A 71,659-nucleotide genomic window follows, 5' to 3' on the forward strand; every position below is an offset into this window, starting at 1 on the left:
TACAAACAAACAAAGAATACCACAAACTTTCGGTTAACTGTGAATTCTCACCTCTCGTCAAACCCCTTTCTTGTTCTTTTGATCAGTCGGTGCTCCGGTGTCACCCGTCTAGCGTCGCTAATTGATGGATGGTCAAAAATTTGACTACTCGCCCGAGATCACCTCTGGGTGCTCCGGCGCCCTCCGAGCTGATCCTGCCGACTACGTCAATTTGTTAGGGTCTAATTGGAGCCTGAGCGGGCCAAGTGATATACCAGGTCGACGCGGTACCCAACTTAGACTTATGTGAATAAACTCACACAACCAAATAGTTTGAGAGAAGTAAAAATGCACAGTTTAATGTACAGAGCGCTCTAGGAGAAGAACAGTAGACCCCGCGGTCTCAGCTGCCAGCTTCTCGGTTTTACAATAGTAGCCGAGCTTCTTTTATACAGTTTAAAAACAGGAAAGGTACCATATCAGCAGTTATTACATTAATTCCTTGGCCAATCTGGTACTTTAGCATCCTTCAACTTTGGCCAATCCGATACCTTAGCAACCCTTAATCACATTCTGTCAAAAACAAGTTAATTATATTATTATACCGTTAGCTAGCTTCTTTCACAAACAACTTAATTATATTAATGTTAGCTAGCTTCTTTCATGTGACATGTTGGTATTTCGCAACCCTATTCTCACAGTGATACCTGTGTCCTGCCAGTTGCGTAACCCCGCCCTTAAACACCCTTTACCTCCCTTGTTCTTCCTAAACATAATTTTTCGCTCTTACACTTTTACCCCAACAGTTGACTAGCCGTTCCTGTCTTACATCTGTACAAGTGATATCACAAGTTGGTGCAAGCAGATCAAGTCAGCTGTCTGTTATGCCAGTCTCTGCAAAATGTCAATAAATGTCAAGTATTTCAGCAGGCACTACGGTGCCATTTTAAATTTTCCTCCAACAGACACGATGGGCCGAATCACCTCCTTCTGTGCTGTTAGATTCTATGATCAGTGTGAAGTCGCTGGTGTGTCAGCAGGTTGGATGACTGAGTGAATCCCTTCCCACACACGGAGCAGGTGAACGGCCTCTCCCCAGTGTGTAGGTGTTGGTGTCTCTTGAGCTCCCGGGAGCTTTTAAAACTATTCCCACACTCAGAACATTTAAAGGGTCTCTCGTTAGTGTGAACTCGCTGGTGCCCCTTCAGCTCCCCGGAGCTTTTAAAGCTCTTCCCACAGTCAGAACATTTAAAGGGCCTCTCGTCAGTGTGAACTCGCTGATGTGTCAGCAGGTTGGGTAACTGAGTGAATCCCTTCCCACACACAGAGCAGGTGAACTGTCTCTCCCCAGTGTGAACTCGCTGGTGTACCCTCAGGTCCCTGGAGCTTTTAAAGCTCTTCCCACAGTCAGAACATTTAAAGGGCCTCTCGTCAGTGTGGACTCGCTGATGTGTCAGCAGGTTGGATAAATGCGTGAATCTCTTCCCACACACAGAGCAGGTGAACGGCGTCTCCCCAGTGTGACCTCGCTGATGTACCAGCAGGTTGGATGAATCAGTGAATCCCTTCCCACACACAGAGCAGCTGAACGGCCTCTCCCCAGTGTGTAGGTGTTGGTGTTTCTTGAGCTCCCTGGAGCTTTTAAAACTCTTCCCACAGTCAGAACATTTAAAGGGCCTCTCGTCAGTGTGAACTCCCTGGTGTCCCTTCAGCTCCCCGGAGCTTTTAAAGCTCTTCCCACAGTCAGAACATTTAAAGGGCCTCTCGTCAGTGTGAACTCGCTGATGATTCAGCAGGTTGGATGACTGAGTGAATCCCTTCCCACACACAGAGCAGGTGAACGGCCTCTCCCCAGTGTGAACTCGCTGATGTTCCAGCAGGTTGGATGACCAAGCAAATCCCTTCCCACACACGGAGCAGGTGAACGGCCTCTCCCCAGTGTGTAGGAACCAGTGTTTCTTCAGCTCCCGGGGGCTTTTAAAGCTCTTCCCACAGTCAGAACATTGAAATGGTCTCTCATCAGTGTGAACAAGCTGGTGTCCCTTCAGATACTGAGTGCTTTTAAAGCTCTTCCCACAGTCAGGACACTGAAATGGTCTCTCCCCAGTGTGAACTCCCTGGTGTGTTTGCAGGTGGGATGAACAAACAAATCCCTTTCCACACACGGAGCAGGTGAACAGACTGTCCCTGGTGTGACTGCGCCATTGAACTTTCAATGCAGACGGGGAACTGAAGCCCTTCTCGCCGTCCCCACCTTTACCCGGTTTCTCCCCGGTGTGACGGTGCACGTGTCTCACCAGGTCAGGCGATCGGCTGAATCCGCGTCCACACACTGAACACGTGTGCGGTTTGTCTGCGTTGCGATCCCTGCTCTCTCCTTCCATGTGCAAAGGTCGATGATATTCAGGTCCTGATGAATCCAGCGACTCTGTCAGATCTTGACGTGATGTTTGGTCTGAGCTTCCCGCCTGTAACTGCTCCACTTCTATAACCCTGTAAATTGAGATCAGAAAAGGATCAGAGGCAAACTGTTGTTTAATTTTCCCCTTTCCGAACCTAGGGGCAGTGAAGCTGATTTTCAGGCCCCAGCTGCTGCACAGGTTGGTTGAAAGGATCAGCAGTAATGGCGGCTGTAATACCCACAAGCCCCCGCGCTCCAGAAAGCACTCTGTTGACTCTGAGTCCCGTGCATGTGCTCATGGCCCCCGCGCTCTCCCTCCTGCTCTACAATCGCCCGTCCCGATCGGTCCGCAACACGCATGCTCAGCACACAAAACCCCGCGGTTGGAACATCGGGCGTGCATGCGGAGCCACAACATCTGGTACGCGTGAGCGGCTCAGGTGGGGGCGATTCGGTGTTTCGCCTCAGCCGCCAGGGAGGTGCGCATGTGCAGGACGACCCAACATTCTTCCCGTCAGCAATCACTCCCTCGTTTCTTTAACAAAAACAGAAAATGCTGGAAATACTCAGCAGGTCAGGCAGCATCTGTGGCGAGAGAAACAGAGTTAACGTATCAGGTCGATGACCATTTGTCAGAGCTGCTTGCTCTTTAGTGTCAGCCAGTGGCTCAGTGGGCAGCACTCTCGCCTCGGAGTCAGAAAGTTGTGGGTTCATAGTCCCACTCCAGAGACTTGAGCACAAAAATCCAGGCTGACACTCCAGTGCAGTGCTGAGGGAGTGCGGCACTGTCGGAGGTGCCGTCTTTCAGATGAGATGTTAAATTGAGGCCCTGTTTGCTCTCTCAGGTGGATGTAAAAGATCCCATGGCATTATTTCAGGAAAGAAAGACTTGCATTTATATAGTGCCACCAGATATCCTAAAGTGCTTTACAGCCAATGAAGTACTACAATGAAGTAGTCACTGTTGCAATGTGGGAAAGAGCAGGGGAATTATCCCCAGTGTCCGGGCCAATGTTTATCCCTCAATCAACATAAAAAATGATAGATTATCTGGTCATTATCACAGTGCTGTTTGTGGGAGCTTGCTGTGCGCTAATTGACTGCCGCATTTCCTACATTGCAACAGTGACTACACTGCAAAAGTACTTCATTGGCTGTAAAGTACTTTGGGACGTCCGGTGGTGGTGAAAGGCGCTATATAAATGCAAGTCTTTCTTCCTTCACTGGTCTCAGCAGCGACCTCTTCTGGCGGTTGGTTGATTGACAGACGAGAGCCCGCGCATGCGCACAGGGAGCCGCGGTTTGGGCCGGGTCCGGCACAGCGACACCTCCCGGTCACCAAGGGTAATGACCGCGCATGCCCAGAGGAGACCAGCCCGCCTCCCCCCCACTCGGAGCTGCGCATGCGCACTCGGATCCTGCCGGACGGAGTCGGCGCGGGGCCATTCCAGGGAAAGGCCTTGGTGTCGGTTCCAGAGTCGCGATCGGTGACGCGAATTGAGTTTTCTCCGCTCCGATTGGGTGGAGAATGGCGCGGGGTGGATCGGGAGAGAATCGAGAGAAATAGAAAAACCTCAGAGTCCGCGAGGCCCCGGACCGAGCAGCGGCAGTTGGACGGTTACGTGATCTCTTCGGGGACACGTGACCCGGGCCCGCGGCCTGATTGACGGGAGCTTTCGACCAATAGGGTGCGAGCGGGGCGGGGCTGGAGGAGCGAGCCGGCGGCGGGTCCTCCAAGCAATCGAGGAGACTGAGGGGCGGGGCTGGAGGAGCGAGCCGGCGGCGGGTCCTCCAACCAATCGGGGAGCCCGAGGGGCGGGACTAGCGGCACCCAGTGGGCGGGGCTGGAGGTGCGAGCCGGCGGCGGGTCCTCCAACCAATCGGGGAGCCCGAGGGGCGGGACTAGCGCCGGCTGATTGTCTGATCCGCAGGGCAGCGAGTTTCTCCAGTCCCTTGTTCAGGGCCCGGGGAGGCTGTGGGCCTTTATTCCCCGCATTGGACACAAGGCTCTTTGTCTCAGGCATATGGTGACGTCGCACTGAAACTTTCCTTCCTCCTTTACAAAGATGGCTGCCGGTAACCTGGGCCTGTATATGTTCCGATGTAGTCCTCCCACCACTGGGAGCGACAGTGATCCGTTCGTGCGACATAGCTGTACCGCGCAGGCGTAGTACCGCTCCCTTTCCTCTCTCTTTCTCGCACTCTCTCTCTCTCCCGCGCAGGCGCAGTGCAGCTCCCCTGCCCTCCGGCGCAGGCGCAGTACCGCTCCCTTACCCCCCGCGCAGGCGCAGTGCCGCTCCCTTGCTCTCTCCCGCGCAGGTGCAGTGCCGCTCCCCTGCCCTCCGGCGCAGGCGCAGTGGCGCTCCCTTGCTTCCTCTCCCGCGCAGGCGCAGTGCCGCTCCCCTGCCTTCCGGCGCAGGCGCAGTGCCGCTCCCTTTCTTCCACTCCCGCGCAGGTGCAGTGCCGCTCCCCTGCCCTCCGGCGCAGGCGCAGTGCCGCTCCCTTGCTTCCTCTCCCGCGCAGGCGCAGTGCCGCTCCCCTGCCCTCCGGCGCAGGCGCAGTGCCGCTCCCCTGCCCTCCGGCGCAGGCGCAGTGCTGCTCCCCTGCACTCCGGCGCAGTGCCGCTCTCCTGCGCAGGCGCAGTGCCGCACTCCGGCGCAGGCGCAGTCCCGCTCCCCTGCCCTCCGGCGCAGGCGCAGTGCCGCTCCCCTGCTGTGTGCCGGGCCGGGCGGCGCGGGTTGATCGGTGCGTGAGGGTCAGACACAGGCTGGTTGCCCGGGTTACAGGGCCCGTTCTGTGACTGAGGGAACTCGGCCCGACAGCGGCTACTCAGCCCCGAGTTTAGATCACAGCGAGGGAGGGTCACCGCTCCGGGCAGTAACTCCGCACAGAAAATGGCGCATTTTCGCCTAGAGCTGTGAGAATGGGGGAGTCTCAGGAGGCCGGCAATTTACTGTGAGCAAAATCTCCAAACTAAACACACAGCCCCGCAACTGGGGATCTGAGCAAAGGCACAAATTCAAACAAATACTCCGCCTTCACTTTGGATTATTAGTAAGCAGATTAAAAGTCTACATTACATTATTTCACGCTTTCAATATTGTTCTTATTTTCTGCTTTGCCACAATTAGATCTCCCGGTGAATGATGGTGTGATTGACGAAGGTGCTCAGCTCGAAGTAAACAGGGATTGTCGACTGAGGAACAACAGCCGGTTAACCAGCACAGGATTGTGAGCACCAACCGGAGAGAACCCTTCCGATTCAAAGAGCTTTCAGAGATTGACTGTGGAACAAGGTAAGAGAGAGTCCCATTGACTCAGATACACACTGGTCCTGGAGATGGACCGGGGAGAAAGGTCAGAGAGAGTCCCATTGACTCAGATACACACTGGTCCTGGAGATAGACTGGGGAGAAATGTCAGAGAAAGTCCCATTGACTCAGATACACACTGGTCCTGGAGATGGAACGGGGACAAAGGTCAGAGAGAGACCCATTGACTCAGATACACACTGGTCCTGGAGATGGACTGGGGAGAAAGGTCAGAGAGAGTCCCATTGACTCAGATACACACTGGTCCTGGAGATGGACTGGGGAGAAAGGTCAGAGAGAGTCCCATTGACTCAGATACACACTGGTCCTGGAGATGGACTGGGAAGAAAGGTCAGAGAGAGTCCCATTGACTCAGATACACACTGGTCCTGGAGATGGACTGGGGAGAAAGATCAGAGAGAGTCCCATTGACTCAGATACACACTGGTCCTGGAGATGGACTGGGGAGAAAGGTCAGAGAGAGTCCCATTGACTCAGATACACACTGGTCCTGGAGATAGACTGGGGAGAAAGATCAGAGAGAGTCCCATTGACTCAGATACACACTGGTCCTGGAGATGGACTGGGGAGAAAGGCCAGAGAGAGTCCCATTGACTCAGATACACACTGGTCCTGGAGATGGACTGGGGAGAAAGGTCAGAGAGAGTCCTATTAAGAACATAAGAAGCAGGAGTAGGCCATGTGGCCCCTCGGGCCTGCTCCGCCATTCAATAGGATCATGGCTGATCCGAACCTAGACTCACGTCCACTTCCCTGCCCTCTCCCCGTAACCTCTAATTCCCTTATCTGCTAGGAAAATGTCTATCTCCGTTTTAAATTTATTTAATGTCGCAGCTTCCACAGCTCTCTGAGGTAGCAAATTCCATAGATTTACTACCCTCTCAGTGAAGGAGTTTCTCCTCATCTCAGTTTTGAAAGGGCAGCCCCTTATTCTAAGATTATGCCCCCTAGTTCTAGTCTCACCCATCAGTGGAAACATCCTCACTGCATCCACCCGATCAAGCCCCCTCACAATCTTATATGTTTCGATAAGTTCGCCTCTCATTCTTCTGAACTCCAATGAGTAGAGGCCCAACCTACTCAACCTTTCCTCATACGTCAACCCCCTCATCTCCGGAATCAACCGAGTGAACCTTCTCTGAACCGCCTCAAGGGCAAGTATATCTTTTCTTAAATATGGAAACCAAAACTGCACGCAGTATTCCAGGTGTGGCCTCACCAATACCCTGTATAACTGCAGCAAGACTTCCCTGTTTTTATACTCCATCCCCCTTGCAATAAAAGCCAAGATTCCATTGGCCTTCCTGATCACCTGCTGCACCTGCATACTAACTTTTTGTGTTTCATGCACCAGGACCCCCAGATCCCTTTGTACTGTAGTACTTTGCAGTTTCTCTCCATTTAGATAATAACTTGCTCTTTGATTTTTTCTGCCAAAGTGCATAACCTCACACTTTCCAACATTATATTGCATCTGCCAAATCTCTGCCCACTCACTTAGCCTGTCTATGTCCTTTTGCAGGTTTTTTATGTCCGCCTCACTCACTGCTTTCCCTCCCATCTTTGTATTGTCGGCAAACTTGGATATGTTGCACTCGGTCCCTTCCTCCAAATCGTTAATATAGATTGTAAAGAGTTGGGGTCCCAGCACTGACCCCTGCAGAACACCACTAGTTACTGATTGCCAGCCCGAGAACGAACCATTTATCCCAACTCTTTGTTTTCTGTTAGATAGCCAATCTTCCACCCATGCCAGTATATTACCCCCAATCCCGTGATTTTTTATCTTGATCAGTAATCTTTTGTGTGGAACCTTGTCAAATGCCTTTTGGAAGTCCAAATACACTACATCCGCTGGTTCCCCTTTATCCACCCTGTATGTTACATCCTCAAAGAATTCGAGCAAATTTGTCAAACATGACTTCCCCTTCGTAAAACCATGCTGACTCTGTCCTATTAAATTATGTTTATCCAAATGCTCTGTTACTGTTTCCTTAATAATGGACTCCAACATTTTGCCAACCACAGATGTTAGGCTAACTGGTCTATAGTTTCCAGCTTTTTGTCTACTTCCCTTCTTGAATAAGGGTGTTACATTAGAAGTTTTCCAATCTGCCGGGACCTTTCCTGAGTCCAGGGAGTTCTGGAAAATGATCACCAATGCATCCACAATCCCTACCGCCACTTCTCTCAAGACCCTAGGATGTAGGCCATCAGGTCCGGGGGATTTATCCGCCTTAAGTCCCATTATTTTACTGAGTACCATCTCCTTAGTGATTTTAATCGTGTTTAGTTCCTGCCCCCCCATTGCCCCCTGTTTGTCCAGTGTTGGGATATTTTTAGTGTCCTCTACTGTTAAGACTGATACAAAATATTTGTTTAGTGTCTTTGCCATCTCCATGTTCCCCATCACTAGTTTCCCGGTCCCATCCTCTAAGGGACCAACGTTCACTTTAGCCACCCTTTTTCTTTTTATATAGCTGTAGAAACTCTTGCTATCTGTTTTTATATTTTTTGCTAGTTTACTTTCATAATCTATCTTCCCTTTCTTAATTAATCTTCTAGTTATTGTTTGCTGGCTTTTAAATGCTTCCCAATCTTCTATCCTCCCACTAGATTTGGCTACTTTATATGCCCTTGTTTTCAGTCGGATACTATCCTTTATTACTTTACTAAGCCACGGATGGCTGTCTTTTCTTTTACTCCCCTTTTTCCTCAGTGGAATATATTTATCTTGAAAGATGTGAAATGTCTCCTTGAATGTAGACCACTGCTCTTGTGCCGTCTTACACTTTAATCTGTTTTCCCAGTCCACTTTAGTCAATTCTACTCTCATACCTTCATAGTCTCCTTTATTTAAGCTTAGCACGCTGGTTTGAGTTCCAACTCTCTCACCCTCAAACTGAATTTGGAATTCAACCATATTATGGTCACTCAGTCCAAGGGGATCCTTTACTAGGACATTTTTTATTAATCCTGTCTCATTACACAGGACCCGATCTAAGATTGCCTGCCCCCTGGTTGGTTCAGTTACATACTGCTCAAGGAACCCGTCCCTAATACACTCTAGGAACTCTTCCTCAATGCTGCCATGCCCAATTTGATTAGTCCAGTCAATATGAAAGTTAAAATCCCCCATGATTATAGCTGTTCCCTTATTACAAGCCCCAACTATTTCCTGATTTATACTCCGACCAGCAGAGTTGCAACTGTTAGGAGGCCTATAGACTACACCCACTAGTGACTTTTTCCTCTTATTATTCCTTATCTCCACCCAAACTGTTTCACTATCCTGATCCTTTGACCCAATATCATTTCTGACTATTGCAGTGATTCCATCCTTGATTAACATAGCAACCCCACCTCCCTTTCCTTCCTGTCTGTCCTTCCTAATTGTCAAATACCCTTGTATGTTTAGTTCCCAGTCATGATTATCTTGCAGCCATGTTTCCGTAATGGCCACCAGATCATACCCATGTGTAGTTATTTGCACCGTCAACTCATCAATTTTGTTACGAATGCTGCATGCATTCAGATAAAGAACTTTCAAATATGTTTTCTGACAATTTATTCCTGCTTTTACCCCTTTTACTACTTTACCTTTATCATTATTCATTCTGTCCCTTCCTGACATGCTCTGGTTTTTAATTCCCCCACTGCTACCTTGCTCTATTGCCTTCTCCGCTGTCATTTTTATTTTTCGCTCTCTTGAAACCTCCCCCCCACTAATTAGTTTAAAGCCCTCTCTACAGCCCTAGTTATTCGATTCGCCAGGATTCTAGTCCCAGCACTGGCCAAGTGAAGTCCATCCCAACGGAACAGCTGTCTCCTGTCCCAGTACTGATGCCAGTGTCCCAGGAAGCAAAACCCATTTCTCCCACATCAGTCTTTGAGCCACGCATTTAACTCTCTAATTTTATTTACCCTAGCCAAATTTGCACGTGGCTCAGGTAGTAATCCAGAGATTATTACCCTTGTGGTTCTGCTTTTTAATTTGGCCCCTAGCTGCTCAAACTCCCTCAGCAGAACCTCCTTCCTTGTCCTATCTATGTCGTTGGTACCAACATGGACCACGACAACTGGATCCTCCCCCCTCCCACTCCAAGTTTCTCTCTAGCCCAGAGGAGATGTCCTTAACCCTGGCACCGGGCAGGCAACACAGCCTTCAGGACTCTCGCTCTCGGCTGCAAAGAACTCTATCTATCCCCCTAACGATACTATCCCCTACCACTACAACATTTCTTTTAACTCCCCCCACTTGAATGGCCCCCGGCTCCACGGTGCTGTGGCCAAGTTGCTCATCCTCCCCGCAGTCCCTGTTCCCATCCTCACAGGGAGTAAGAGCCTCAAACCTGTTGGGCAAGAGCAAGGGCTGCGGCTCCTCCAACACTACCTCCTGGATCCCCGTACCTGCCTCACTTCTAGTCCCTGGCCACGGACTACATCTGAATTAATTAATCTAATTGGTGTGACTACCTCCTGATACACAGAGTCCAGGTAACTCTCCCCCTCCCTGATATGTCTCAGTGTTTGAAGCTCGGACTCCAGCTCTTCAACACGGAGCCAGAATTCCTCGAGCAGCCAACACTTACTGCAAATGTGATCACCGTGAGCATCAATGGCGTTCACCAGCTCCCACATATTGCAGCAGTAACACAACATCTGATCTCCCATTCTATGTAATTAATTACGTTTATTAATATTATTTTTAAATACCCTCTGCTCTGATTCTAGATGATGAATATCGCACCTTAGAAACTATAAATCAGAGTTTAAGCTTAAAAAAAAAGAGAAATACCTACCAACCAATCACTTACCAGCTTTCTGATGACGTCACACTTGGATTAATTTTTACCTCTCTCCTTCCCTCCGAGTTCGGAGACTGGTTGGCCTTACCTGGTCTCTGGGGCCTTTTATAGCCCCGCTCTGCCGCTCGAGATTCCCCCCGACACTGTGAGGCCTTACCTGGTCTCTGGGGCCTTTTATAGCCCCGCTCTGCCGCTCGAGATTCCCGCCGACACTGTGAGGCCTTACCTGGTCTCCGGGGCCTTTTATAGCCCCGCTCTACCGCTCGAGATTCCCGCCGACGCTGTGAGGCCTTACCTGGTCTCTGGGGCCTTTTATAGCCCCGCTCTGCCACTCGAGATTCCCGCCGACGCTGTGAGGCCTTACCTGGTCTCTGGGGCCTTTTATAGCCCCGCTCTGCCACTCGAGATTCCCGCCGACGCTGTGAGGCCTTACCTGGTCTCTGGGGCCTTTTATAGCCCCGCTCTGCCACTCGAGATTCCCGCCGACGCTGTGAGGCCTTACCTGGTCTCTGGGGCCTTTTATAGTCCCGCTCTGCCGCTCGAGATTCCCGCCGACACTGTGAGGCCTTACCTGGTCTCTGGGGACTTTTATAGCCCCGCTCTGCCGCTCGAGATTCCCGCCGACACTGTGAGGCCTTACCTGGTCTCTGGGGCCTTTTATAGCCCCGCTCTGCCACTCGAGATTCCCGCCGACACTGTGAGGCCTTACCTGGCCTCTGGGGCCTTTTATAGCCCCGCTGCCGCTCGAGATTCCCGCCGACACTGTGAGGCCTTACCTGGTCTCTGGGGCCTTTTATAGCCCCGCTCTGCCGCTCGAGTTTCCCGCCGATGCTGTGATATACACTGGTCCTGGAGATGGACTGGGGAGAAAGGTCAGAGAGAGTCCCATTGACTCAGATACACACTGGCCCTGGAGATGGACTGGGGAGAAAGGTCAGAGAGAGTCCCATTGACTCAGATACACACTGGTCCTGGAGATGGACTGGGGAGAAAGGTCAGAGAGAGTCTCATTGACTCAGATACACACTGGTCCTGGAGATGGACTGGGGAGAAGTTCAGAGAGGGTCCCATTGACTCAGATACACACTGGTCCTGGAGATGGACTGGGGAGAAAGGTCAGAGAGAGTCCCATTGACTCAGATACACACTGGTCCTGGAGATGGACTGGGGAGAAAGGTCAGAGAGAGTCTCATTGACTCAGATACACACTGGTCCTGGAGATGGACTGGGGAGAAGTTCAGAGAGAGTCCCATTGACTCAGATACACACTGGTCCTGGAGATGGACTGGGGAGAAAGGTCAGAGAGAGTCTCATTGACTCAGATACACACTGGTCCTGGAGATAGACTGGGGAGAAAGGTCAGAGAGAGTCCCATTGACTCAGATACACACTGGCCCTGGAGATGGACTGGGGAGAAAGGTCAGAGAGAGTCCCATTGACTCAGATACACACTGGTCCTGGAGATGGACTGGGGAGAAAGGTCAGAGAGAGTCTCATTGACTCAGATACACACTGGTCCTGGAGATGGACTGGGGAGAAGTTCAGAGAGGGTCCCATTGACTCAGATACACACTGGTCCTGGAGATAGACTGGGGAGAAAGGTCAGAGAGTCCCATTGACTCAGATACACACTGGTCCTGGAGATGGACTAGGGAGAAAGGTCAGAGAGAGACCCATTGACTCAGATACACACTGGTCCTGGAGATGGACTGGGGAGAAAGGTCAGAGAGAGACCCATTGACTCAGATACACACTGGCCCTGGAGATGGACTGGGGAGAAAGGTCAGAGAGAGTCCCATTGACCCAGATACACACTGGTCCTGGAGATGGACTGGGGAGAAGTTCAGAGGGTCCCATTGACTCAGATACACACTGGTCCTGGAGATGGACTAGGGAGAAAGGTCAGAGAGAGACCCATTGACTCAGATACACACTGGTCCTGGAGATGGACTGGGGAGAAAGGTCAGAGAGAGACCCATTGACTCAGATACACACTGGTCCTGGAGATGGACTGGGGAGAAAGGTCAGAGAGAGTCCCATTGACTCAGATACACACTGGTCCTGGAGATGGACTGGGGAGAAAGGTCAGAGAGTCCCATTGACTCAGATACACACTGGTCCTGGAGATGGACTGGGGAGAAAGGTCAGAGAGAGTCCCATTGACTCAGATACTGGGATAGTCAGAGTCTGAAAGGCTTAGAGGGTGCAGTATTCTTAAAGTGCATCCAGGAGAGCTTTTTGAGCCAGCATGTAGAAAGTCCTACAAGAGAGGGGGCGGTACTGGATCTAATTCTAGGGAATGTGGCCGGCCAAGTGGAAGAAGTGTTCGTAGGAGAGCACTTTGGTGACAGTGACCATAATTCAGTGAGATTTAAGGTAGCCATGGAAAAGGACAGAGATGGACTGGAAATAAAGGTTCTAAATTGGGGGAAGGCCGATTTTAATAGGATAAGGCAGGATCTGGCCAAAGTGGACTGGGATCAGCTACTTGTAGGAAAATCCGCATCGGAGCAATGGGAGTCTTTCAGAAGGGAAATTGAGATCGTACAGTGGCAACATGTTCCCGTAAAGGTCAAGGGTGGGCCCAAAAACCCCAGGGAACCTTGGATGACAAGGGATATACGAGAATGGATTAGGAAAAAAAGGAGGGCTTTTGGCAGATACAAAAGGCTAAAGACAGAGGAAGCCCTAGAGGAGTATAAAAAGTGCAGGGGGATACTTAAAAAAGAAATTAGGAGAGCGAGGAGGGGCCATGAAATAACACTGGCGAGCAAAATCAAGGAAAATCCTAAGATGTTTTATAAGTATATTAAGGGTAAGAGGATAACTAGGGAAAGAGTAGGGCCCATTAGGGACCAAAGTGGCAATCTGTGTGTGGAGCCGGAAGATGTAGGTGGGGTTCTAAATGAATTTTTTACATCTGTTTTCACTATGGAGAAGGACGATGTAAACATAGATATAGGGCAGGGGGACTGTGATATACTCGAACATATTAGCATCGAGAAGGAGGAGGTATTGGCGGTTTTAGCAGGCTTAAAAGTGGATAAATCCCCAGGCCCGGACGAGATGTATCTCAGGCTGCTGTGTGAGGCAAAAGAGGAGATTGCAGGGGCTCTAACACAAATTTTCAGAACCTCTCTGGCCACAGGGGATGTGCCGGAGGACTGGAGAACAGCTAATGTAGTACCATTATTCAAGAAGGGTAGTAGGAATAAACCAGGGAACTACAGGCCAGTGAGCCTAACATCAGTGGTAGGGAAATTATTGGAAAAAATTCTGAGGGACAAAACTAGTCTCCACTTGGAGAGGCAAGGATTAATCAGGGATAGTCAGCATGGCTTTGTCAAGGGAAGATCATGTCTGACTAATTTGATTGAATTTTTTGAAGGGGTGACTAGGTGTGTGGATGAGGGTAGTGCAGTGGATGTGGTATACATGGATTTCAGTAAGGCTTTCGATAAAGTCCCGCATAGGAGACTGGTCAAGAAGGTAAGAGCCCATGGAATCCAGGGTGCCTTGGCACATTGGATACAAAACTGGCTGAGTGGCAGAAGGCCGAGGGTGATGGTCGAAGGTTGTTTTTGTGACTGGAAGCCTGTGTCCAGTGGGGTACCGCAGGGATCGGTGCTGGGTCCCTTGCTGTTTGTGGTCTACATTAATCATTTAGATGTGAATGTAAAAGGTATGATCAGTAAGTTCGCAGATGACACGAAAATTGGTGGGGTGGTAAATAGCGAGGAGGGTAGCCTCAGTCTGCAGGACGATATAAATGGGTTGGTCAGATGGGCGGAACAGTGGCAAATGGAATTTAACCCTGAAAAGTGTGAGGTGATGCACTTTGGAGGGACTAACAAGGTAAGGGAATACACAATGAATGGTAAGCCCCTAGGTAAGACAGAGGGTCAAGGATTTCACTGAACGGCTGCAGGGCATTCTGAAGGGGGAGGGTGAACAGGCAGAGGTCGTGGTTCACATTGGGACCAATGACATGGGTAGGAAGAGGGATGAGGTCCTGCAGCAAGAATTTAGGGAGCTAGGTAGCAGATTAAAGAGCAGGACCTCAAAGGTTGTAATCTCTGGATTACTCCCGGTGCCACGTGCTAGTGAGTATAGGAATAGGAGGATAGAGCAGATGAATGCGTGGCTAAAGAGTTGGTGCAGGAGGGAGGGCTTTAGTTTCCTGGATCACTGGCTCTGCTTCTGGGGAAGGTGGGACTTGTACAAGTCGGACGGGTTGCACCTGAACCAGAGCGGGACAAATATCCTTGCGGGGAGGTTTGCTGTTGTGGGGGATTTAAACTAACCTGGCAGGGGGATGGGATACAGAGTGGAGCTACAATAGGGGGTGATGTACAGCTAAATATAGAGGAAAAAACAAGTCAGTTTGGAAGGAAGGGCAAATATGTAACGGCACAAGGGAGTAGGGCAAGGCTGGATGGCATTTATTTTAATGCAAGGAGTCTTGTGAATAAGGTGGATGAACTGAAGGTGTTGATGAACACATGGGAGTATGATATTGTTGCTATCCCGGAGACATGGTTGAGGGAGGGGCAAGACTGGCAGCTCAATATTCCGGGGTATAGAATCTTCAGGCGAGACAGAGGGGGAGGTAAAAGAGGAGGGGGTGTCGCAATATTAATTAAGGAGTCAATTACTGCTATAAGGAGGGATGATATATTAGCAGGTTCCTCTAATGAGGCCATATGGGTGGAACTTAAAAACAAAAAGGGGGCAAGCACTTTGCTGGGAGTGTACTATAGGCCCCCAAACAGTCAGGGGGAAATAGAGGAACAGATATGTAGGCAAATCTCAGAGAAATGTGCAAATAATAGGGTAATAATAGTGGGGGATTTCAACTTCCCCAATATTAACTGGGATAGTCAGAGTGTGAAAGGCTTAGAGGGTGCAGAATTCTTAAAGCGCATCCAAGAGAGCTTTTTGAGTCAGCATGTAGAAAGTCCGATAGCAAAATACTGCAGATGTTGGAAATCCGAAATAACAACAGAAAATGCTGGAAAAACTCAGCAGGTCAGGCAACATCCGTGGAGAGAAATTTGAGTTGACGTTTCGGGTTGGACCCTTCTTCAAAACTGGAAAGAAAAGAAACTAGATCGAAGGCAGGGCTGCGATCGGACAAAAGAATAAAAGAAACAAAAGAAGTAAAAGAGATTAGAAGCTAGACGAGATGGTAATAGGCTGGGATTAGGTGTAAAGTGTACTGGCAGGGCAAAAGATAGCTGCCAGGTGTGAGAGAGAAACAAAAGGAAAGGGGGGGGGGGGGGGGAAAGGAGTGGAACAATTACAAGAGAAAATGAAATGGGGGCCGAGCTTATGATCTGAAATTGTTGAACTCGATATTGAGTCCGGAAGGCTGCAGACTGCCTAATCGGAAGATGAGGTGCTGTTCCTCTACATTGGGGAGACCAAACGCAGATTGGGTGACCGCTTTGCGGAACACCTCCGTTCAGTCTGTAAGGGTGACCCCGAGCTTCCGGTCGCCTGTCATTTTAATTCACCGCTCCATTCCCACTCGGACCTCACCGTCCTTGGCCTCTTGTATTGTTCCACGGAAGCTCAACGTAAACTCGAGGAACAGCATCTCATCTTCTGATTAGGGGGTGACTAGGTGTGTGGATGAGGGTAGTGCAGTGGATGTGGCTTAGTGGCAGAAGGCAGAGGGTGATGGTCGAAGGTTGTTTTTGTGACTGGAAGCCTGTGTCCAGTGGGGTACCGCAGGGATCGGTGCTGGGTCCTGTAGTGTATGTACCCGTCTACCTTTAAGAGAACTATTGTATGTAACCGTTCACCTTTAAGAGAACTACTTTAGGTGTGGCACTACTTGTTTGGCTTCTGTATACTGTAATACCGACAGTGACCACACCGGTATATAAGTGCTGTGGCAGGTTTTATTGGGCAGATTCGCCCTGACCTTCGAATAGTAAAGTCCTGTTGTATGTTACTCCTGAAGTCTGTGTCGTAATTAACTGCACAAACCACAGACTTTACAGGTCCCTTGCTGTTTGTGGTCTACATTAATGATTTGGATGTGAATGTAAAAGGTATGATAAGTAAGTTCGCAGATGACACGAAAATTGGTGGGGTGGTAAACCACTGTTTGTATTCCACTGTGTACATGCCTGTACATGCCTCGGCTGACTCCTCCCACAAATCCTGGTGTAAAGGTGACTGCTCCGCAGCCCCTTTGTATTCTGGACCGGTCGACCACTCGAGGCACACCTTCATTCTCTTGTTAATAAAAGCCTGTTAATTACTCGCTTAATCTCAGTCTTTTGAGTTATTGATAGCGCATCAGGTGCTAAATAGCGAGGAGGGTAGTCTCAGTCTGCAGGACGATATAGATGGGTTGGTCAGATGGGCGGAACAGTGGCAAATGGAATTTAACCTGGAAAAGTGCGAGGTGATGCACTTTGGAGGGACTAACAAGGCAAGGGAATACACAATGAATGTTAAGACCCTAGGTAAGGCGGAGGGTCAGAGGGACCTTGGTGTGCATGTACATAGATCCCTGAAGGCAGCAGAACAGGTGGATAAGGTGGTTAAAAAGGCATATGGGATACTTGCCTTCATTAGCCGAGGCATAGAATATAAGAGCAGGGAGGTTATGATGGAGCTGTATAAAACGCTAGTTAGGCCACAGCTGGAATACTGTGTGCAGTTCTGGTCGCCACACTATAGGAAGGATGTGATTGCTTTGGAGAGGGTGCAGAGGAGATTCACCAGGATGTTACCTGGGCTGGAGCGCTTCAGCTATGAAGAGAGACTGGACAGGCTGGGTTTGTTTTCCTTGGAGCAGAGAAGGCTGAGGGGGGACCTGATTGAGGTGTACAAAATTATGAGGGGCATAGATAGGGTAGATAGAAAGGAGCTTTTTCCCTTAGTAGAGGGGTCAATAACAAGGGGGCATAGATTCAAGGTAAGGGGCAGGAGGTTTAGAGGGGATTTGAGGAAGAAATTTTTCACCCAGAGGGTGGTTGGAATCTGGAACTCACTGTCTGAAAGGATGGTGGAGGCAGAAACCCTCGCAACATTCAAGAAGCATTTGGATGAGCACTTGAAATGCCAGAGCATACAAGGCTACGGACCAAACGCTGGAAAATGGGATTAGGTTAGACAGGGCTTGATGGCCGGCACCGACGCGATGGGCCGAAGAGCCTCTTTCCGTGCTGTATAACTCTATGACTCTATGACTACAGTTCATTCTATGACACCCACAAGTCGTGTACTCAAACGGATCAAGCTTGGGGTTTGATGTGGTAGAAGGCGAACGAGATGAGAATGGAAATAATCTCAAGTAAGAAAAGGCCCAAAAATTAAACAGTCTGGAGCAGAACATCAATTCGTCTTCTCTTATCATGGAGAAATCAAATATTTGACGCACTGTGTTTTTGAAACAAAGCTTATTTATTCACTGAAATAACAACAGAAAATGCTGGAAATACTCAGCAGGCCAGGCAGGATCCGTGGAGAGAGAAACAGGGTTAACGTTTCAGGTCTGGGACCCTTCATCAGAACTGGAAAAAGCTGGAGATGTAACAGATATTGCTAAGGTAAGAGGCAGGAAAGTTATCCTGGGTGGATCTGAAACACGAAGGGTGGAAGTTCAGTTGGAATCCACGTGGAATAAGTTGGAACCGGAGACAGGTGTTGAGGAAAGAGATGTGGCTGTGAAACCGAGTCTTGGAAAATGTTGCAAATGGGGAATGGCAAAATCATACAGCATGAAAAATGGGAGTAAGGGTTAAAGTCTGAAATTGTTGAACTCAATGTTGAGTCCAGAAGGCTGTAAAGTGCCGAATCGAAAGATGAGGTGCTGTTCCTCGAGCTTTATTTATTCACTATTTAAACAGAATATTAATCTCCAGCGCAGATACAGGGGTTATTAAGATCAGCAGAAACAAACCATGACTACTAGAATGAACATGGTTCAGTCCTCAATCTGATCACAGTAAATCATGTTCCATTCACTAATCTGGTCTTTTACCCAGCATTCCCTGCAGTGGACCACGTGCCGCACCCAGACTACAAGAGCCCAGTGCGCAGGCGCGGGAGGGGCCGGTATATTGAGCATGCGCAGTGCGTTACTGGAGATGGAGAGGAGCTGAAGCCGGGAGGGCGATGGTGCAGCGGGGGAGGCAAGCCCCCGAATAATAACCTGAAGATCCCGTGTTTGCAGTTGCGGGGATTTCTTCCCCTTACAGGCCCAGGTTAACGGCAGCCATCTTTGTAAAGGAGGACGGAAAGTTTCAGTGCGATGTCACCCTGTGCCTGAGACGAAGAGCCATCTTTGTAAAGGAGAGTGGAAAGTTCCAGTGCGATGTCACCCTGTGCCTGAGACAAAGAGCCATCTTTGTAAAGGAGAGCGGAAAGTTCCAGTGCGACGTCACCCTATGCCTGAGACAAAGAGCCATCTTTGTAAAGGAGGACGGAAAGTTTCAGTGCGACGTCACCCTGTGCCTGAGACAAAGAGCCATCTTTGTAAAGGAGAGCAGAAAGTTTCAGTGCGACGTCACCCTGTGCCTGAGCCAAAGAGCCTTGTGTCCAATGCGGGGAATAAAGGCCCACAGCCTCCCCGGGCCCCGGGCCCTGAACAAGGGACTGGAGAAACTCGCTGCCCTGCGGATCAGACAATCAGCCGGCGCTAGTCCCGCCCCTCGGACTCCCCGATTGGTTGGAGGACACGCCGCCGGCTCGCTCCTCCAGCCCCGCCCTGCTCGCTCCCTATTGGTGGGAAGCTGCCGTCAATCAGGCCGCGGGCCTGGGTGACGTGTCCCCGAGGAGATCACGTGCACCGTCCAGGTGCCGCCGCTCGGTCCGGGGCCTCGCAGACTCTCAGGTTTTTCTATTTCTCTCGATTCTCTCCCGATCCACCCCGCGCCATTCTCCACCCAATCGGAGCGGAGAAAACTCACTTCGCGTCACCGATCGCGACTCTGGAACCGACACCAAGGCCTTTCCCCGGAATGGCCCCGCGCCGACTCCGTCCGGCAGGATCCGAGTGCGCAGGTGCAGCTCCGAGTGGGGGAGGGGGGTTGGTCTCCTCTGGGCATGCGCGGTTGTTACCCTTGGTGACCGGGAGGGGTCGCTGTGCTGGACTCGGCCCAAACCGCTGCTCCCTGTGCGCATGCGCGGACTCTCGGCTGTCAATCCAGCAACCGCCAGAAGAGGTTGCTGGTGAGACCAGTGAAGGAAGAAAGACTTGCATTTATATAGCGCCTTTCACCACCACCGGACGTCCCAAAGTACTTTACAGCTAATGAAGTACTTTTGCAGTGTAGTCACTGTTGTAATGTAGGAAATGTGGAAGTAAATTAGCGCAGAGCAAGATCCCACAAACAGCAATGTGATAATGACCAGATAATCTATCTTTTTTTATGTTGATTGAGGGATAAACATTGGCTCAGACACCGGGGATAATTCCCCTGCTCTTTCCCACATTACAACAGTGACTACTTCATTGTAGTACTTCATTGGCTGTAAAGCACTTTAGGATATCTGGTGGCACTATATAAATGCAAGTCTTTCTTTCCTGAAATAATGCCATGGGATCTTTTACATCCACCTGAGAGAGCAAACAGGACCTCAATTTAACATCTCATCCGAAAGACGGCACCTCCGACAGTGCCGCACTCCCTCAGCACTGCACTGGAGTGTCAGCCTGGATTCTTGTGCTCAAGTCTCTGGAGTGGGACTATGAACCCACAACTTTCTGACTCAGAGGCGCGAGTGCTACCCACTGAGCCACTGGCTGACACTAAAGAGCAAGCAGTTCTGACGAAAGGTCATCGACCTGAAACGTTAACTCTGTTTCTCTCTCCACAGATGCTGCCTGACCTGCTGAGTATTTCCAGCATTTTCTGTTTTTATTAAAGAAACGAGGGAGTGATTGCTGACGGGAAGAATGTTGGGTCGTCCTGCGCATGCGCACCTCCCTGTGGCTGAGGCGAAACACCGACTCGCCCCCACCTGAGCCGCTCACGCGTACCAGATGTTGCGGCTCCGCATGCACGCCCGATGTTCCAACCGCGGGGTTTTGTGTGCTAAGCATGCGTGTTGTGGACCGATCGGGACGGGCGATTGTAGAGCAGGAAGGAGAGCGCGGGGGCCATGAGCACATGCGCGGGACTCGGAGTCAACAGAGTGCTTTCTGGAGCGCGGGGGCTTGTGTGTATTACAGCCGCCTTTACTGCTGATCCTTTCAACCAACCTGGGGCCTGAAAATCAGCTTCACTGCCCCTAGGTTCGGAAAGGGGAAAATTAAACAACAGTTTGCCTCTGATCCTTTTCTGATCTCAATTTACAGGGTTATAGAAGTGGAGCAGTTACAGGCGGGAAGCTCAGACCAAACATCACGTCAAGATCTGACAGAGTCGCTGGATTCATCAGGACCTGAATATCATCAGCCTTTGCACATGGAAGGAGAGAGCAGGGATCGCAACACAGACAAACCGCACACGTGTTCAGTGTGTGGACGCGGATTCAGCCGATCGCTTGACCTGGTGAGACACGTGCACCGTCACACCAGGGAGAAACCGGGTAAAGGTGGGGACGGCGGGAAGGGCTTCAGTTCCCCGTCAGCATTGGAAGTTCAACGGCACAGTCACACCAGGGACAGTCTGTTCACCTGCTCCGTGTGTGGAAAGGGATTTGTTTGTTCATCCCACCTGCAAACACACCAGGGAGTTCACACTGGGGAGAGACCATTTCAGTGTCCTGACTGTGGGAAGAGTTTTAAAAACCCCAGGGAACTAAAGCAGCACCAACTTGTCCACACTGATGAGAGACCATTTCAATGTTCTGACTGTGGGAAGAGCTTTAAAAGCGCTCAGTATCTGAAGAGACACTGGCTCCTACACACTGGGGAGAGGCCGTTCACCTGCTCTGTGTGTGGGAAGGGATTCACTCAGTCATCCAACCTGCTGACACATCAGCGAGTTCACACTGACGAGAGGCCCTTTAAATGTTCTGACTGTGGGAAGAGCTTTAAAAGCTCCGGGGAGCTGAAGGGACACCAGCGAGTTCACACTGGGGAGAGACTCTTTCAATGTTCTGAGTGTGGGAAGAGTTTTAAAAGCTCCGGGGAGCTCAAGAGACACCAACGCCTACACACGGGGGAGAGGCCGTTCAGATGCTCTGTGTGTGGGAAGGGATTCGCTCATTCATCCCACCTGCTGGTACATCAGCGAGTTCACACTGGGGAGAGTCCATTCACCTGCTCCGTGTGTGGGAAGGGATTCGCTCATTCATCCCACCTGCTGCTACATCAGCGAGTTCACACTGGGGAGAGACCGTTCACCTGCTCCGTGTGTGGGAAGGGATTCACTCAGTCATCCAACCTGCTGATACATCAGCGAGTTCACACTGACGAGAGGCCCTTTAAATGTTCTGACTGTGGGAAGAGCTTTAAAAGCTCCGGGGAGCTGAAGGGACACCAGCGAGTTCACACTGGGGAGAGACTCTTTCAATGTTCTGAGTGTGGGAAGAGTTTTAAAAGCTCCGGGGAGCTCAAGAAACACCAACACCGACACACTGGGGAGAGGCCGTTCACCTGCTCCGTGTGTGGGAAGGGATTCGCTAATTCATCCCACCTGCTGCTACATCAGCGAGTTCACACTGGGGAGAGACCGTTCACCTGCTCCGTGTGTGGGAAGGGATTCACTCAGTCATCCCACCTGCTGACACATCAGCGAGTTCACACTGGGGAGAGACCGTTCACCTGCTCCGTGTGTGGGAAGGGATTCACTCAGTCATCCAACCTGCTGACACACCAGCGACTTCACACTGATCATAGAATCTAACAGCACAGAAGGAGGTGATTCGGCCCATCGTGTCTGTGCCCATCGTGTCTTTGGAAGAGCTGTCCAATTTAGTCCCACACCCCAGCTTTATCACCAGAACTCTGCAAACTAGTCCTCTTCAAGGACTCATCCAATTACTGTTTGAAAATTCCTGTGGAACCTGATTCCAGCCTCCTTTCAGATGGTGCGTTCCAGATCTGAACAACCCTCTGTACGAAAACAATTCTCCTAATTTCACCTATAGTTCTTTTAGTAACTATTTTAAATCTGTGACCTTTGGTTACCAACCCACTTGCCAGAGTGAACAGTTTCTCCCTACTTGCTCGATCAAAACCCCTCATCATTTTGAACACCTCTATTAGGTCTCTTAACCTTCTCTGCTCTAAGGGGAACAATCCCAGCTTCTCCAGTCTCTCCACATAACTGAAGTCCCTCATCCCTGGTACCATCCTGGTCAACCTCCTCTGCACCCTCTCCAAGGCCTTGACATCCTTCCTAAAGTGTGGTGCCCAGAACTGTACACAAGACTCCAGCTGAGGCCAAAACCCTGCAGCTGTACAAAACCCTGGTTAGACCACACCTGGAGCACTGTGAGCAGTTCTGGGCATCACACCTTAGGAAGGATATATTGGCCTTGGAGGGAGTGCAGCGTAGGTTTACCAGAATGATACCTGGACTTCAAGGGTTAAGTTACGAGGAGGGATTACACAAACTAGGGTTGTATTCCCTGGAATTTAGAAAGTTAAGGGGTGATCTGATCGATGTTTTCAGGATATTAAGGGGAACAGATAGGGTAGATAGAGAGAAACTATTTCTGCTGGTTGGGGATTCTAGGACTGGGGGCATAGTCTAAAAATTAGAGCCAGACCTTTCAGGAGTGAAATTAGGAAACACTTCTACACACAAAGGGTGGTAGAAGTTTGGAACTCTCTTCCGCAAACAGCAATTGATGCTCGGTCAATTGTTAATTTTCAATCTGAGATTGATAGGTTTTTGTTAACCAAAGGTATTAAGGGATATGGGCCAAAGGCGGGTGTATGGAGTTAGGTCGCAGATCAGCCATGATCTCATAGAATGGTGGAACAGGCTCGAGGGGCTGAATGGCCTCCTCCTGTCCTATGTTCCTAACTAGTGATTTGTAACGGTTTAGTGTAACTTCCTTGTTTTTGTATTCAATGGCACTATTTACAAAGCCAAGTATCCCATACGCTTTCTGAACCGCCTCACCAACTTGCCACGGCACTTTCAAAGACTTGTGAATATGGGCCCCCAGGTCCCTCTGCTCTTGCACCCCCTCAAACTAGTCCCATTTAGATTATGTGGCCTCTCCCTGTTGTTTCTCCCAAAGTGCATCACTTCACACTTATCCTCATTTAATTTCATCTGCCTTGTGTCTGCTCATTTCACAGTCTGTCTCTGTCCTTCTGAAGTCTGCTACTACTACACTCACAAAACTTGGCAACATAGTAAACAGTATCATCCGTAAACTTTGAAATTGTACACCTATACCCAAGTCCAGGTCAGTTATATATAACAAGAAAAGCAATGGTCCTAATCCCGACCCCTGGGGAAGCCCACTGCATACTTCCCTCCAGTCAGAAAAACATCCCTCAGCACTGCTCACTGCCTCCTCTCCCTTAGCCAATTATATACCCAAATTACCATCAGCCCTTTAATTCCCTCTGCTGCTATTTTCAGAGTAAGTCTCTTATATGGTATTTTATCAAATGCCTTTTGAAAGTCCATATATACAACATCTGCTGCACTACCTTCATCAACCCTCTGTTACTTCATCAGAGAACTCAATCAGGTTAATCAGACACGATTTACCTTTAACAAATCCATACTGGCTGCCCCTTATTAATCCATGCTTCTCCAAGTGAGAATTAAATTTGTCCTTGACAATGGTCTCTAGTCGTTCACCCACCACTGTAGGGGTCGCAAAATCCCCTCAGCCCCCTCAGATCGGGGAATATTAATCCACATCGTGGATGAAGACTTGTGTGATTTAAATTGTCTCTGGGTTGGACAATGTTTTAAAACATACCCAGAACCGCAAAAGGCTGCGTTAAAAAGCTCGTAAGCTAGGCAGCACTTGGACACTGGAATCAAAGAACTTTGTGAAAATCGCACACTTTAAGATTGTACATTTTATTAAAAGATGTACTCTTGAGTTTTGGACTGTTTAAATTGCCCAGGGCATAAAAATGGCTGAACAGACCTCATGGAAACAGAATTTTAAAAGGCAGCAGAAAAGGACAGACAGGCTGTTAGCATATGAAAAGCTCAGCGCTGCCCTGTAGTAAGTTTGAATGGAGCCCGAGCTGTCAGTCACCCTGTGGTATTGGGCGGATCCGGTAACCTACAAGCTGCTTGTTTACACTGGGGAGTAGCCCATTTGAATCAGCCAATCATCGGGCGGCAAGCAAAATGGGTTGTTAACACACATCCATTCACTTAAATTGACTCTACTATGTGATGTCTCCATGTATGAATGGAGGAAGTTAAAAGCCCTTCTCTTGTGTATTCGGACTTTTCGGCACGAAATTGCGCACGGACCTTTTCGGCGCGAAAACAGCAGGGACTCCCAGGGTATAAAGATTAAGCCCAGGAAGTCCTCTGCCCCCTTTTTTGTCTCTTTTACTCTTTGGACTGCAGGTGAGCAAGGCTTCTGACCCACTAGCAAGACAATCTAGTGAGAAGTAAAGGGGTGGTAATTTAAGGGAAATGTTGCTAAGATTGTACGGTTAACATTGTAGCCATTTATCCCTCATTTTTGCCGTCTGCCTTCCCCTGTTAAGCAATTTTACCGTGATTACTTTGATCGTGTGGTGTAGTTTCTTTAGTTTTAATAAAATTTGACTTTCTTGCATCCAGACTATTTGTCCGTTTTTAATATATCATTAATTATAAGTTCCTCCAGTCAGAACTGGAGGCGGGGGAGGGGGGGCGTTTAGCGATTCAAAACCGCTGATTGGAATTGGTCACAGTGCAGTAGCAAAGGCTGCCTGACCAGGTAAATTACCGTAAACCAGGTAAAGGATGCCCACCTACACCACTGACATTAGACTGATTGGCCTGTAGTTACCAGGTTTATCCCTCTTCCCTTTTTTTAAACAGGGTGTAACATTTGCAATTCTCCAGTCATCTGGCACCACTCCCATATATCTGAGGGAGATTGAAAGCTTGTGGTCGGAGCTTCTGCTATCTCCACCCTAGCTTCCCTCTGCAATCTAGGATGCATCCACCTGGACTGGGTGACTTGTTAACTTTGAGTGATGACAACCTATTTAGCCCCTCTCTATCCATTTTTATCCAATTTCTCTACTCCCCCCTCCTCTACTGCGACATTAACTTCATCCTCTTCTTTTGTGAAGACAGATGCTAAGTACTCATTCAGTACCTCAGTCATGCCCTTTGCCTCCGTATGATGAGCTCCTATTTGGTCCCTAATCGGCCCCACCATTCCTTTAACTATCCTTTTTACTTTTCATATGTTTATAAAAGATTTTTGGGTTCCCTTTTACATTACCCACTAATCTTTTCTTGTCTTCTCTCCCTTGTGCCAGCTGGGGCTCAGTGGGTCGCACTCTCTAGGTGGGCTAGGAGTGAGCCAGGTGTGACTGGTTGCCTAATTGCAGTTGGGAGTTGGAGGAAGTTTTGTAAAAAGTTGGTGATGGGTTTTGGGGTGTTGTTTTCAGGTTTTAGGGCCTTTTTGGCCCACAAAAAACAGCCAGATGGCTGCTGAGGGGTCCGGAGTGCCGAGCCCCTCAGAGGACAATATTCCCGAGAGGAATTTTATTAGGGAAGAAACTGTGGTGGGAAGGGGAAAAAAAAGGCCCAAAGATTTGGGCCGGGACCTCAGGAGGTTTGGTAAAGAAAATACGGTGGTGGTGCAATGTGAAGATAAGAAGATTCAAGCCTGGGATATAATCCAGGCGGTTCATGAGGACTGTGGTGAGGGAAGCTGTTTTGCCTGCCGACCAAAACCAAATGTGGGATTTGAGGTGACGGTCAGTGGCCATGAGGAGGTGGAAAAACTGCTGCTCAGTCTGAAAGTTGGGGAGAAATTTTTGGAGGTGACTCTGCTATATTCAAAGCAGGTGGTGGTTTCATTTTTGAACTTGCCTGTGTACATCGAGGACGAAGTGCTGAGCAAAAAGTTGGAGTTGTGGGACATTAAAATCTGTTCCGAAATAAAGAGGAGGTACTATCCGGGAACACAGGTAGCAGACAGAACCCGATATGTAAAGGTGCGGTTTCCAGAGGGGGTGAGGTCTTTGCCTTACAGTATGAAGTTCGAGACACTGGAAGGAGTACAGTACTTTCGTGTGCTGCATGATAACCAAGTAAAGGTGTGTTACTATTGTCTGGGACATGACCATCTCGTGAGAAACTGTCATGATTTGTATTGTTACAATTTCGGTGAGTCGGGACATATCGCGCGGAGCTGCAAGGCGGAGAGCTGTGGGGTGTGTCGTAAAGGCCCCGCCCGCTGTGAGTGTGTGGCAGAAGGGAGCGAAATGAGTGATGAGATGGGAGAAGGAGCAGGAGAGGAGTGTGGAACGGCCGGAGGTGCGGTGCAGTCGGAGGACACAGCCGGTAAAATGAAGGAAAAAGGAGCACAGGAAGAGGCAGAGGTTGGCGGAGCGGAGATCGAGATGGAGATGGCGGAAAACATGGCGAGTGCTATGGAGGGGAACAAAGACAGCAGCGGGCAGCAAGGGTCAAGTGCAGACTCGAGCCTTAGTGTAGTTCAGCTCCCCCTGGGGAGTCTGATGTCTGCGGGGGGAGAGGAGGCAGGAGCGGGGTGTGTGGTGGAAGTGAGTGCTCTGGGGAAAGGCGGGGAGTCGGATATTTTGGTGAGCGGGAGGGGGCAGGGTGGGGAGAGGGTGCAAGAGGCAGCAGCCTTAAAGGGACAGCAGAATGGGATCGGCGAGATAGAGACGTCAGAAGGGAACAATTTAGGTGCACCATTGTCCCATGGAGAGAGGGAACAGGGTGCAAGGGTCAGAGGTAGAGACGTGGTCGAAGGGGGCGGCACAGTGGGAGAAACTGTGATAGCAGGAAGACTCTATGGGAGATGAAGTATCTGACGGGGAGCAGGATTATGTATCTGACGGGGAGCAGGCACAGGGGGTTGCAGAAGAGCTTGAGTGTGAGGAATTAGAGGGGGACAGAGACATGGAAGTCGGGGATGGGGTGGCATCATGTGGAAAGGGAAAGGTTAGTGAGGGGCAGAAGGAGGGAGAAAGGGCAGCTCCTGGGTCCAAACTTAAGGCAAGGAAGAGGCTGAAACAGCAGGGAGGGGTCAAACAGGAGGTGAAAAAGAGTCGGAGGCTGCAGGAAAAAGCAACAGCTGCCCGAAAAGTTGAGAAGGAGCACGAGAGGAGGGAAGAGCCAGAGATTAAATGATGGGGAGATTATTGGGCATACTTCCCTTCTTTGGATCCATGATTACATTGGTCTCGATCAATGTGAACGGACTGAGGGGTGAGAAGAAATTGCAGCAGTTGTTGCAGGGTTTTAAAGGCACGGACTTGTTGGGTCTGCAAGAAACCTTTTGGGATGAGGAGAGTTCAGACGGTTTGGAAGGGAGAGGTGTTTGCAAGTTGTGCAAACAATAACCGTAGAGGGGTGGCTGTTTTGGTGAGTCCGTCCATAGAAGAGAATGTTGCCTTGGTGGACAAGAACACTGAGGGGAGATTTTTACGGCTAAGGGTAAAATTGGAGGGATTTAATTGTGATCGTTTTAATATCTATGCACCGAACGACCATTGCAAGCGTCGCGAGTTTTTTCGGGGGTTATTCACTGAAGTGGCAGAGGTGGAAAATCCTTGTATAGTGGGGGATTTTAATGTATTTTTATCTTGGATGGACATTTCAGCCCAGATGACCTTTAAAGAGGATAACTCCAGAGGGATGATTATAAAAATGATGGCAAATTTAAATTTGAGAGACTTATGGAGGGACCGGAACCCCATAAAAAGGGAGTTCTCCAGAGCAGGTTGGGTGGGTGATGTTTTAAAACAGAGCCGAATAGATTTTTTGTTAATGCAGGAAGGGTTAAGTTCGGAGGTGATAGAGATTTATTATAAAAAAGTATTTTTTAGTGATCACTCGGCTTTGGTTCTTAGAATTAGGAACAGCAGAGTTAAGATCGGTTCAGGGGTGTGGATTTTAAACAATCAATACCTGAAGGAAAGTGCTTATAAAGAAGGGATTATAAATATAATAAAGAATGCTCAGAAGGAACTTTTGTTATTGAAAGAAAGAAGAGTTTGGTGGGACAATTTCAAATATGAGGTAAAAGTTTTTTCGGTACGTTATGGGAAAAAAGAGGGCGGCAGCTAACCGGCATCGAGAAGAGAATATAAACAAAAGGCATTTGACAAGGTGCCACACAGAAGATTATTGCTTAAGATAAAAAATCACGGGATTGGGGGTAATATTCTGGCATGGATAGAGGATTGGCTATCTAACAGAAGGCAGAGAGTTGGGATAAATGGTTCATTCTCAGACTGGCAATCAGTAACTAGTGGTGTTCCGCAGGGGTCAGTGCTGGGTCCCCAACTCTTTACAATCTATATTAACAATTTGGAGGAGGGGACCGAGTGTAACATATCAAAGTTTGCAGATGATACTTGTGGTAAACCACTGTTATTGTTGTTCACCGTTGTTGTTGTTGTTGCACACAGTTGTATCTATGCATGCCTCAGCTGGCTCCGCCCCTGGCTCCACCCACATGCCCAGGTATAAAGGTGACTGCTCTGCAGCCCCCTGCCTTCTTGGAAACCAGTCAACCACGAGAGGCATGCTCTGTTCTTTGTTAATAAAAGCCTTTTAGTTACTCTCCTAACTCTCCGTCTTTTATGAGTAATTAATAGCGCATCAATTTTATTAACAAAAACAAAATGTCGGCACCAAACGCTGAGCAGCAGGCGCTGCAGCAAATGACGGCACCAAACGCTGAGCAGCAGGCGCTGCTGCATGCCCTCAGACCAACATGCCTGGACCTAGACCCTCAAGAGGCGGGTTCGTCTACCAAGTTCGCACAATGGCTGCGTTGCTTCGAAGCTTGCCTGGAAGCCTCAGCCGTGACACTAGATGGAAACAAACTAAAAATCCTGGCCTCCAAGGTGGGCCACCAAGTCTACACGCTCATCCAGGATGCGACTACCTACGCGGCAGCTATCGATCTGCTAAAAGGACAATACACACGCCCGGTAAATACGGTTTATGCCAGACACCTCCTGAGATCCCGCAAACAGCAGTCCGGGGAATCGGTGGAGGCATTCCTACGGGCACTACAGATACTCGGCCAAGCCTGCGATTGTAAAGAGGTATCGGCCGCGACACACACGGAGGGACTTATCCGAGATGCTTTCGTTGCGGGCCTCAAGTCCGACGACTCCCGGCAGAGACTGTTGGAGAAGGGCGAAATCGACCTGAAGAAGGCAGTGTCCCTCGCGCTCTCGCTAGACGCGGCCCACCGGAATATGGACGCATTCTCCCCTAACCGCTCCGCACCGTGGACACCGCAACCTTGGGTCATGGGACCGCCACCCCCCGGCACCAACTGCTGCAGCGATGTCCAAGGGCCCGAAATGTTACTTTTGTGGCCAGGCAAAACACCCCAGAGCACGCTGCCCGGCGAAAAACGCTACCTGCTCTGGCTGCGGGAAGAAAGGACACTACGTCAGCACCTGCAAAGGTAAAACCGCTAACGCCAGCAGCGCCGCGTGTGAACCGTGGGAGCAGCCATCTTGTCCGCCATCTTGGACACCTCCAGCCGCGTGGGGATCGGGATCATGGGCGCAGCCATTTTGTCCGCCATCTTGGACGCCTCCAACTCCAATCGCGGGTGACCCGGACTCAACCACCGCCTCGTCTGACCACAGCGACTCGCTCGACCATACGCTGGCCTCCGTGACGCTGGACCAATCTCTCCCTCACCAACTGTCCAGGTCCATGATGGACATTACGGTAAACGGCCGCGCCACTACCTGCCTTTTCGACAGCGGGAGCACGGAGAGCTTTATCCACCCTGACACGGTGCGCAGTGACTCTCTCCCGGTCCTGCCAACGCGCCATCGGATCTCTATGGCTTCCAAATCCCATTCAGCAGACGTTGGTGGCTACTCTCTAGTGACCCTTTCAGTAAGGGGCACAGAATACAAAAATTTTAAACTTCTTGTCCTGCCCCATCTCTGCACTGCCGTTCTACTGGGTTTTGGATTTTCAGTGCCACCTTAAAAGTGTCACATTAGCGTACGGCGGACCCCTCCCCCCACTCACAGTCTGCAGCCAGCAGCTTTTAAATCGCCCGCCGCGCACCATTTGCAGCCTCTCCATGCTTAAAGTCTCCCCCCCCCACTTGTTCGCTAACCTCACCCGCGACTGTAAGCCCATCGCTACCAAAAGCAAGCGGTACAGTGCCGGGGATAGGAGCTTCATTAAATCCGAAGTAGCAAGACTCCTGAAGGAAGGGATTATTGAGGGTAGCACTAGCCCATGGCGAGCACAAGTGGTGGTAGTGAAGACTGGTGAAAAACAGTGCCTAGTTATTGACTACAGCCAGACGATCAATCGCTACACCCAGTTAGATGCATACCCACTCCCCCGCATATCTGACATGGTCAATCAGATAGCACAATACCGGGTGTTCTCGACGATTGATCTGAAGTTGGCATACCACCGGCTCCCCATCAGGGCTGAGGACCGCCAGTACACAGCTTTTGAAGCTGACGGTCGTCTCTACCACTTCCTCCGAGTCCCCTTCGGCGTCACCAACGGGGTTTCGGTCTTCCAAAGGGAGATGGCCCGAATGGTTGACCAGAACGCGCTGCAGGCCACCTTCCCCTATCTAGACAACGTCACCATCTGTGGCCATGACCAGCAGGACCATGACGTTAACCTAGAGAAATTCCTCCGTACGGCCCAGCGGCTGAATCTAACATACAACAAGGACAAATGTATGTTTCGCACCACGCGCCTCGCCATTCTTGGCTGCGTAGTGCAGAACGGAGTCATCGGCCCCGACCCCGACAGAATGCGCCCCCTTATGGAGCTCCCCCTCCCCCACTGCCAAAAAGCACTGAAGAGATGCCTAGGGTTTTTCTCTTACTATGCTCAGTGGGTGCCCAACTATGCAGACAAAGCCAGACCCCTCATCAAGTCCACCTCCTTCCCCCTGACAGCAGAGGCATGTGCAGCCTTCACTCTCATAAAAAGAGATATTGCGAAGGCCACAATGCACGCAGTGGATGAGTCCATCCCTTTCCAAGTGGAGAGCGACGCCAGGTGGAAAGAGAGAACGCGACGGTTTGGAAGGCCATCCTCTTAAACTTAAAATCTAAGGGCCTTCCGACCTCTCGCTGGCAGGAGGTCCTCCCTGCGGCGCTCCACTCCATTCGGTCACTGCTTTGTACGGCCACTAATGCCACCCCCCATGAAAACATGTTCACTTTCCCCAGGAAGTCCACATCGGGGACCTCGCTACCGACATGGCTGATGTCTCCAGGACCCATCCTACTGCGGAAGCATGTGAGGTCCCATAAAATGGACCCCCTGGTCGAGAGGGTGAGCCTCCTCCACGCCAACCCCCAGTATGCTTACGTGGCGTACCCAGACGGGCGGGAGGACACAGTCTCCATACGAGACCTCGCACCTTCGGGTGCCCCTGAAACACTACCATTGCCATCCACCACTACCCACAACCCAACCCCTGTAGACGGCATGCCGCAGCCCCAGGACCCGTCATTGACCACCCAACCACTCAATGAGACACCAGATTCAACGTTGGATGCTGCACCATCACCGCCGCCACCACGACGATCAGGACGGCATACAAGGCCACCTGATAGACTTACTTACACGAACCTTTAGTACACTTCACCCCGCCGGACTCAATTTTAAACAAGGGGTGAATGTGGTAAACCACTGTTATTGTTGTTCACCGTTGTTGTTGTTGTTGCACACTGTTGTATCTATGCATGCCTCAGCTGGCTCCACCCCTGGCTCCACCCACATGCCCAGGTATAAAGGTGACTGCTCTGCAGCCCCCTGCCTTCTTGGAAACCAGTCAACCACGAGAGGCATGCTCTGTTCTTTGTTAATAAAAGCCTTTTAGTTACTCTCCTAACTCTCCGTCTTTTATGAGTAATTGATAGCGCATCAATACTAAGATGGGAGGGAAAGTAGTGAGTGAGGAGGACATAAAAAACCTGCAAGGGGACATAGACAGGCTAAGTAAGTGGGCAGAGATTTGGCAGATTGAATACAATACTGGAAAGTGTGAGGTTATGCACTTTGGCAGGAAAAATCGTAGAGCAAGTTATTATCTTAATGGCAAGAAACTGGAAAGTACTGAAGTACAAAGGAATCTGGGGGTCCTGGTGCATGAAACTCAAAAGGTTAGTATGCAGGTGCAGCAAGTGATTAAGAAGGCCAATGGAATGTTGGCTTTCATTGCTAGGGGGATAGAATATAAAAATAGGGAGGTATTGCTTCAGTTGTACAAGGTATTGGTGAGACCGCACCTGGAATACTGCGTACAGTTTTGGTGTCCATACTTAAGAAAGGACATACTTGCTCTCGAGTCAGTACAAAGAAGGTTCACTCGGTTAATCCTGGGGATGAGGGGATGGACATATGAGGAGAGGTTGAGTAGATTGGGACTCTACTCATTGGAGTTCAGAAGAATGAGAGACGATCTTATTGAAAGATATAAGATTGTGAAGGGGTTGGATCGGGTGGAGGTGGGGAAGATGTTCCCGATGATGGGTGAAACTAGAACTAGGGGGCATAGTCTTAGAATAAGAGGCTGCTCTTTCAAAACTGAGATGAGGAGGAACTACTTCACTCAGAGGGTGGTAGCTCCATGGAATATGTTGCCCCAAAAAGCTGTAGAAGCTACATCATTACATAAATTTAAAACAGAAATAGACAGTTTCCTAGAAGTAAAGGGAATTAAGGGTTATGGGGAGCGGGCAGGAATTTGGACATGAGTCTAGGTTCGGATCGGTCATGGCCCTGTGATTAGCGGAGCGGGCCCAGGGGCTGTGTAGTCTGATCCTGCTCCTATTTCATGTGTCTAATTCTGTTAGATTCAGGAGATTGTTCTGTGATAGTGGATTGGCGGTTAGGATCAGATCAGCCATGATCTTATTGAATGGCGGAGCAGGCTCGAGGGGCCGATTGGCCTACTCCTGCTCCTATTTCTTATGTTCTTATGTTTACGGATGTCTGTAAAGCAGTTGACAGAGGGGATAAGGGAGCTGAGACTAAGTTCCGGGTGCTAAAGGAAGAGTGGGAATTAGTGCAAGCTGAAAAATGCAAGGGGGCCATTCTCCGTGCAAAGGCTAGAGATGCATTGGAGGGTGAAAGATGCACTAGATATTTTCTAGAGCAAGAGAAGCTGTGACAGAGATTATCGTTAATTGAAGAGTTGAAGGTTGGGGAGAAGATCATTCATGAAAGTGAGGAGATTTTGGAGGCGGCTAGCAGCTTTTATCAAGAGCTATATACAAAAGAAGACATTTCCAATTTGGAGATGGAGAAGGTTACTGCTTTTATTGAAAAGGGTTTAAAGGAGGATGAGAGAAGCATGTGTGATAAAGAAGTAGGATTAGCGGAAATAAAAATAGCAATAAGTGGAATGAACAGGGGGGAAAGCCCAGGGTCCGATGGACTAAGTGCAGAATTTTATAAGGAATTTTTCGAGATTTTAAGTCCATTGCTCTTAGAAGTTTTTAAGGAAATTAAAATTGAGGGAAGCCTGGCCCCATCTATGAGGAGAGGTATCATAAGCTTAGCTTATAAAAATAAAGGGGATAGACAGGATCTGAAGAATTGGAGGCCCATCACACTATTAAATGTGGATTATAAGATCTTGGCGAGGGTTATGGCAAATCGTTTGAAGGAGGTACTACCGGAGATAGTTTGGCCCTCTCAGTCCTATGGAGTCATAGGCCGGGACATCGCAGACTCTGTGGTCTCAATCCGAGATGCGATAGTGTAAGGGTTTGGGGGCTTCTTTAAACTGGTTTAAAGTAATTTTCCTGGTCTTGCAGCCTTTGCCTGCACTCAGACCAATTCAATAAAACCAATTTTAAAACAGCGGTTTCGAATCGCTACCCCACCTTCAGTTCTGACTGCAGGGCTTATAATTATTGATATTAAAACAGACACGTAGTTTGGATGAGAGAAAAAACAATCAAGTTTTATTAACTAAAAGAAACTATAATCAAAATATCAAACTATCCCACACGAACACAGTAAAATTGTAAAACTATATAACCGGGGATTGCAGATGGTGAAAACAAGGGATACAATGGCTACAATGTTATTTAAACAATCTTAGCAATTCCCTTAAATCACCATCCCCCAAACTCCTTAACTAGGTTGCTATGCTGAGGAGTCAGAACACTCTGCTCACCTTTGGTCCAGCGAAGTAAGAGAGCCAGATAGCTTCTCAGCCACTATCTTTATACCTGGTGAGGCCCCTGCCATTCTGCCTTGCAAGGGCTGTGTGCAAAATTCCCCACCCAAAGGGTCCAATACACAAGAGAAAGCTGTGATTGGCTAACTCAAAGTGGTTAGACTGGGTTAATGTGTCTTCCGGAGCTCCCTGGGCTGAAACAAAGAGAATGCAACAGCCCTATTGTCCAGTGCTGGGTGATTTAAAACCCATTCAAATCTTAACGTTACCCATTCAAGGTACAAAAGTCTCTTCTGCAGTATAGATGTATCCACTCGATATACAAACAAATGCTAATAGCATTCAGTTGCTTTGTAAACAAAGCATTGTCCTTTGTCTTCGGCCATGTGGTGACAGCCATTTTTATCCCTGGAAATTTAAAAGCACATTGCCCAGGGATTCCTTAATCAAAAAAATTGATCTTCAGAACTGTAAATTATTGCAAATTCTTACAATAGAACTCATGGAAGAGAGTGGGAGGGAGGCTTATGTATTAAAGATAGATCAAGAGAAAGCCTTTGATAGGGTCTCTCATGAGTTTTTATTGAAGGTTTTGGAAGCATTTGGTTTCAAGGAAAATTTCATTCAGTGGATAAGGATTTTTTATTCAAACATATTTAGCTGTGTTAAATGTAATGGTTTTTTATCTAAGTATTTTCCGATACAGAGATCAGTGAGACAGGGTTGTCCCCTGTCCCCACTGCTGTACACATTGGTAGCAGAACCATTAGGTTACATGATGCGAAAGAAACAAGGTGTAGTTGGGATTGTGGTACCCAGTTCTGGGCTGGTGTCGGTGATACACCAATATGCAGATGACACAACCTTAACATTGAGAAATGGGGAGTCAGTGAGGAAAGCTATGGAGGTAGTGGAGGAATATTGTAGAGCTTCAGGTGCCAGAGTGAATTATAGTAAGTCCCAATGCCTGGTTGCAGGGAGGGGTAGGGGGGAATGGTTGGGGGAATGTCCCTTTAAGGTGGTGGAGGTTTTGGAAGTTCTGGGGGTGCATATGGGGTGCAAGAAAGACAGGGAAGAAGTGGATCGATTAAATTGGGAACCGAAGGTTATGAAAATTAAAAAGATTTTGGGAAGATGGGAAAGAAGGTGGTTGAAAGTGCAAGGAAGAGCGACAGTAGTGTCTGATCTCCTGCTATCTAAGCTATGGTACTTATTGACGGTGGAGGATATTCCTGAGTGGGCAGAAAAGTCCATCCGAGAGGCTTGTGTGAGGTTTTTATGGGAAGGGAAACCAGCCATGGTGGCTTACAATACCATCATTGGACGGAGAAATCAGGGAGGACTCAACTTCCCAGATATTGATTTGAAGAAAAAATCCTTTAGAATCAAATGGGTGAAGAGATTTCTTCAGAAGTCAAATTCAAGTTTTTGGAAGAGTTGTTTTGAGCATTTTTTTAAATGAAGTGGGATAGGAGGGCAGGGGATATTGTATATGGAATACAATAATAGGTTTTTGAAATCGATTAAACTTCTCCCTAGGTTTTATTCGGGGGTTGTAGAGACTTGGGCCCAATTTTTAAAAAGTGTGCAGTTTATGCCCAAGGGGGCTGAGGAATTTTTAGAACAGCCCTTATTTTTGAACAGGTGGGTCAACATCGAAGGAGAGGTTTTATTTAATCAAGCTTTTATAAAAGCTGGGATTATATCGGTGAAAGATGTATTATACGAGGTGATTCCAGGTTGGTTGCCGGAAGCGATAGTGAGGGACATGGTGTGGGAGGAGGATCAGGAGGTAGAAGGAAAAGCAATAGGAATTATGTATGAGAAGATTGTGAGGGCAATGCCACAGGATTGGATGGAAGAAATAAATGCGGAAATCTCCAAAGGAAGTAAAATGCGTCCTGCTTTTCCAAGCTTTGTACTGGAGAAAGGGGGAGAGTTAGTCCAATTTGACAACTGTAATACTCGAGATTTCTATGAGCTATTCAGAGAATGGAGATTCAAGACACCTGCTGGTCAGGAGTTTTGGCAGAGTATATACCCACAGCTGGACTTCAACAGCATTTGGAAGGGAGTGTGGGCAAATTTTAAATGCCCAGAATGGGTTGAACTGGATTTCAAATTGGCTCATAACTGGATTTTTACCATAACGGTCTTGTGCAAGATTGGACGAGTGGAGGCGGCAACTTGCCCAGTGTGTGGGACACAGGATGAGACTCTGCCCCATTTACTGGTGTTATGTCCACAGTTAAATGACTTTAAGTACCATGTTCGACAGTTGTGTGAAGCTTTTTTGCTGGGTGGGGACTGAACAGCGAGAATGGGAATCCCGTGGGACTCAATTTTGAGATGGGGATTGCAGGAGAGTCTGCCAGAGTCCAGCGGAGCGGCAATTTATTTAATGTTCAGTTTGGCTAGATTCGTGATTGTGCAAAGAAGGAATGCTCTGTTTTTTAAGGGGAGGAGAATCAATCTAAAAGAGTATTTTAAATATAAGCTAAAAGACCATTATAAGGCTCTGTGGATGTTTTATTCAGAAAGGAATTTAAGGACCGTATTTTACAAACAATTTTTAAAGTACAATCGATTAATATATGTTACAGGTGATAAATTAAACTTCAGGTTTTGATGTTAAAATGTGGTGGCGGAATGGCTGTGCAGGGCGGTGGAATTGATTTGTATCATACAATGAAATGATCACGATGTTGTAAATGTTCTTAATGTTCAATAAAGTATAATATTAAAAAAAAGTGGGTAGCACACTTGCTCTCTGAGTCAGAAGGTTGTGGGTTCTAGTCCCACTCCAGGGACTTGAGCAGATAAAGCTAGGCTGACACTCCAGTGCAGTGCTGAGGGAGTGCTGCACTGTTTCTGATGAGACTTTAAACTGAGGCTCCGTCTGCTCTCTCAGGTGGATGTAAAAGATCCCATGGCACTCTTTTGAAGAAGAGTAGGGGAGTTATCCCCGGTGTCCTGGCCAATATTTATCCCTCAACCAACATAACAAAAACAGATTACCTGGTTATTATCACAATGCTGTTTGTGGGAGCTTGCTGAGCACAAATTGGCTGCCGTGTTTCCCACATTACAACAATGACTCCACTTCAAAAGTACTTCATTGGCTGTAAAGAGCTTTGAGATGTCTGGTGGTCGTGAAAGGCACTATATAAATGCAAGTCTTTCATATATCCTTTTTCAATTTCCCCCCATTCTCTGTACTCTCCTGGTTTTTGACTGTATTCTGTACCTGACATTTGTCGTAAACCTCCTTTTTCTGTTTTATTCTAACGTCTACATCCTTTGTCATCCAGGGAGCTTGAGCTTTGGACGCCCCATCTTTCCTCCTTATGGGAATATGCTTGGTTTGTACCTGGTGTCAAATTTTGTTTTATAACGCTCCCGTGAAGCATGTTGGGACATTTTACTACATTAAATACGTTCTATAAATACAAATCGTTGTTATTGTCAGAAACTAACAAATTCCACAGAGGAAAAATAACAGTATTTTTACTCCCAAATATTAAGTATTTCGTTCCACGAGATTTATCTGCTTTTATTGATGAATTTAAAAAGTCTCTATTAAAACCTGAGCCAGTGTGTTGTGAGACAAAGAGCCTTGTGTCCAATGCGGGGAATAAAGGCCCACAGCCTCCCGGGGCCCCGAACAAGGGACTGGAGAAACTCGCTGCCCTGCGGATCAGACAATCAGCCGGTGCTAGTCCCACCCCTCGGGCTCCCCGATTGGTTGGAGGACCCGCCGCCGGCTCACTATTGGTCAGAAGCTCCCGTCAATCACCCGGGCAGTGTGAGCTGAGCATGCGCGGACCTTGGCAGCTGCCGCTGACACATCAGGTGAGAGAGCTCAGGGAGTGGGTTAATGAACCCCAGGGGAGGCTGCGAGATTCTCAGCAGCTCAGCCCTGCTCGGTGCTGTGTGAACGGGCTGCTCCACACCTCGGCTGCTCACGGGGAATGTCAGTGTGGAGGGCCCAGTGCAGAAGGCCCAGGGTGGAAGGCCCAGAGGAGAGTGTCCGAGGTGGGAGGCCCAGCACGGAGGACCCCAGGCAGGTGGCCCAGGGCGGAGGGCCCCAGGTGGGGGGCCCAGCACGGAGGACCCCAGGTGGGGGGCCCAGCATGGAGGACCCAGAGGAGAGTGTCCTAGGCGGGAGGCCCACCACGGAGGACCCCAGGCGGGAGGCCCAGGGCGGAGGACCCCAGGCGGGGGGCCCAGGGCGGAGGACCCCAGGCTGGAGGCCCAGGGCAGAGGACCCCAGGCGGGAGGCCCAGCACGGAGGACCCCAGGCGGGGGGCCCAGCACGGAGGACCCCAGGTGGGCGGCCCAGCACAGAGAACCCCAGGCTGGGGGCCCAGAGCGGAGGACCCCAGGCGGGGGGCCCAGCGCGGAGGACCCCAGGCGGGGGGCCCAGGGCGGAGGGCCCCAGGCGGGGGGCCCAGCACGGAGGACTCCAGGCGGGGGGCCCAGGGCGGAGGACCCCAGGCGGGGGGCCCAGCATGGAGGACCCCAGGCGGGGGCCTAGGGTGGAGCGGCTGGTCGACAGAAGCGGAGTTGGGAGATGCTGTGGGTGAGCATGCTGCACGGTTTCTAAAGTTGAAGAACGGTCTCCGGCCCGAATGAGTTCCAGCGGCCCCGCCTGTGCTTCGTCTGGTGGCAGCTGTGAGGCTTTGTTTCGGTGATGGGATCGGGTTTGTGCACTGCCATTTTGGTGGAGGAAAGACAGACTGTTCCTATCTATAGTCTGGTGCTTGAACAGCCATAAGATGGGAAAAGAGAACGGGATACAAGTGAAAAAGGAAAATAAAAGACAAAACAAGGTATATCGGCAAGGAATAACCAATGTCTTGATGGCTGGGTCCTGTGAGTGATTACAGCAAGAAGAAGGAAATTTGAGTACTCGTTTTCCTCTTTTACGGGATTTGAGAAAGTGGTCGGCTTCTTTTCTGTGGAAAGGTTGAAGACTGTGGATAAGGATTATGACATTATATGGTTGGTTAACATCAAGTGAAGACCAGGAGTTATTAGAGTGCCAATAGGACTGGCGTTGAACTGGTATTGCTTGTTTTTTGAAGAAGTTTTGGGTTCTGGTTAAAAGTAATTTACTTGAAGTCTTAAGTGATTTTTTGATATGTTTGTAGGACTTTGCATATTGTGGTGTTATTTAGTGTTAAAGCCTTCCTTAATCGAATGAACGAACGCTCTTGTGAACGTACGCATGCGGATACAGATATATGCACGCACGCACACATACACAGTGGAACTTACGTTCGACCAAATGAAGGGCCCTCGCTCCCCAGGACGGGGGTCACTCGGTGAGTGTGAGGCCTGCCGGATGGATGAACGAACGCATGCACACAGGTAGACAAATGATACGCACACATACACAATGGAACTTACATTCAGTCGAATGAAGGGCCCTCGCTCCCCAGGATGAAGGCCCGCTTGGTGAGTGTGAAGCCTGCCGGACGGATGAACGAACGCACGCATGCACGCAGATAGAAATGGCACACATGTACACAGTCATGCACAATGGAACTTACGCTTGAGCGAACGAATGGACGAATGGAGGAATGAATGATTGAACGATGCCAGTTGGACTGGTGTGTACGGATTCTTGGTTTATTAAATAGTTGCAGTTTGTACTGTAAATATTATTGATTTACCTGTAAAATTTATTGTTGTATTTATATTGTTGACCATAATTGGTCAATGAATGTAATGGATTGACTATGTAACTGATGAGTTGTATAAGTACTGTTGTACTTGAATGTTAAATTTTAAAAAGGACAACAGGTTATACCAAGCAAAAATGATGAGTTACTAGATTGCCAGTAGGACTGGGATGTATTGTTTTTTACTATGGGTACCTGTATTGTTGACATTGGTTTTGTCTGGAAAAATGTATTACTGTATTTGTACTGTTAATCTTAAAGCTGTTTTTTAAGGCTTAGCCTTATTGTGGTTAATGAATGTAATGGATTTATCATGTAATTGATGAGTTGTAACAAGTACTACCAGATTTAAATAACAGAGAAAAATGAACCTTGGGATCCCTGATAGCCAGCCAGGAATCTTGTGCTGCTGCTGTGCCAGAAGAGAGGAGAGGAGAGGACAGGACAGGTGAGGTCTCTCTCTCTGTGTCCAGGAGGAGAGACCACATCTGTTGCTGCTGCAGCTACTATTGGGGTGCCAGAGGAGAGGAGAGGAGAGACCAGGAGACCAGACCAGAGCTAACAACAAAGGGAAGCCATTCCATCACTGTTTCCCCAACTGGTCTCCATTACAGGAGAGGGAGAGAGGTGAGAAAAACGAACATCCTACATCTGTTCAGAAGGAGGGAGAGCCGTTGGAAAACTTCTACAGGTGGGTGTTTCATGGTGCACTCTCATAAAGACTTTGTATTTAAGTGGGGGGGGGGAAAGAAGAAGGAGAAGAAAACATCTAGGGGTGTGTGTGAGTGTGTGTGGCTCTTGTAAAAACTAGGCCACACACACCACTAGCAAACACCCCTCCCTATTGCTTGACCTGGGACAGCTGGAGCTGCCCAGGTGAAGTCATCATTTAATTATCACATCGTTAAGACCTGGTGGTGGACTGAGCCTGGGCATCGCTAGCTTTATTTTCCCAGGTGAAGACATCTTCTCCCCCCACAAGAAGACCATCAATAGAGACTTATTTTTCAGAGAGTGCACCCCTGCGAGCACCCACCCACCATCTTGAGTGGAGACCCAGCCCCTGCGGCCTCCCTCCTTCCCACCCCCCTTTCTCTCTCTCTTTTTGTCTCTCTCTTTGTCTCTCTCTAAAGAGGCACCTCATATCCATCAATTGCCCATTGAGCAGAGGGGAGAAGGCCCCTCTCCCAATTTAATCAACAAGGGGAGAGGTGTGTCTTCACTTTTAAAGCTCCCCCTGCTCAGGGAAAACAACCACTGAGGCCATTAACATCACCAGGCCTGTGACTTGGGCGGGTGTAGCCCTTTCTAATAAGCACCCCACGATGGTGACCACATCATCGCTGGTGACGGGGCCAGCAAGGTCATATGCAAGTGTGGCAGCCATGGCCACGGCTGCTCCCGCTGCTTCTGCTGCCCCGTCACCATTCCGCCTCATCACTAAAAAACACGGGGTGAAGAGCTACACTCACCCCAACATGACTATCGAGGCGTGCGTGAAGGCCATGGCTGGGGTTGTTGGCCCTTCAGCCATCATCGCCACCTCGAAAATGTACGGCAAGGCAGTGTTCTTCCTGGCATCGGAGCGGGCGATGTCCCTGGCTGTAACCAAGGGGCTCACCGTGGGTGGGACCTTCCTGCCGGTGGATCCTCTTGAGGCCACCGCGCAAAGGATCCTCTTGTCAAACGTCCCGCCCTTTGTTTTGGCTGAGCTCCTCCTCCCCCCACCTACGTCAACTGGGGGAGGTGAGGTCGGGGATCACACCCATCCCACTCGGATGCAAGGAGGCCAGCCTCCGGCATGTCTTCTCCTTCCAGCACCAGCTTTATGTTCAGCTGGCTCAGGATGAGGACACCGAGGGCGCTTTTATCGTGTGCCACGATGGGGCTGCCCACCGCGGCTTTTGGATGTCGGACGGTGTGCAGTGCCACGCCTGTAAGGAGGTGGGGCACGTACGAAAGAACTGCCCTGCCTCCAAGGCCCTAGACAGATGGTCGGATCTGGTGCTGCTCGTCGGCTCCATATGTGCCGCTGTCAAATCCATGGGCGCGGACGAGGGCGCGGGGCCACGGGAGCAGCGTCAGATCAACAAATTCCTCACTGGGCTGCTGAGGGAGTGGCGGTCGAATAGCGGCCGCTCTCCCTCCTCCCGTTGGGTTAAGTAGAGTTTGCACTATGCTCTTGTCATGAAGATAACCATAGCCAGCCTCAACATCAACGGCAGCAGAGATGCGCGCCGTAGAGTTAATAACTTCTTGGTCCTCCGGGACGGGAGGTATGCGGTGTGCTTCCTGCAAGAAACCCACACCGTTCCGGAGGACGAGGCCACGTGGCTCCTGGAGTGGCAAGGAGGGGTCAGCATGAGTCACCTCTCCAACTATTCCAGCGGGGTGGCTACCTTGCTGGCCCTGCATTTTCAGCCGGTTATCTTGTGGGTCAAGGAGCACGTGCCGGGCTGCTTGCTTCAGGTCACTGCGGCTGGTGCGCAGCAAGTGTGCTTCTTTGAAGAAGTGTCTGCTCTTCTGGGCTCCATCGACGTCGGTGAGTGCATCATCCTCGGGGGAGATTTTAATTGCACCCTCAAGGCGAGGGACCGTTCGGGTCCCCCGCGCAGCCTGGCATTGGTGGAGAAGTTGAGGGACCTGGTCGGGTCCAAAGATGTGCGGGTTAGGTTGATTGGCTATGATAAATTGACCCTTAGTGTTAGGGGGATTAAATACGTGGGGTTACGGGGATAGGGTGGGATATGTGTTGGTGTAGGCGTTACGGGGATCAGGTGGGATATGTGTCAGTGCAGGCTCGATGGGCCGAAATGGCCTCTATCTGCACTGTGGGGTTTCTGTGTGATTTCTGTGTGGGTCCTTTGACTTGGTGGACATCTGGCGAAATCTCCATCCCGATTCCAGCGCCTTCACTTACGTAAGGTCTGGAGGAGGAAGGTCCAGAATCGACCGCCTTTACATTTCCCGGGCGTACGTCTCCTGCGTCCCGGCGGTTTCCATGCGGCTGGTGTCGTGCACGGACCACCACCTGGTGTGGGTGGAGCTCGCTCCATTGCGTGCGCTGGGGGGGTCCACGTACTGGCATTTTAACAACCTGCTGCTGGAGGACGCACGGTTCCAGGATTCGTTTCGTCGGTTCTGGGCTGACTGGAAAAGAAAGCGGGGGGGGGCTTCCCCTCCTTGAGGCTATGGTGGGACATGGGCAAGGCTCACGTCCGTCTCTTCTGTCAGGAGTACACGAGGTGGTCAACCAAGAGGCGGGAGGCCCAGGTCGGTCGGTTGGAGAGGGAAGTGCTCGACCTGGAGTCCCGTCTCGGTCAAGTCGTCGATGACCCGGCCCTGCGGAAGGTGTACGAAGAGAAGCAGGGCACACTGAAGGACCTGCAGCTCGTCGGGTCCCGAGGCGCGTACATGAGATCGCGGATCCAGACCCTCCGGGACCTGGACCGCAGCTCCCCCTTCTTCTACTCGCTGGAAAATATGGGGGGTCCGTAAGCAGCTCTTGGGGCTGCTGGCCGACGACGGATCTCTGGTCTCTGATCCGGAGGGGATCAGCGCGGAGACCTGGGCCTATTACAGGGCTCTGCTCTCTCCGGATCTGTCCAGGGAGGATGCGCACAGAGCTTTGTGGGAGGACTTGCTGAAGGTTGGCCTGGAAAGCGCCGAAAAATTGGATGCTCCGCTAAGCTTGGCGGAGCTGACCGGCGCCCTCGGCCAGCTCTTGAAGGGAAAGTCCCCAGGGCTGGATGGGCTGACCGTGGAGTTCCACAGTGTGTTCTGGGGCATCTTGCGGGGTGACTACGTGCGGGTCCTGGGGGAAAGTCTGGCGACCGGGGAGATGCCCCTCTCTTGGCACAGGGTGATCATTGTCCTGCTGCCTAAGAGGGGCGATCTCCACCTATTGAAAAGCTGGCGCCCGGTCTCCCACCTCAGTACGGATTATAAAGTTTTTGCCAGGACTATGTCTGCCCGCCTTGGCACCGTGCTGGCCCACATGATCCACCTGACCAGTCCTACACAGTCCTGGGCCGGACTATCCACGATAACATCCATCTGGTCCGGGACCTGGTCCACCATTCCCAGAGATCTGTTCTGTCGGTCGCCTTCCTTTCCCTGGATCAGGAGAAGGCATTCGACAGGGTGGATCATGAGTATCTCTTCGGAACTCTGCGCGCATTCGGGTTCGGGATGCATTTCGTCGCCCGGATCTGACTTCTGTACGCCGCCGCGGAGTGTCTGATTAAAGTTAACGGGTCTTTGACGGCTCCCCTTTGTTTCGGGAGGAGGGTGCGTCAGGGATGCCCCATGTCCGGCCAGTTATATGCCGTCTGCGTGGAGCCTTTCCTGCACCTCTTGTGGAAGAGGCTGATGGGATTGGCTCTGCAAGGGCCGGGTGTGGAAGTCGTCCTCTCGGCTTATGCTGATGACGTGCTCCTCATGGTCACGGATCCCACTGACTTGCGGATGATGCGAAAATGCCAGCAGATTTACTCGGATGCACCCTCCACCAGAATCAACTGGGAGAAATGCTCCAGGCTCCAGGTGGGTCAGTGGCGGGTGGACTTCCTGCCGGAGGAGTTCAGGCCCTTCGCCTGGAGCACCACACACCTCCTCTACTTGGGAGTCTACCTCAGCCCCGCCAAGGATGCCTGGCCGGCAAACTGGCAGGAGCTGGAGGCCAAAGTCACCGCTTGCCTAGGATGCTGGACAGGACTGCTCTGAGTGTTGTCCGACAGGGGTCGAGCGCTGGTCATAAACCAGCTGGTGGCCGCCATGTTGTGGTACCGGTTGGTCACTTTGATCCCGCCCCCTGCGTTTGTCGCCAAGATGCAGAAGAAGCTCATCGACTTCTTCTGGGACAAAGGGAAGCACTGGGTCTCTGCCGCGGTTCTGAGTCTCCCGCTTAGGGAGGGTGGTCAGGCGCTGGTGTGCCTTCGCACCTGGGTGGCGACTTTCTGTCTTCGGACCCTGCAGAGATACCTGTACGTCGAGAATCCTCCTCGATGGTGTGGGCTGGTGACGTATTTCTTCCGCCAGCTGCACGGCCTCAACTACGACACGCAGCTCCTGTTTGTGGAATTGGGCTGTATGCGTGCCTACCTGCGGGAGCTGCCTGTCTTCTACCAGGAACTGCTATGGGTCTAGAACAGCGTCGCCTCCAGGCGGAGTTCTCCCCTGTCAGGAGTGGCAGCTCTCCTTCAGGAGCCGCTGCTCAGGAATCTGCACCTCCATGACCGCTGGATCGGGCGGCTGGCGGAGGGCAGGGCTGTGCCTGGTAAGGTGACTAGGGTCAGGGACCTGCTCGATGGCGGAGGAGCGGGCTGGATGGTGCCGGAGGAGCTGATGCAGTGCCTGTCCTGGGCCAGTGTCTGGCTCGCGGCCAAAGCCATCGAGACGCTGAAAGCGGCACTGGGCCCCGACTCCACTAGGTGTATCGAGGAGGCTCAAGCATGTGGTGCGATCCCGTCTGAACTGACCACTGTTCGGATGGAATTCCTCATCGGTGCGTGGCCCCAAAACGCCTCTCGGGAACTGGTGCCTCACAATTTGAGCCATCTCGAGGAAATGCCCTCCGTGCCTTATAGTTCTGCGCGGAGGGGTTTCCTGTACGGGCTGCTCCTGCACACTCTCCACTTTGTCACCTTCGCCTGCCATCCAGACATGCCTTGGCGTGCCATCTTGCCGTCCGGTGGAGGCGGAGGTCCCCAATGGGGGGCTCTCTATGCGAGAATCCTCCCTTTATCTATTGGGGACTTGGCCTGGAGGGTGTTGCATGGAGCAGTCCCGTGCAATAAGATTTTAAGTAAGTTCACGGACTCCCAGGCCTCTTGCTATTTTTGTGGCCTGGAGAAGTCCGTGTTCCATGTTTATGTGGAATGTGAGAGGTTGCAGCCCCTGTTCCATTATTTGAAGGGGCTGCTCCTCGATTTTTGGCTGCACTTCAGTCCCACGCCTCTGATCTACGGCCACCCGGTGCGGAGGAGAGAGGGCAGGTCAGAGGACCTCCTTGTAGGACTGCCCCTGGGCCTGGCTAAAGTGGCCATAAACAGGTCCAGGCAGCGGGCGGTCGAGGGTGTCATTCGGCCCGATTGCCTGCCTCTCTTCTGCGGCTATGTTCATGCCCGGGTTGCCCTGGAGATGGAGCATGCGGTGTCTGCCGGCACACTTGAGACCTTCCGAGAGCGGTGGGTGATGCGGGGACTGGAGTGCATCATCACCCCGGCCAATGTGATTTTAATTTAACTTGATTCATTTTTTAAATTAATCCAGTGTTTTTAAGCTTCTTTACAGTCCATCTGTTTGGCTGGGAGAGCGGGAGGCTCCGCTCGGCGATGCAGAGAGCCCTGCAGATGGAGAAGAATGTCGACCAGAGTCTGCTGGATCTGCACAAACTCTCCACTGGGAATGCCGACCCTCAACTTTGTGAATTCCTGGAGACCCACTATCCGGATGAACAAGTGAAGATGATCAAGAAGCTTGGAGATCACATCATTAACTTGGAGACTGGGACCCCTGCCTTGTAGGCATGAGGGCTTGTGACTTTGTACAAAGAGCCGAGACTTGAGCTCTGTGAATGTCATTAAAAAAAAGCACAAAAAAATGAACCAAAAAAAATATTTAAAATTAAAAAAAAAATATATATAAAAAAATATAAACTAAAAAAAAATAAACTGCGGGTAGGCCGTGCCGCAGGGTTTATAAAGTTGGAGAATGGTCTCAGGCCCAAATGAGATCCAGCGGCTGAATGTGTTCTGCCAGACAGCAGCGGTGAGGCTTTTTCTCGGTGACAGGCCCGGGTTACGCACCACCATCTTGGTGAAGGAAAGACAGACCGGTTCTGCCTGCAGCAGGGCGCATGCGTGGCCATCTTTGTACAGGAACAGAGAGTGGGCAGGGCTTCAGGGTCCCAGTGACCAAGAGGTGCAGTCATTGACTCATTGATTTTATTCTCACTCTGCAGACAGCCGGTTTGGAACTGAAGGTTTCAGGGTCCCAGTGACCAAGAGGGACAATCATTGACTCATTGATTTTATTCTCACTCTGCACACAGCGGGTGTGGAACTGAAGGTTTCAGGGTCCCAGTGACCAGGACAGACAATCATTGACTCATGATTTTATTCTCACTCTGCACACAGCGGGTGTGGAACTGAAGGTTTCAGGGTCCCAGTGACCAGGACAGACAATCATTGACTCATGATTTTATTCTCACTCTGCACACAGCGGGTGTAGAACTGAACCCAACCAGAGTAGAGGGAGGGGGAAAACTGGGAGTGGAGGAAAGAAATGTTGGAGATGGTGCGATGGGTTTGGATTTCAGCACAGGGGGGAGGGAGAGTGTGTGGGATGGGGATTTACAGCTTTGGGGTTAAATGTGTTATTTTGGTCATATTTCTAGATTTGCCATTTTCTGCCCACAGGGCAATCACAGTGCACTGACCAACCCCTCAGCTTGTCAGAATAGGGCAGGTGGAACCGAGCCAGAGGCAGCTCTGGGGCTTCATCTTCTGAGCATTGGGTTGGGAAACAAGAAATCCATTGTTTATTGGGCCCTGGGCGAGCACTGCCCTCCCTCCCACAATTTTAATATTTTGATGCATCTGTCTATTTATATACTGGAATGTTTTAATTGCTTTCATAGCAAAATGCATTTATTATTAAACCTTCACAGAAGGCAACTGTGGTAACAATTGAATAAAACTCAGAGAGTTGTGGGGATCTGGAATGCTCGACCTGAAAAGGTCATGAGCTGATTCCATCAATGAGTTTAAAAGGGAGTTGGGCGGGTACTTGAGGATGAGGATCTTACAGGGTTACGGACAACAAGCAGGGATGTGGGACTAAGCACGAGTGCTCTTTCTAAGGGCCAGCACAGGCACGATGGGCCGAATGGCCTCCTTCGTGCTGTACGTTTCCATGATTCTATGAAAACTAACAGAACCAAACAAAGAAATGATCTTCCTTGGTTATTGATCATTTCACTAAATTTCAACAGAGTTCTCTATACACCAACAACAACTTACCTTTATATAGAGCTTTTAAAACATCTCAAGGCACTTTACAGTAGGGTAATAAGACAACAATTGACACACATATTTTGCTTGTGGTCCAGTGCACTGACACAAAGTTCCTCCACAACTGTAACAATTTTATTGTGGTTGCTGCGAAGGCTGCGCTCACTCTACTCGTACACCTGGTCTCCAAAGGAGGCAAAACAGGACTAATGCTGCCGAGCTCAGCTCTTTTTGATCAGAAAATATCAACTGTTTTGCCTCGCCAGGAAATGCACAAAAGAGGCAGCAGTGCTGATTGGCTGCCCAGGGAAGTCCTATTTAGATTAAACTCCTTCACCCAGAGGTTGCTGAGAATGTGGAACTTGCTGCCACAGGGAATAGTTGAGGCGAAGAGCATGGATGTATTTAAGGGGAAGCTGGATAAACACATGGGAGAAAGGAATAGAAGGAGATGCTGATAGGGTGAGATGAAGAGAGGTGGGAGGAGGCTCGTGTGGAGCATAAACACCACATGGTACAGTTGGGCCGATTGGCCTGTTTCTGTGCTGTACAATCTGTGTAATTCTATGTAATAAGAGAGGAGAGAATGTTCCATAGAAACTAGAATGATCTGTTCCAAATTTTAATCCTGAACTTACAGTGATGTCTTTTGTAAACTGCTTTTACAGGGAATATCGGCCTTTGAATGTGGAAGGAGAAATGTTTGCCTGTTCTGTCTGTGGGAAAAGATTTCGAAGATCGGTGTGACTGGAAAAGCACCGAGACACACACACCCGAGTGAGAGTGTTCCAGTACACTGACTGTGGAAAGAGCTTTAACCAGTTACACAGTCTGAAAAAACATCGCACTGTTCACAGCGGGGAGAAACCGTAAACATGTTGTGTGTGTGGATGAGGCTTCAACTGATTCAGCTCCATGTCCCAGCTGGAAACTCATCGACGCAGCGAGTTCACACCGGGGAGAGACCGTTTACCTGCTCTGAGTGTGGGAAGGGATTCACTAATTCATCCAACCTGCTGATACACCAGCACATTCACACTGGGGAGAGACGGTTCACCTGCTCCATGTGTGAGGAGGGATTCACTCATTCATCCAACCTGCTGATAAACCAGCACATTCACACTGGGGAGAGACCATTCATCTGCTCCTTGTGTGAGAAGGGATTCACTAATTCATCCAACCTGCTGATACACCAGAATATTCACACTGGGGAGAGACCTTTCACCTGCTCCATGTGTGGGAAGGGATTCAATCAGTCAACCAACTTGCTGATACACCTGCGAGCTCACACTGGGGTGAGGCCGTTCACCTGCTCCGTGTGTGGGAAGGGATTCACTCAGTCGTCCACCCTGCTGACACACCAGCGAGTTCACACCGGGGAGAGGCCGTTCACCTGCTCAGTGTATGAGAAGGGATTCAATCAGTCATCCAACCTGCTGGCACACCAGCGAGTTCACGCCGGGGAGAGGCCGTTCACCTGCTCAGTGTGTGAGAAGGGATTCAATCAGTCATCCAACCTGCTGAGACACCAGCAAGTTCACAAGTGACTGCAGCGGTTCGATTCTGCTGTTATTGCTGCTGTTAGTCACATCCAGGACTGAACCATGTTGATTCTGACAGTTGGGGTTTGTTTCTGCTGATATTAATAACCCCTATAACTGGGCTGGATTTTAATATTCTGGATATATAGCTGATTGCATTGTCGGGGCAACAGTGTCCCTTTAAGTGCTGCTGTCTGATCTTTCCCCTTAATTTCTGATGTGTGTCCCTGAAATATTTTACAATAAAATTATGAACTTTTACTCCAATCGTATATTAATCTTTGCTATAAAATCTACAATTCATTGTCTGAAAGATTCCATTGATTATCATCTCCAATTAGAAAGTGCTGATTAATCCTCACTGACAACTCTTACTGACTTGCACATTACAAACAGTGGCACCTCCATTATCCACCAGAAAGAAGGGGAATGGGAATTGGTGAAGAATCGAGAGTCCCCAAATGTTGCCCCTTATGGTGTATGTGCCTTGAAGAGCACCTGTGTACTGTAATGCCGGTAGTGGCCACTCGGGCTATATAAGCCTGTATAGTGTCTTGTATCTGTTAGTTCACCTCCAGACTTTGTTCAGTAAACACCTGTTAAACCAACTCCTGCATTCCATGTCTCCATTAACACATGGATACAACAGTGGTGACGAATTGGAAACGGACTTACCTGCAATTCGGCAGCACCTCAAGGAGATCGATTCCTCAGACGAAAGTCGAAGAAAAAAAAAGGAAAAAAAAACTTTGGTTTCACCAGCTAGCTGGGCTGGTGGCAGGTACTGCAATAATCCTTCCTGGGTGGTGGGCTGGGGCTTGATCGGCTGGCTCTGCAGCAGGGCCAAGCAGTGAAGGCGGAGGCAAACAGAGACGGAGGGTGGTGCACTCGGGAGACGGCCAGCGCTGCAAAGCAGGTCGGCGTTCGGACCAAGCAGAGGGAGGGAAAAGTCCCAGAGAGTCTGATGGGAACAAGTCTCCAACTATTAAAAATATCTGTATGAATAAAAACCGCAGAGAACAGCGTTGTCAGCAGCGGCAGCGGCGGGAAAGCGCGGGAGGCGCCATTTTTTCTCGGCAGGGAAGAAAGGAAAGCGCGGGAGGCACCATTTTTTTCCAGGATGCCTAAGACTGGAAATATTACTGCTTTCGATAGTGATGTAGAGGATTGGACCACATATGTGGAAAGAGTGGAGGTATATTTCACAGCGAATGAAATAGAGGATGATAAAAAGGCATCGGTACTTCTAAATCTAATGGGCGCAAGGACATACGGGCTGTTACGAAACTTAATCACTCCAGCCAAACCGATGGACAAGAATTTTAAGGAGATTGTTGATACCCTACAGGAGCACTTGAACCCAACACCGCTGCTGATAGTGGAATGATTCAAATTCTTCAGGAGGAATCAGCAGAAGAATGAAAGTAACGCTGATTACCTCACCGAATTAAGGAAGCTGTCAAAGCACTGCCAATTCGGGGCAGGACTGGCAGATTCTCTTCGAGACAAATTCGTCTGCGGTCTCCTAAGTGAAGGAACACAGAAAAGGCTACTTTCTGAGAAAGATTTAACACTGGTCAAGGCTTTCAGGGTAGCTGTATCATACGAAGCAGCAGCAAGAGGAGCTGCAGAGATACAGCAAAAGCCACAGGACTTCGGCACCCATGAAATGACACAGGGTTTCGAGACATGTTATCGCTGCGGCAGATCCACCCATGACCAGAGGGACAGCTGGTTCAAGGACAAAGCATGCAGGCAATGCGGAAAGATGGGACACATTGCACGTGTATGCCGATCTGGAAACAAAAAATCCACTGACAGAAAAAAAATCAATAAGGAAAAGTACAGAAAGTTGCAAATGAGGACGGACAGTAGCTCCGAAGACCAGAAGAGAGATAGCGACTCCGGAACAAGAGACTAAGCTGTCTCAAATTACATAATGTAATTGCCAAAGAAGATTACCAGACCATTTGGGTTACCCTCACGATAGCGGGGTCCCCAGTTAAAATGGAGCTAGATATAGGATCAGCTCTGACCAGATGAACCCGACACTGGCATTCAAGCCGAATCAACCTTGCCAAAAGAACCTACTACACCACCGAAAACTACTACACCACCGAGGCGTTATCCGGACCGAGTCAGGAAGCCTCCAGGGAGACTAACTTATAATTAATTAACTGCAGCAAATGTGTAGATTATTGTTCTTGTAAACATGTTAATTAATGAACACTTAAAAATGTTATGTACTGGTTGTCTAGAAGGGGAGGAATTGTGGTGTATGTGCCTTTAAGAGCCCCTGTGTACTGTAATGCCGGTAGTGGCCACTCGGGCTATATAAGCCTGTATAGTGTCTTGTATCTGTTAGTTCACCTCCAGACTTTGTTCAGTAAACACCTGTTAAACCAACTCCTGCATTCCGTGTCTCCATTAACACACGGATACAACACCCCTCCCATCTGGTACAGCAATCCCCTCGGCACGGGAATGGAGACAAGTCCAGTTATAGTGATGGGATGAGTTAAAGGTATTTACTCAGATGGGCGGAAGGTGGGAAGTGGTGTTCCACGGGGATTGGTGCTGGGACCACTGTTGTTCACCATTTACATGAATGATTTGGACTTGGGAATCAGAAGTACAATTTCAAAATTTGCTGATGACACTAAATTGGGGGGTGTAGTTAATACTGAGGAAGACTGTGATAGCATCCTTGTAGGATTATTCAGTTGTGTTCAGTAAATAGCACCATCTTTTAATTTGCTTTGACTGATCACATCACTATATAGTTATGTGAAAAACAGAAATTATTAACAGCTCCCAATTTCAGAATTGTCAGATTCAAACTCAACTTCTTCCAAGTACAATCTAACATTTCAAAAATTGTAATGGATGTAGGCGAGATATTAGGACTGTTGTCTAACACAATCTAAACACAGTGACACACAGACAGATGGGCAGGTGTAGCTTCACAGCGAATTCTTTCAAGCCTCACTAAAAAGTGGCAGACTGGCAATCCATTGTCCACTAATGCAGTTGTGATCTTTGTAAATTAAGAAATGGAAATGTGTCAAAGAGTTGATTAACAGAGTGGGGCATCATCTTCCTTTGATTTCTATTTCTGACACCAGGCAACAGAAAAAGGTCATTACAACACAACATAAGCAGACTCTTCAGGTGTGAGACATCAGACTTCAGAACAACACGTCTGCCAGCTCTGGCCACAAACCTCAGTACAGTCAACCTTTCAGCAGCTGCAGCCCTGATAAAATAACTAGTAGTTTAACATGTCTAGTCGAACTTTTGTATCAAAATAGAAGAAATGTATTTGTGACACACACACAATTAATAATTAAATCACAATGTGATTGTGAGGATCGATTATCGCATCTTGATACCTTCGGTGTCCACCAGTCGAGGAAGGTATCAAGTGAGCCGGTGGACACCGCCTGCTCCCTCTCCAGGGCCACCCGGGCAGGGACAAGACCATGGGAGAGAGGCAGGCAGCCAGAGTGAACCCCCATGGGCCCCGCCCATCCAGGATCTACAAATTGCTGTTTCCGCCAGGCCCAAGAGCAGGTCCAGGAGAAGATCCTACCACTTACCCACCCCCACTCCGCACCAGGCGGCCAAAGATTAGGAGCATGGGGCTAAAGTGTAACCAAGAGTTGAGGAGCAGCCCCTTCAGGTAACTATACAGGGGCTGTAACCTCTCACACTGAATATGTACACGGCACGTGGACTCGTCTAGGTCGCAAACATCACATCTGACCTTGAAGTCTGGAAAGGAGCTTAAACTGTTGCACACGACAGCTCCCTGCAACAGTCTCCACCCCAGATCCCCAATGGTGCTGGGAAGGACTCCCGTGTAGAGAGCCCTCCACTGGGGAACCTCGCCTCTGTCAGACAGCAAGATGACCCGCCAGTCTAATTGAGATTGGGCAATAAACAAAATTAATCAATAAATGACACAGAAATCTGAGTCCCCGGGTCCTCAGCCCTGGTGTGAAGTACACTGGCCACCAGTCTGGTTTAATTACTAAATGTTTTCTAACTCGGGTTCAGGCCTGTCATTCTGAGGGAAACAAGGCTTCATTTATTGCTGTGTCCCACCCGAGCGGCTGTTAATGGCTTTAATAAACTGGCAGCAAGGTTTTTTTTAAAGGTGGAAAGAGGTGAAAAACGCAACTAGCGATGCCTCAAAACTCATAGACAGAGAAATCCACTTCATCAGCGCCCCTGCCACAGGACTCAATATCCACTCCCTCCACCACTGGTGCACTGTGTCTGCAGTATGTACGGTCTACAAGATGACCACGGTCAGGCCATGTGGAGTCAAGGGCCAGGCAGCAGAATGGATGGAAAGATCACTACAAACTTCCCTTAACTCCGTTTCTGTTTTGTAGCCAGCTTTCCATCCATTCTGCTGCCTGGCCCTTCACTCCACACAGCCTGACCTTGGTCATCTTGTCGATCTTACATACTGTTACAGATAGCGAGCTGGTCACAAAACAGAAAACAGAGAGTAGGGGTTAAGAGTAGCTACTCAGAGTGGCAAAAGGTGGGAAGTGGTGTTCCACAGGGATCGGCGCTGGGATCACTATTGTTCACCATTTACATAAACAATTTGGACATGTGAATCAGAAGAACCCATCACATGGGTTCGGGTGGATGCAGAGTGATAGAAAATTTGAGGTTAGGATCAGATCAGCCATTGAATGGTGGAGCAGGCTCGAGGGGCCAATTGGCCTACTCCTGCTCCTATTTCTTATGTTCTTATGTTCTAGAACATTTTCAAAGTTTGTCGATAACACCAAATTGGGAGGTAGAGTTAATACTGAGGAAGACAAAATGCAAGAAGACATTAATAAATTTCAGAATGGGCATGTAATTGGCAAATGAATTTTACTGTAGATCAGTGTGAGGTGGTGTGTTAATGAATTTCACTGTAGATCAGTGTAAGGTGGTGTGTTCATGAATTTCACTGTAGATCAGTGTGAGGTGGTGTGTTAATGAATTTCACTATAGATCAGTGTGAGGTGGTGTGATAATGAATTTCACTATAGATCAGTGTCAGGTGGTGTGTTAATGAATTTCACTATAGATCAGTGTGAGGGGGTGTGTTAATGAATTTCACTATAGATCAGTGTGAGGGGGTGTGTTAATGAATTTCACTGTAGATCAGTGTGAGGTGGTGTGTTAATGAATTTCACTATAGATCAGTGTGATGGGGTGCGTTAATGAATTTCACTGTAGATCAGTGTGAGATGGTGTGTTATTGAATTTCACTATAGATCAGTTTGAGGGGGTGTGTTAATGAATTTCAATATAGATCAGTGTGAGGTGGTGTGTTAATGAATTTCACTACAGATCAGGTTGAGGGTGTGTGTTAATGAATTTCACTATAGAACAGTGTGGGGGGTGTGTGTTAATGAATTTCACTGTAGATCAGTGTGAGGTGGTTTGTTAATGAATTTCACTATAGATCAGTGTGAGGTGGTGCGTTAATGAATTTCACTTCAGATAAGTTTGAGGGGGTGTTAAAGTATTTCACTGTAGATCAGTGTGAGGTGGTGTGTTAATGAATTTCACTATAGATCAGTGTGAGGTGGTGTGTTAATGAATTTCACTGTAGATCAGTTTGAGGTAGCGTGTTAATGAATTCCACGAGAGATCAGTGTGAGGTAGTGCGTTAATGAATTTCACTGTAGAGCAGTGTGAGGTGGTGTGTTAATGAATTACACTGTAGATCAGTGTGAGGTGGTGTGTTAATGAATTTCATTATAGGTCAGTGTGAAGTGGTGTGTTAATGAATTTCACTATAGATCAGTTTGACGTGGTTCGTTAATGAATTTCACTATAGCTCAGTGTGGGGTGGTGTGTTACTGAATTTCACTATAGATCAGTGTGAGGTGGTGTGTTAATGGATTTCACAGTAGGTCAGTGTGAGGTGGTGTGTTAAAGAATTTCACTATAGGTCAGTGTGAGGTGGTGTGTTAATGAATGACACTGTAGATCAGTGTGAGGTGGTGTGTTAATAAATTTCACTGTAGGTCAGTGTGCGGTGGTGTGTTAATGAATTTCACTGTAGATCAATGTGAGGTGCTGTGTTAATGAATTCTGCTATAGATCAGTGTGAGGTGGTGTGTAATTGGGAAATGAATTTCACTGTAGATCAGTTTGAGGTGGTGTGTTAATAAATTTCACTATAGATCAGTGTGAGGTGGTTTGTTAATGAATTTCACTATAGATCAGTATGAAGTGGTGTGTTAATGAATTTCACTGTAGATCAGTGTGAGGGTGTGTGTTAATAAATTTCACTGTAGATCAGTGAGAGGTGGTGTGTTAATGAATTTCACTGTAGATCAGCGTAAGGTGCTGTGTTAATGAATTTCACTATTGATCAGTGTGAGGTGGTGTGTTAATTAATTTCACTGTAGATCAGTGTGAGCGGGTGTGTTAATGAATTTCATTGTAGATCAGTGTGAGGTGGTGTGTTAATGAAATTTACTGTAGATCAGTTTGTGGTGGTGTGTTAATGAATTTCACTATAGGTCAGTGTGAGGTGGTGTGTTAATGAATTTCACTATAGATCAGTGTGAGGTGGTGTGTTAATGAATTTCACTGTAGATCAGTGTGAGGTGGTGTGTTAATGAATTTCACAATAGGTCAGTGTGAGGTGGTGTGTTAATGAATTTCACTAAAGATCAGTGTGAGGTGGTGTGTTAAAGAATTTCACTGTAGATCAGTGTGAGGTGGTGTGTTAATGAATTTTACTTTTGGTCAGTGTGAGGTGGTTTGTTAATGAATTTCACTATAGTTCAGTGTGAAGTGGTGTGTTAATGAATTTCACTGTAGGTTAGTGTGAGGTGGTGTGTTAATGAATTTCACTGTAGATCAGTGTGAGTTGGTGTGTTAATGAATTTCACTATAGATCAGATTGAGGTGGTGAGTTAATTAATTTCACTATAGGTCAGTGTGAAGTGGTGTGTTAATGAATTTCACTGTAGATCAGTGTGAGGTGGTGTGTTAATGAATTTCACTATAGATCAGTTTGAGGGGGTGTGTTAATGAATTTCAATATAGATCAGTGTGAGGTGGTGTGTTAATGAATTTCACTACAGATCAGGTTGAGGGTGTGTGTTAATGAATTTCACTATAGATCAGTGTGAGGGGTGTGTCTTAATGAATTTCACTGTAGATCAGTGTGAGGTGGTGTGTTAATGAATTTCACTATAGATCAGTGTGAGGTGGTGTGTTAATGAATTTCACTGTAGTTCATTCTGAGGTGGTGTGTTAATGAATTTCACTATAGATCAGTTTGAGGTAGTGTGTTAATGAACTTCACTGTAGATCAGTGTGAGGTGGTGTGTTAATGAATTGCGCTCTAGATCAGTGTGAGGTGGTGTGTAATGAATTTCACGATAGATCAGTGTGAGGCGGTTAATTAATGAATTTCACTTTAGATAAGTGTGAGTGGGGTGTTAATGAATTTCACTGTAGATCAGTGTGAGGTGGTGTGTTAATGAATTTCATCATAGGTCAGTGTGAGGTGGTGTGTTAATGAATTTCACTATAGATCAGTGTGAGGTGGTGTGTTAATGGATTTCACTGTAGGTCAGTGTGAGGTGGTGTTAAAGAATTTCACTATAGGTCAGTGTGAGGTGGTGTGTTAATGAATGACACGGTAGATCAGTGTGAGGTGGTGTGTTAATGAATTTCACTATAGATCAGAGTGAGGTGGGGTGTTAATGAATTTCACTGTAGATCAGTGTAAGGTGGTGTGTTAATGAATTTAACTGTAGATCAGTGTGAGGTGGTGTGTTAATGAATTTTGCTATAGATCAGTGTGCGGTGGTGTGTAATTGGGAAATGAATTTCACTGTAGATCAGTTTGAGGTGGTGTGTTAATAAATTTCACTATAGATCAGTGTGAGGTGGTTTGTTAATGAATTTCACTATAGATCAGTGTGAGGTGGTGTGTTAATGAATTTCACTGTAGATCAGTCTGAGGGTGTGTGTTAATAAATTTCACTGTAGATCAGTGTGAGGTGGTGTGTGAATGAATTTCACTGTAGATCAGTGTAAGGTGGTGTGTTAATGAATTTCACTATAGATCAGTGTGAGGTGGTGTGTTAATGAATTTTACTGTAGATCAGTGTGAGGTGGTGTGTTAATGAATTTCACTTTAGAAAAGTGTGAGGGAGTGTGTTAATGAATTTCACTGTAGATCAGTGTGGGTGTGTTAATGAATTTCGCTGTAGATCAGTGTGAGGTGGTGTGTTAATGAATTTCACTGTAGATCAGTGTGAGGTGGCAGGTTAATGAATTTAACTATGCATCAGTGTCAGGTGGTGTGTTAATGAATTTCACGAGAGATCAGTGTGAGGAGGCGTGTTAATGAATTTCACTGTAGATCAGTGTGAGGTGGTGTGTTAATTAATTTCACTGTAGATCAGTGTGAGGCGGTGTGTTAATGAATTTCATTGTAGATCAGTTTGAGGTGGTGTGTTAATTAATTTCACTTTCGATCAGTGTGAGGTGGTGTGTTAATGAATTTCACTGTAGATCAGTGTGAGGTGGTGTGTTAATGAAATTTACTGTAGATCAGTTTGTGGTGGTGTGTTAATGAATTTCACTATAGGTCAGTGTGAGGTGGTGTGTTAAGGAATTTCACTATAGATCAGTGTGAGGTGGTGTGTTAATGAATTTCACAGTAGGTCAGTGTGAGGTGGTGTTTTAATGAATTTCACTAAAGATCAGTGTGAGGTGGTGTGTTATAGAATTTCACTGTAGATCAGTGTGAGGTGGTGTGTTAATGAATTTCACTTTCGGTCAGTGTGAGGTGGTTTGTTAATGAATTTCACTATAGTTCAGTGTGAAGTGGTGTGTTAATGAATTTCGCTATAGGTCAGTGTGAGATGGTGTGTTAAAAATATCACTATAGATCAGTGTGAGCGGGTGTGTTAATGAATTTCACTATAGATCAGTGTGAGGTGGTGTGTTAACGAATTTCATTATAGATCAGTGTGAGTTGGTGTGTTAATGAATTTCACTGTAGGTTAGTGTGAGGTGGTGTGTTAAAGAATTTCACTGTAGATCAGTGTGAGTAGGTGTGTTAATGAATTTCACTATAGATCAGTGTGAGGTGGTGAGTTAATGAATTTCACTATAGGCCAGTGTGAAGTGGTGTGTTAATGAATTTCACTGTAGATCAGTGTGAGGTGGTGTGTTAATGAATTTCACTATAGATCAGTTTGAGGGGGTGTGTTAATGAATTTCAATATAGATCAGTGTGAGGTGGTGTGTTAATGAATTTCACTACAGATCAGGTTGAGGGTGTGTGTTAATGAATTTCACTATAGATCAGTGCGAGGGGTGTGTGTTAATGAATTTCACTGTAGATCAGTGTGAGGTGGTGTGTTAATGAATTTCACTATAGATCAGTGTGAGGTGGTGTGTTAATGAATTTCACTGTAGTTCATTGTGAGGTGGTGTGTCAATGAATTTCACTATAGATCAGTTTGAGGTAGTGTGTTAATGAACTTCACTGTAGATCAGTGTGAGGTGGTGTGTTAATGAATTGCACTCTAGATCAGTGTGAGGTGGTGTGTTAATCAATTTCACTATAGATCAGTGTGAGGCGGTGCATTAATGAATTTCACTTTAAATAAGTGTGAGTGGGGAGTTAATGAATTTCACTGTAGATCAGTGTGAGGTGGTGTGTTAATGAATTTCATTATAGGTCAGTGTGAGGTGGTGTGTTAATGAATTTCACTATAGATCAGTGTGAGGTGGTGTGTTAATGGATTTCACTGTAGGTCAGAGTGAGGTGGTGTTAAAGAATTTCACTATAGGTCAGTGTGAGGTGGTGTGTTAATGAATGACACTGTAGATCAGTGTGAGGTGGTGTGTTAATGAATTTCACTATAGATCAGTGTGAGGTGGTGTGTTAAGGAATTTCACTGTAGATCAGTGTGAGGTGGTGTGTTAATGAATTTTGCTATAGATCAGCGCGAGGTGGCGTGTAATTTGGAAATGAATTTCACTGTAGATCAGTCTGAAGTGGTGTGTTAATAAATTTCACTATAGATCAGTGTGAGTTGGTTTGTTAATGAATTTCACTATAGATCAGTGTGAGGTGTTGTTAATGAATTTCACTGTAGATCAGTCTGAGGGTGTGTGTTAATAAATTTCACTGTAGATCAGTTTGAGGTGGTGTGTTAATGAATTTCACTGTAGATCAGCGTAAGGTGGTGTGTTAATGAATTTCACTATAGATCAGTGTGAGGTAGTGTGTTAATGAATTTTACTGTAGATCAGTGTGAGGTGGTGTGTTAATGAATTTCACTGTAGATCAGTTTGAGGTAGTGAGTTAATGAATTTCACGAGAGATCAGTGTGAGGTGGTGTGTTAATGAATTTCACTGTAGATCAGTGTGAGGTGGTGTGTTAATGAATTTCACTGTAGATCAGTGTGAGGTGGTGTGTTAATGGATTTCACTGTAGGTCAGTGTGAGGTGGTGTGTTAAAGAATTTCACTATAGGTCAGTGTGAGGTGGTGTGTTAATGAATGACACTGTAGATCAGTATAAGGTGGTGTGTTAATGAATTTCACTGTAGATCAGTGTGAGGTGGTGTGTTAATGAATTTTGCTATAGATCAGTGTGAGGTGGTGTGTAATTGGGAAATGAATTTCACTGTAGATCAGTTTGAGGTGGTGTGTTAATAAATTTCACCATAGATCAGTGTGAGGTGGTTTGTTAATGAATTTCACTATAGATCAGTTTGAGGTGGTGTGTTAATGAATTTCACTGTAGATCAGTGTGAGGGTGTGTGTTAATAAATTTCACTGTAGATCAGTGTGAGGTGGTGTGTTAATGAATTTCACTTTAGATAAGTGTGAGGGAGTGTGTTAATGAATTTCACTATAGATCAGTGTGGGTGTGTTAATGAATTTCGCTGTAGATCAGTGTGAGGTGGTGTGTTAATGAATTTCATCATAGGTCAGTGTGAGGTGGTGTGTTAATGAATTTCACTATAGATCAGTGTGAGGTGGTGTGTTAATGGATTTCACTGTAGGTCAGTGTGAGGTGGTGTTAAAGAATTTCACTATAGGTCAGTGTGAGGTGGTGTGTTAATGAATGACACGGTAGATCAGTGTGAGGTGGTGTGTTAATGAATTTCACTATAGATCAGTGTGAGGTGGGGTGTTAATGAATTTCACTGTAGATCAGTGTAAGGTGGTGTGTTAATGAATTTAACTGTAGATCAGTGTGAGGTGGTGTGTTAATGAATTTTGCTATAGATCAGTGTGCGGTGGTGTGTAATTGGGAAATGAATTTCACTGTAGATCAGTTTGAGCTGGTGTGTTAATAAATTTCACTATAGATCAGTGTGAGGTGGTTTGTTAATGAATTTCACTATAGATCAGTGTGAGGTGGTGTGTTAATGAATTTCACTGTAGATCAGTCTGAGGGTGTGTGTTAATAAATTTCACTGTAGATCAGTGTGAGGTGGTGTGTGAATGAATTTCACTGTAGATCAGTGTAAGGTGGTGTGTTAATGAATTTCACTATAGATCAGTGTGAGGTGGTGTGTTAATGAATTTTACTGTAGATCAGTGTGAGGTGGTGTGTTAATGAATTTCACTTTAGAAAAGTGTGAGGGAGTGTGTTAATGAATTTCACTGTAGATCAGTGTGGGTGTGTTAATGAATTTCGCTGTAGATCAGTGTGAGGTGGTGTGTTAATGAATTTCACTGTAGATCAGTGTGAGGTGGCAGGTTAATGAATTTAACTATGCATCAGTGTCAGGTGGTGTGTTAATGAATTTCACGAGAGATCAGTGTGAGGAGGCGTGTTAATGAATTTCACTGTAGATCAGTGTGAGGTGGTGTGTTAATTAATTTCACTGTAGATCAGTGTGAGGCGGTGTGTTAATGAATTTCATTGTAGATCAGTTTGAGGTGGTGTGTTAATTAATTTCACTTTCGATCAGTGTGAGGTGGTGTGTTAATGAATTTCACTGTAGATCAGTGTGAGGTGGTGTGTTAATGAAATTTACTGTAGATCAGTTTGTGGTGGTGTGTTAATGAATTTCACTATAGGTCAGTGTGAGGTGGTGTGTTAAGGAATTTCACTATAGATCAGTGTGAGGTGGTGTGTTAATGAATGACACTGTAGATCAGTGTGAGGTGGTGTGTTAATGAATTTCACTGTAGATCAGTGTGAGGTGGTGTGTTAATGAATTTAGCTATAGATCAGTGTGAGGTGGTGTGTAATTGGGAAATGAATTTCACTGTAGATCAGTTTGAGGTGGTGTGTTAATAAATTTCACTATAGATCAGTGTGAGGTGGTTTGTTAATGAATTTCACTATAGATCAGTGTGAGGTGGTGTGTTAATGAATTTCACTGTAGATCAGTGTGAGGGTGTGTGTTAATAAATTTAACTGTAGATCAGTGTGAGGGGGGGTGTTAATGAATTTCACTGTAGATCAGTGTAAGGTGGTGTGTTAATGAATTTCACTATTGATCAGTATGAGGTGGTGTGTTAATGAATTTTACTGTAGATCAGTGTGTGGTGGTGTGTTAATGAATTTCACTTTAGATAAGTGTGAGGGAGTGTGTTAATGAATTTCACAGTCGATCAGTGTGGGTGTGTTAATGAATTTCACTGTAGATCAGTGTGAGGTGGCAGGTTAATGAATTTCACTATGGATCAGTGTGAGGTGGAGTGTTAGTGAATTTCACGAGAGATCAGTGTGAGGAGGTGTGTGAATGAATTTCACTATAGATCAGTGTGAGGTGGTGTGTTAATTAACTTCACTGTAGATCAGTGTGATGGGGTGTGTTAATGAATTTCATTGCAGGTCAGTGTGAGGTGGTGTGTTAATGAAATTTACTGTAGATCAGTTTGTGGTGGTGTGTTAATGAATTTCACTATAGGTCAGTGTGAGGTGGTGTGTTAATGAATTTCACTATAGATCAGTGTGAGGTGGTGTGTTAATGAATTTCACTGTAGATCAGTGTGAGGTGGTGTGTTAATGAATTTCACAGTAGGTCAGTGTGAGGTGGTGTTTTAATGAATTTCACTAAAGATCAGTGTGAGGTGGTGTGTTATAGAATTTCACTGTAGATCAGTGTGAGGTGGTGTGTTAATGAATTTCACTTTCGGTCAGTGTGAGGTGGTTTGTTAATGAATTTCACTATAGTTCAGTGTGAAGTGGTGTGTTAATGAATTTCGCTATAGGTCAGTGTGAGATGGTGTGTTAAAAAATATCACTATAGATCAGTGTGAGGTGGTGTGTTAATGAATTTCACTATAGATCAGTGTGAGGTGGTGTGTTAACGAATTTCATTATAGATCAGTGTGAGTTGGTGTGTTAATGAATTTCACTGTAGGTTAGTGTGAGGTGGTGTGTTAAAGAATTTCACTGTAGATCAGTGTGAGTAGGTGTGTTAATGAATTTCACTATAGATCAGTGTGAGGTGGTGAGTTAATGAATTTCACTATAGGCCAGTGTGAAGTGGTGTGTTAATGAATTTCACTGTAGATCAGTGTGAGGTGGTGTGTTAATGAATTTCACTATAGATCAGTTTGAGGGGGTGTGTTAATGAATTTCAATATAGATCAGTGTGAGGTGGTGTGTTAATGAATTTCACTACAGATCAGGTTGAGGGTGTGTGTTAATGAATTTCACTATAGATCAGTGCGAGGGGTGTGTGTTAATGAATTTCACTGTAGATCAGTGTGAGGTGGTGTGTTAATGAATTTCACTATAGATCAGTGTGAGGTGGTGTGTTAATGAATTTCACTGTAGTTCATTGTGAGGTGGTGTGTCAATGAATTTCACTATAGATCAGTTTGAGGTAGTGTGTTAATGAACTTCACTGTAGATCAGTGTGAGGTGGTGTGTTAATGAATTGCACTCTAGATCAGTGTGAGGTGGTGTGTTAATCAATTTCACTATAGATCAGTGTGAGGCGGTGCATTAATGAATTTCACTTTAAATAAGTGTGAGTGGGGAGTTAATGAATTTCACTGTAGATCAGTGTGAGGTGGTGTGTTAATGAATTTCATTATAGGTCAGTGTGAGGTGGTGTGTTAATGAATTTCACTATAGATCAGTGTGAGGTGGTGTGTTAATGGATTTCACTGTAGGTCAGAGTGAGGTGGTGTTAAAGAATTTCACTATAGGTCAGTGTGAGGTGGTGTGTTAATGAATGACACTGTAGATCAGTGTGAGGTGGTGTGTTAATGAATTTCACTATAGATCAGTGTGAGGTGGTGTGTTAAGGAATTTCACTGTAGATCAGTGTGAGGTGGTGTGTTAATGAATTTTGCTATAGATCAGCGCGAGGTGGCGTGTAATTTGGAAATGAATTTCACTGTAGATCAGTCTGAAGTGGTGTGTTAATAAATTTCACTATAGATCAGTGTGAGTTGGTTTGTTAATGAATTTCACTATAGATCAGTGTGAGGTGTTGTTAATGAATTTCACTGTAGATCAGTCTGAGGGTGTGTGTTAATAAATTTCACTGTAGATCAGTTTGAGGTGGTGTGTTAATGAATTTCACTGTAGATCAGCGTAAGGTGGTGTGTTAATGAATTTCACTATAGATCAGTGTGAGGTAGTGTGTTAATGAATTTTACTGTAGATCAGTGTGAGGTGGTGTGTTAATGAATTTCACTGTAGATCAGTTTGAGGTAGTGAGTTAATGAATTTCACGAGAGATCAGTGTGAGGTGGTGTGTTAATGAATTTCACTGTAGATCAGTGTGAGGTGGTGTGTTAATGAATTTCACTGTAGATCAGTGTGAGGTGGTGTGTTAATGGATTTCACTGTAGGTCAGTGTGAGGTGGTGTGTTAAAGAATTTCACTATAGGTCAGTGTGAGGTGGTGTGTTAATGAATGACACTGTAGATCAGTGTGAGGTGGTGTATTAATGAATTTCACTGTAGATCAGTATAAGGTGGTGTGTTAATGAATTTCACTGTAGATCAGTGTGAGGTGGTGTGTTAATGAATTTTGCTATAGATCAGTGTGAGGTGGTGTGTAATTGGGAAATGAATTTCACTGTAGATCAGTTTGAGGTGGTGTGTTAATAAATTTCACCATAGATCAGTGTGAGGTGGTTTGTTAATGAATTTCACTATAGATCAGTTTGAGGTGGTGTGTTAATGAATTTCACTGTAGATCAGTGTGAGGGTGTGTGTTAATAAATTTCACTGTAGATCAGTGTGAGGTGGTGTGTTAATGAATTTCACTTTAGATAAGTGTGAGGGAGTGTGTTAATGAATTTCACTATAGATCAGTGTGGGTGTGTTAATGAATTTCGCTGTAGATCAGTGTGAGGTGGTGTGTTAATGAATTTCACTGTAGATCAGTGTGAGGTGGCAGGTTAATGAATTTCACTATGGATCAGTGTGAGGTGGTGTGTTAATGAATTTGACGAGAGATCAGTGTGAGGAGGTGTGTTAATGAATTTCACTATAGGTCAGTGTGAGGTGGTGTGTTAATTAATTTCACTGTAGATCAGTGTGAGGCGGTGTGTTAATGAATTTCATTGTAGATCAGTGTGAGGTGGTGTGTTAATTAATTTCACTATAGATCAGTGTGAGGTGGTGTGTTAATGAATTTCACTGTAGATCAGTGTGAGGTGGTGTGTTAATGAAATTTACTGTAGATCAGTTTGTGGTGGTGTGTTAATGAATTTCACTATAGGTCAGTGTGAGGTGGTGTGTTAAGGAATTTCACTATAGATCAGTGTGAGGTGGTGTGTTAATGAATGACACTGTAGATCAGTGTGAGGTGGTGTGTTAATGAATTTCACTGTAGATCAGTGTAAGGTGGTGTGTTAATGAATTTCACTGTAGATCAGTGTGAGGTGGTGTGTTAATGAATTTAGCTATAGATCAGTGTGAGGTGGTGTGTAATTGGGAAATGAATTTCACTGTAGATCAGTTTGAAGTGGTGTGTTAATAAATTTCACTATAGATCAGTGTGAGGTGGTTTGTTAATGAATTTCACTATAGATCAGTGTGAGGTGGTGTGTTAATGAATTTCACTGTAGATCAGTGTGAGGGTGTGTGTTAATGAATTTCACTATTGATCAGTATGAGGTGGTGTGTTAATGAATTTTACTGTAGATCAGTGTGTGGTGGTGTGTTCATGAATTTCACTTTAGATAAGTGTGAGGTAGTGTGTTAATGAATTTCACAGTCGATCAGTGTGGGTGTGTTAATGAATTTCACTGTAGATCAGTGTGAGGTGGCAGGTTAATGAATTTCACTGTGGATCAGTGTGAGGTGGAGTGTTAGTGAATTTCACGAGAGATCAGTGTGAGGAGGTGTGTTAATGAATTTCACTATAGATCAGTGTGAGGTGGTGTGTTAATTAATTTCACTGTAGATCAGTGTGATGGGGTGTGTTAATGAATTTCATTGCAGGTCAGTGTGAGGTGGTGTGTTAATGAAATTTACTGTAGATCAGTTTGTGGTGGTGTGTTAATGAATTTCACTATAGGTCAGTGTGAGGTGGTGTGTTAATGAATTTCACTATAGATCAGTGTGAGGTGGTGTGTTAATGAATTTCACTTTCGGTCAGTGTGAGGTGGTTTGTTAATGAATTTCACTATAGTTCGGTGTGAAGTGGTGTGTTAATGAATTTCGCTATAGGTCAGTGTGAGTTGGTGTGTAAAAGAATTTCACTACAGATCAGTGTGAGGGGGTGTGTTAATGAATTTCACTATAGATCAGTGTGAGGTGGTGTGTTAATGAATTCCATTATAGATCAGTGTGAGTTGGTGTGTTAATGAATTTCACTGTAGGTTAGTGTGAGGTGGTGTGTTAATGAATTTCACTGTAGATCAGTGTGAGTTGGTGTGTTAATGAATTTCACTATAGATCAGTGTGAGGTGGTGAGTTAATGAATTTCACTATAGGTCAGTGTGAAGTGGTGTGTTAATGAATTTCACTGTAGATCATTGTGAGGTGGTGTGTTAATGAATTTCACTACAGATCAGCTTGAGGGTGTGTGTTAATGAATTTCACTATAGATCAGTGTGAGGGGTGTGTGTTAATGAATTTCACTGTAGATCAGTGTGAGGTGGTGAGTTAATGAATTTCACTATAGATCAGTGTGAGGTGGTGTGTTAATGAATTTCACTATAGATCAGTGTGAGGTAGTGCGTTAATGAACTTCACTGTAGATCAGTGTGAGGTGGTGTGTTAATGAATTGCACTCTAGATCAGTGTGAGGTGGTGTGTTAATGAATTTCACTATAGATCAGTGTGAGGCGGTGCATTAATGAATTTCACTTTAGATAAGTGTGAGTGGGGTGTTAATGAATTTCACTGTAGATCAGTGTGAGGTGGTGTGTTAATGAATTTCATTATAGGTCAGTGTGATGTGGTGTGTTAATGAATTTCACTATAGATCAGTGTGAGGTGGTGTGTTAATGGATTTCACTGTAGGTCAGTGTGAGGTGGTGTTAAAGAATTTCACTATAGGTCAGTGTGAGGTGGTGTGTTAATGAATGACACTAGATCAGTGTGAGGTGGTGTGTTAATGAATGACACTGTAGATCAGTGTGAGGTGGTGTGTTAATGAATTTCACTGTAGATCAGTGTAAGGTGGTGTGTTAATGAATTTCACTGTAGATCAGTGTGAGGTGGTGTGTTTATGAATTTTGCTATATATCAGTGTGAGGTGGTGTGTAATTGGGAAATGAATTTCACTGTAGATCAGTTTGAGGTGGTGTGTTAATAAATTTCACTATAGATCAGTGTGAGGTGGTTTGTTAATGAATTTCACTATAGATCAGTGTGAGGTGGTGTGTTAATGAATTTCACTGTAGATAAGTGTGAGGTGGTGTGTTAATGAATTTCACAGTAGATCAGTGTAAGGTGGTGTGTTAATGAATTTCACTATAGATCAGTGTGAGGTGGTGTGTTAATGAATTTTACTGTAGATCAGTGTGAGGTGGTGTGTTAATGAATTTCACTTTAGATAAGTGTGAGGGAGTGTGTTAATGAATTTTGCTGTAGATCAGTGTGAGGTGTTGTGTTAATGAATTTCACTGTAGATCAGTGTGAGGTGGCAGGTTAATGAATTTCACTGTGGATCAGTGTGAGGTGGTGTGTTAATGAATTTCACGAGAGATCAGTGTGAGGAGCCGTGTTAATGAATTTCTCTATAGATCAGTGTGAGGTGGTGTGTTAATTAATTTCACTGTAGATCAGTGTGAGGCGGTGTGTTAATGAATTTCATTGTAGATCAGAGTGAGGTGGTGTGTTAATTAATTTCACTGTAGATCAGTGTGAGGTGGTGTGTTAATGAATTTCACTGTAGATCAGTGTGAGGCGGTGTGTTAAAGAAATTTTCTGTAGATCAGTTTGTGGTGGTGTGTTAATGAATTTCACTATAGGTCACTGTGTGGTGGTGTGTTAATGAATTTCACTATAGATCAGTGTGAGGTGGTGTGTTAATGAATTTCACTGTCGATCAGTGTGATGTGGTGTGTTAATGAATTTCACAATAGGTCAGTGTGAGTTGGTGTGTTAATGAATTTCACTGTAGATCAGTGTGAGTTGGTGTGTTAATGAATTTCACTATAGGTCAGTGTGAGGTGGTGAGTTAATGAATTTCACTATAGGTCAGTGTGAAGTGGTGTGTTAATGAATTTCACTGTAGATCAGTGTGAGGTGGTGTGTTAATGATTTTCACTGTAGATCAGTGTGAGGTGGTGTGTTAATGAATTTCACTACAGATCAATATGATGTGGTGTGTTAATGAATTTCACTGTAGGTCAGTGTGAGGTGGTGTGTTAATGAATTTCACTGTAGATCAGTGTGACGGGGTGTGTTATTGAATTTCACTATAGGTCAGTGTGAGGTGGTGTGTTTTGGTGGGAAGAATAAGGAGGCAACTCACTACTTGGACATGGGGGTGAAATTGGGTTTCTTTGTGCCTCCCGCGATACTCAGCAGGAGGTTAGCGGCGGAGGTAGTCAGTAGCTCCCCGCGGCACTGCACCGCCGGCAGTGACGTCATCGCCACGCACAGCACCCCGGCTGCAAACTTGGGTGGCAACCCCTGACCTATCGCCGGACGATATGTCCGACAGGGTCAGGGGTCATTTCTGCAGCCGCGGCGACGCCACTTAAAGGGCAGGTGTCGGGCGGCAACCTTTTATTTTGGCTGACAGCCAGCACCTGCCCACTTCCCCTTTCTTCTTCGGGGTGTCGGCCACGATCGCACAGCCCGGTGCTCCTCTTGATCCGACACCCCACTCCTTGGTGGGCCAGCAGGGCCCCGGTGTGCGCAGTGCTAGGCCCCTCCCCTTTAATCAGGGAGGGAGGTCTGCTATGACACGGTGCTATGTGCCGATGGGCGTGGCGCTGTTACACGAAGCGCTGTGAAATTCACTGGTAGTGCCTCAAGAGGGAGGGGAGCGCTTCCAGTAGCACCCTGCCTCCTGCCTGGGGCGCTACCACGGAATTTAATGCGCAGGGGCGCTAACTTTTTCGGGGTGCTGAAATTAGCCCCGGCCCCTCTGAATTTCTCCCTAAGAGTCTAAATGGGCTGGAGGAGCAGAGGGATCCAGGGATACAGATACACAAATCACTAAAAGTAGCAACACAGGTTAATAAGGCCATTAAAAAAAAGCACTGGGGTACACGCCTAAAGGAGCCTCCTGTTCCGTGCCTAGGAGCTCTGAACCATGGCAGAGAGCAGCTGGGACACGTTTCTCACACGCCTCGAGAGTAACCCGCATGGCAACTTTGCTGTCAGTGAAGAGAAACAAGAAAGACCAACGTGCCATTTGCCCCTCTCAGTGTGGCCCTGAAGCACTGTGTCCAGGCTGGAGTTCTGTTCCCGCAGTACGATCCTCCCCCAGATTGTCCTTTCTGAGCTCCAGCCAGGTGATGCTAAACAACTCAGGTGGGAAAGACAAAAATCTACAACAATGTGTTTAAAACAAAGCTGATTTATTTGACCTCTATCCAGAATATTAAACTCCAGCCCAGTTATAGGGGTTATTAACATCAGCAGAAACAAACCCCAACTGTCAGAATGAACATGGTTCAGTCCTGGATGTGATTAACAGCAGCAGTGACAGCAGAATCCAACCCCTGCAGTCACTTGTGAACTCGCTGGTGTGTCAGCAGGTTGGATGACTGAGTGAATCCCTTCCCACACTCAGAGCAGGTGAACGGCCTCTCCCCAGTGTGAACTCGCTGGTGTGTCAGCAGTTTGGATGCCAGAGTGAATCCCTTCCCACACTCAGAGCAGGTGAACGGCCTCTCCACAGTGTGAACTTGTTGATGTGTCAGCAGTTTGGATGCGAGAGTGAATCCCTTCCCTCACACGGATCAGGTGAACTCCCTCTCCCCAGTGTGAACTCGCTGGTGATTCAGCAGGTTGGATGCCAGAGTGAATCCCTTCCCACAAACGGAGCAGGTGAACGGCCCCTCCCCAGTGTGAGTGCGCTGGTGTACAGTGAGCTCAGATGATCGCCTGAACCTAGTCCCGCAGTGAGAGCACCTGAACGGTCTCTCGTCAGTGTGAACACGTTGATGGCATGTCAGTTCCCTGGAACTATTAAAGCACTTCCCACAGTCTGGGCGATTAAAAGGTCTCTCATCAGTGTGAACTCGCTGGTGATTCAGCAGGTTGGATGAATTAGTGAATCCTTTCCCACACTCTGAGCAGGTGAACGGCCTCTCCCCAGTGTGAACTCGCTGGTGATTCAGCAGCTTGGATGAATTAGTGAATCCCTTCCCACACTCAGAGCAGGTGAATGGCCTCTCCCCAGTGTGAACATGCTGATGACTCAGCAGGTTGGATGACTTAGTGAATCCCTTCCCACACTCAGAGCAGGTGAACGGCCTCTCCCCACTGTGAACTCGCTGATGATTCAGCAGGTCGGATGACTGAGTGATTCCCTTCCCACACTCAGAGCAGGTGAACGGCCTCTCCCCAGTGTGAACTCGCTGGTGTGTCAGTAGGTGGGATGTCCGAGTGAATCCCTTCCCACACTCAGAGCAGGTGAACATGCTCTCTCCAGTGTGAACACGCTGGTGTGTCAGTAGGTGAGATGAATTAGTGAATCCCTTCCCACACTCAGAGCAGGTGAACGGTCTCTCTCCAGTGTGAACTCGCTGGTGATTCAGCAGGTTGGATGAATTAGTGAATCCCTTCCCACACTCAGAGCAGGTGAACGGTCTCTCCCCGGTGTGAACACGCTGGTGTGTCTGAAGTTCAGATGACTGAGTGAATCCCTTCCCACACTCAGAGCAGGTGAACGGTCTCTCCCCAGTGTGAACTCGCTGGTGTGTCAGCAGGTTGGATGACTGAGTGAATCCCTTCCCACACTCAGAGCAGGTGAACGGCCTCTCCCCACTGTGAACACGCTGGTGTATCAGCAGGTTGGATGACTGAGTGAATTCCATCCCACACTCAGAGCAGGTGAACGGCCTCTCCCCAGTGTGAACTCGCTGGTGTGTCAGTAGGTGGGATGACTGAGTGAATCCCTTCCCACACTCAGAGCAGGTGAACGGCCTCTCCCCAGTGTGAATGCGCTTGTGTCTCGATAGGCCAGAGGATCGGCTGAAGCCTCGTCCACACACAGAACACGT

At 47.5% G+C, this 71,659-nt stretch overlaps 1 protein-coding gene across 4 annotated transcripts; it reads left to right on the forward strand.

The window, feature by feature from the left end:
* The first annotated feature begins 5,061 nt into the window (after positions 1-5,061).
* On the forward strand, positions 5,062-25,208 carry LOC147081894 (uncharacterized). Of its 4 annotated transcripts, none has more exons than XR_015076391.1 (3): positions 5,062-5,335; positions 5,512-5,676; positions 18,527-18,950. XR_015076391.1 is itself a non-coding variant. In XM_085980612.1 (3 exons), exon 3 carries the CDS (start codon positions 20,951-20,953, stop codon positions 22,334-22,336), a length of 1,386 nt encoding a protein of 461 aa, XP_085836738.1. In that variant the 5' UTR covers positions 5,062-5,335; positions 5,512-5,676; positions 20,842-20,950; the 3' UTR covers positions 22,337-25,208. The 4 variants fall into 4 exon arrangements, 3 of the variants coding, with proteins under 3 accessions (XP_085836738.1, XP_085836739.1, XP_085836740.1); XM_085980612.1 differs by lacking the exon at positions 18,527-18,950 and adding an exon at positions 20,842-25,208; XM_085980613.1 differs by lacking the exon at positions 18,527-18,950 and adding an exon at positions 20,842-25,208 and having other exon boundaries at positions 5,064-5,125.
* Positions 25,209-71,659: the final 46,451 nt, after the last annotated feature.

This window comes from Somniosus microcephalus, unplaced genomic scaffold (genome assembly GCF_052327205.1).
Source record: "Somniosus microcephalus isolate GS21.2 unplaced genomic scaffold, FLI_Smic_1.0 scaffold309, whole genome shotgun sequence".
Classification (NCBI taxonomy): domain Eukaryota; kingdom Metazoa; phylum Chordata; class Chondrichthyes; order Squaliformes; family Somniosidae; genus Somniosus; species Somniosus microcephalus.

Excerpts from the sequence above, each read along its gene's own strand:
- LOC147081894 (XM_085980612.1), top strand. The coding sequence starts at position 20,951 with ATGGAAGGAGAGAGCAGGGATCGCAACACAGACAAACCGCACACGTGT.